General features: G+C 37.3%; 1 protein-coding gene and 1 pseudogene across 1 annotated transcript; both read right to left on the bottom strand.

The window, feature by feature from the left end:
• Positions 1 to 24,414: 24,414 nt before the first annotated feature.
• On the bottom strand, positions 24,415 to 35,420 carry LOC103514754 (acetylcholine receptor subunit alpha-like). Its single transcript, XM_008479659.3, has 9 exons — positions 35,402 to 35,420; positions 34,706 to 34,865; positions 33,992 to 34,084; positions 32,854 to 33,022; positions 31,763 to 31,899; positions 30,318 to 30,464; positions 28,285 to 28,519; positions 24,925 to 25,162; positions 24,415 to 24,803 (listed from the first exon to the last, which is right to left on the bottom strand). Exons 1-8 carry the CDS (start codon positions 35,418 to 35,420, stop codon positions 24,965 to 24,967), a joined length of 1,158 nt encoding a protein of 385 aa, XP_008477881.2. The 3' UTR covers positions 24,415 to 24,803; positions 24,925 to 24,964.
• Positions 35,421 to 45,687: 10,267 nt separating this feature from the next.
• On the bottom strand, positions 45,688 to 45,813 carry LOC113469687 (annotated as a pseudogene).
• Positions 45,814 to 72,089: the final 26,276 nt, after the last annotated feature.

Genomic DNA, 72,089 nt, shown 5'->3' with positions numbered 1-72,089 from the left:
GTAGGATTAGGTTTAAAAGTGAATAAATAAAGTGAATTCAGCTAAGTAGATAAATAAATAATGCAGATATTTTTGTGTCACTTCTGCTGTCAAAGTTTATCCTTTTTCTCAAGTTCCGTAATTCCCATTTTGAAGGAAAAAAAAAGTCAAAAGCCATAAAAAATTCAAACATCAGTTCTAAACAATGATGGATTAACGCCCTACTTTTTGTCTGAACTTTTTTTAATCCCGTTCCTGAGAAAACTTTCTTCTCTCGACAACCCTTTTGGTGTAAATTTTTGATGCGCCAATTTAAACAATTAAAATTGTGATGCATTTTTAACGAATTCATCTAAATTGAAAAGCTTCTAGGATTGGAGAAACTCACCTTTCTGATAACGATTAACGAACCTTAGCTGTTTTATATGAAGTTCTTCCCGGGTAGAAATCGAATCCGCAACTTAGCGCTTACAAGGCAGGCGCGCTAAATGCCAAGCTAACTAAACGGGCATTAGAATTCTTAAATATGATGTTTAGGGAAAGGATTTTCTGTTCATCCAAAAATTATGCCGATGCTTTCTTTCTAGATTGAACTCTCGCGACCGCAACTTATGTACAATGGGTATTTAGATTCCCATTTACCACTCCACTGGAAAACACATCAACAATAGCATCATTTATCACGATTGTGTCTCCCCAAGCCTTCTTCTCTTCTTTCTCCTTCTCCACTTTCACCTGCTCTTACTTCTCCACCTCCCAATTCCACTTTCTGGTTTTCCTTCTCTTCTTCATCCTCCTTCTCCTCCTCCTCCTCTGTCTAATCTTTCCCAAGCCCCCTTCTCCTCTTCTTCCTCTCCTTGTTTATCCTCTTCTTTATCTTTCTTCTTCACCTCTTTTTGCATATTTTCCTCCTCTACTCTTCCTTTTCAGCATTTATCTCTTTTTCCTTTCCTCCTCCTCATTTAACTCTCCTTCCTAATCATCCTAATTCCCTTTCTCCTCCTCTTCTTCCCCCATTATCTTGCACATCCACGTTCTGTATTATTTCCTATTAATCAAACAGGATGAGCCGAATGGGATGGTGGATGGGATGAATGGGATAGGGGATGAGATGAATGGGATGGGGAATGAGAATGGGATAGGGGATGGGATGGAATGGGATCCTACAATGGAATGGGATACAATGACGTCATCACTTGTCTCATTCCCAAACTTTCCCCATCTCCTGTTTTCACTTTAAGAGGAAACATGAGATATGATAGAAGCTTCGAAATAGAACTTTCAAGAAGGTTCGAAATAGAAATTACAGCAGCTTTTTGAAAGAAAAGGAGGGAGAGAGAGAGAGCGACTGAGAGAGAGAGACAGAGAGAGAGAGAGAGAAAGAAAGGGAGGGAGAGAGGAGAGAGATCGAATGAGGGAGAGACAGAGAGAGAGAAAGAAAGGGTAGGAGAGAGGAGAGAGAGCCAATGAGGGAGAGAGAGAGGAGAGAAAAATACAGAGAGAGAGGAGAGAAAGCGAATGAGGGAGAGACACAGAGAGAGAGAGAAAGGGTGGGAGAGTCGGTTTTAGGAGTTTGGAGGCAAGTGGGGATGGAAATATGAGTTTTATTTTTAGACAGCCTACAAATGAAAGAGAACAGTTCGATATCAAATCTCTCTCTCTCTCTTTCTCTCTCTCTCTCTTTTAGGCGCACAGTAGGTATGTACATAGGTACAGAGAGAGAGAGAGAGAGAGAGAGCGAAACATAGAGAAACAGAGAAGGAGAAAATTTTGAAACGCCACATGTTGCTGTCTGTCTCACTCCAGGGGATCTATTGCACTTGACAGACGAGAAAGAGGGAGAGAGAGAGAAAATGAAAGAAAAAACAGACCCTTATGAAAGATTGAAAATGAAGAGGGTGAGAAAAGAAAAGGAAAACAAAAAAAGGGGAAAAATTTTGTTTAAAAATCACACGACTTTCTATTACCCTACAATGCCCTCATTTTATGTGAGACCCTTAAAACGGACATTTACAATTTTACCACCCAATTCCCAATTTTGCATTTTTGGACCGATTGCAATACTTCATCTTCTCCTAATATAGGGATACACAAAGAAGAAGAACAAGATTTTTTTTTTTTTTGGAGTGAGATCCTTGATAGATAAGGTCAGTTCTTGGAACGGCTATAATAGCATGTACCCTAGCTGGAATGAAGTATAAATTAATAATATTGAAGGTTCACTGAAACATTCAATTCTTCAATGAAGTGTGATGTGAATAAATAATGATATTGAATGGAGAGAACGAAATAGGGAGGGAGAGAGAGAGAAATAGGGAGGGAGAGAGAGAAATAGGGAGGGAGAAAAAAGAATAATATTGAAGGTTCACTGAAACATTCAATTCTTCAATGAAGTGTGATGTGAATAAATAATGATATTGAATGGAGAGAACGAAATAAGGAGGGAGAGAGAGAAGGAGAGAGAGAGAAATAGGGAGGGAGGAAGAGAGAAAGAAATAGGGAGAGAGAGAAAAATGGGGAGGGAGGGAGAGAGAGAGAAATAAGGAGGGAGAAAAAATAGGTAGGAGGGAAAAAGAGATGAAACCAAAGGAAGAGGGAAAAGGATGACAGAGGAAGAAGGAAATAAAGAAAAGAGATGGGGAGGTTGGGAAGGAGAGAGAACGGGAAAAAGACAGAGGAGGAGATGGATAGAGGGAGAAAGAAAAAGAAGGGGGAGGAAGAGAAAGAGTAAAAATATCGAATGAATAAAGAAAGAATTACAAAACATTTGACCTATTTTTTTAAGACTTCAAGTTCCTCTCTTTCTCTTTCTCTCTCTCTCTCTCTCTCTCTCTCACTCTCTCTCTGTTACTCTCACTTTGTTTTCTTCTTCTTATTTTCTTTTCTCTATCCTTTTTTCTTTCTTTTACTTCCTCTGCTCTGTAACCCTTGCTCTTTTACTCTTTTCTTCTTCTTCCTCTTCTTCTTCTCCTCCTTCTTCTTCTTTTCTCTCTCTCTCTCCCTGGTTTTCTCTCTCCGCTTCGTTTCCCATTATTCTTTTCACTTGAGCATTTCTTCTCGATCTGTCTTATCCTATCCATTTCTAGGAGAAACACTCAGGAATTCTGGATAAGAAACGCGATGAGAAAATATGGTATGAAACGAAACTCCACTAAGTAGGTATTAATTTTCTTGGAAATTTTGCGATAATAAGCGTTAAAGCGCCTAACCGAAAAAAAAAAAAAAAAAAAAAGATCCAAAGTTATCCAAAGATAACATTCTTTTAAACTTTTTTTATAACCTTGGATCATGAAAATGTTTGTGCAGTACAGACATATGGGGTTTGACACACTGAGCGGTCAATAACTAGCACGTTTTTTACATTGACCAATAACTGGTACCCTCACCCTACCTAGATAGAACTGTGGTAATCTTCATTTATAAAAATATAAACTTCATTTTTAGTTTCTCTGGTGAATTTTGCGTTGTCTCCCGAAGAGCTTCCAATTTTGTTTTATTGATGTTTCGTCTGCTTTCTCTTTTATTTGCTTTCTCCTATAGTGCTTGATGATCTTTTTGTTAACTTTCGATGGACTTTTTCAGAATTTTGAGCGGATGTTGTTTTGCGTCTTTTGGTGAATCCGTCACGTAATCCTCCTTTATCTCTGGAAGAGCAAATAGAAACAATAAACCTCCAAAAGCTCTCCAGTTTCCAAGATGAAGTATTAGGAAAGCTATCTCTCTTCATACAGAACTTCGACCCTTTCACTAACAAGGAGAAAATTGAGAAAATGCAAGTTCGATTCCCGCCCGAGGCGAACTTTTATCCAAAACGGAAAAGGTTCGTTCTCGGAAAGGCTGGCTTTCTCCTATCCTGTCTGCGTGACGTGATAGTAGTGTGGCTGTCCTGAACGAAATTACCTACAATATTATGGGAAAACTTTGAACTACATCTTTCTGACTCCCCATGAACTCACGTGACGTGACGTGACGTGACCTGATACTGTGTTCCTACCTTCAGAGTTCTGGTATTTTCGTATTCGGGAATAAAAGGGTCGCATTACGTTCATTTCCATATTTTCTTTCTTTTGTGTGTATATATTTTAGCCTCCATTCTTATTCCATTTTACAAAACAGAGTCTTCTGTATTTTCTTGTCTAAAAAATCCCTTTTCTCTCTTTGTCTCCCTCTTTCAATCCCCGTCTCTTCCTCTCTCTTTTCCCTCTCGGTCGGTCTCTTCCTCTTTCCCCTTTTCTCTATTCATCTCTCTCTCTCTCTCCTTCTTTTCCCTTCCCTATGGGGAAGATATAATATCTTTTTCTCTCTCCCTGTCTCTTTCTCTTTCTCCCTTTTCCTTTCTCTATCTCTCTTTCTTTTTCTCTTTTGTATTTTCTCTCTTTCTCTATTCAGTGTATTATTTCTCTCGGTTTTTATTCGATTTAATGATCCACCCACACTATAAAATTTCGAAACTTGATGACTTGAAAAGAAGAAGATGAAGAAAGAGGAGAAGAGTAGAGATTATGAGAGCGAGAGAGAGAGAGGGGGGGTAGGAGGGAGAGAGATAAATTTACGAACAGTGTGTCTAAGATTAAATTCTAGCCCCGGATGGGAATCGAACCCAATAGCGTACAAGGCAGGCCAACTAGGCTGGCAGTTCTGGTCTCACAAAACGCTAGGAATAGTCTACTAATGCTATTTTCTAAAGCTCGCTAAATATTCTAAATGAATGCGTTAATTTGAGTAGTAGGATAATTAATTTCCATACACAATAGAGATGGGTCATTAGTTTGTTTTAAGCATGAGGAGGCTGGCTAATTGGCTGAACCCAATAAACATTAACATTGGCTGAAGCTGATTAGAATTAACATTGGCTGAAGCTGATTAGAATTAACATTGGCTGAAGCTGATTAGTATTAACAATTGGCTGAAGCTGATATTAAATACCCGCATTGCAGAATGTAAGCAAGTAAGCATGCTTTGTGCTATTTCGAACATTTTGCGAACTTTGACCTTTGAGTAAATATCGAAAATAATTACTCATTAATATTGAGTAATCACTAATCAGCCTTTTATTAGGAATAATAAAATGAGACGGAGCCTTTATGAGTTTAATAATAGCCTAATCAATACTGTGAGGAGGTCTGAGCTTCAAAGTCTGATGGGGTTTTATTTTAGGATACATTTGTATGTATTTATAGTATTTTATACATCTCTTCTTCGTCTTCTTCTTCTTCTTCTTCTTCTTCTTGCTTTTATTTTTATTAATTTATTTACTTATTTAAGGGAAAAGTAATTGTACACAAATATCTATTATAGATCTACATACCAGAGGACTTTTTTAGACTCCATCTCTCGCCCCATACAACGTGACTAAAAGCTTCCAGTAGACACCAGAAAGCTAACAAAAGCCCGACCACGCATTCAATTTGAACAATTTCGCCGAACAATAAGTGAAAGCAATTTCACAAGACGGTAACGAAATTGTCTGGGGAACGAAAAATAAAAAAGTAGAGAAAAACGAGAAGGAGGAGGAGGAGGAGAAGGGGAGCTAAAAGTGACATAAGAGAACAAGGAATGTAAGAAAATGTAGGAGTACAACCTAAGTAAACATGGAATAATTTTTTTATAGGTATGCTACTTGGTAGGTAGGTAGGTAGGTAGGTATTTTTTCATCCTGTATTCTTTGGAATTGTTGAAAAAAAATCGTAGGAAGGGCAGAGGTCTGAGTACCTACCTTTCGTTTTGACGAAATAAGAGAAGGCCGAAAGACATATCCTCCATGAGAGGAGAAAAGAGAACTTGGAAAGCATGAAGAAGAAAGAGAAGAACGGGATGAGTAAAAGAGGAAGATAAGAAGGGAGAGAGAGAAAGTGGAGGAAAAAGATATATATAGAAAGAAAGGAGCGAACGGAAGGAGAAAAAGAAGGGAAAGAGAGAAAGGACAAGAAGAAAATAGAGAGACAGAAAGAAATGAGAGAACAATAAAGGGGGGGAGAAACAAAAGAGAGGAAGAAAAAAGAGGCAAAAGATATACAAAAGGATAGAGAATACGTGAGAATAACTTTATTTTGGGTATGAGTGTATGAGGGAAAAGCTCCGCCATATTCATACCCATTTACCCAATGGAGGGGGTAAACCCTTAGACAGCTGCGGGCTACAAAATCAAAGCTGCCACCTGTCAATTTTCAGGAGTTTCACAGGTTTCTGAACAAAAGTTGTTTGCTTAAAATCTCTCGATACACGCTGCCAGCCTAGTTGGCGTGAAGGGTAGAGCGTCTGTTTTGTCTTGTCCTGTCTTGTGTAAGCATGTAAGCTATAGGTCGCTGGTTTGATTCTCGTCCGGGGCTGAATTCTAAACAGATAAGCTTTCTCATATCCTGTCTTTCTTCTCTCTTCGGTTTTGAGTCGATAAGACCTTAGCAGTTAGAGTTCCCTCTAGAATATTTGGCCAGTTAGTAGGTAAGTACCTAGATAATAATTTCTTGAGACATAATAGTTGATCCTATTCAGTGAGTGATTTTAGACTTCGACCATTTGTGGAGTGTGACTCATTGGGAGTTTTTCTTCAAATTAGGAAAATAGGTAGGAGGGAAAAAGAGATGAAACCAAAGGAAGAGGGAAAAGGATGACAGAGGAAGAAGGAAATAAAGAAAAGAGATGGGGGGAGGGAGGGAAGGAGAGGAAAATAGATTGAGAGGGACTGAAGAGAAGGAGAAAGCGGAAAGAAGACACAGGAGGAGAAGGATAGAGGGAGGTAGAAAGAGAGAGAGAGGTAGAAGGAGAGAGAGGGAGAAAGAAGGGGATGGAGAGAAAGAGTAAATATCGAATGAATAAAGAAAGAATTACAAAAGATTTTGACCTATTTTTTTTAACAAATTCCTTTACCGCTATTTTCCTTTCCCACTATGTTCCATTTACCCTCCACTTTACCACTATGTTCCCCCTTTCTCCCTCTGTTCCCTTTCCACTGCTACACCTATAACTCTTTCCACATTTTTTGCATTCCCGTGGCTTTTATCTGCTCTTCATCATTGCGCCTTCTTTATCTCCTTCTTCTTCTTCTTCTTCTTCTTCTTCTTCTTCTAGTTCTCCTTCTGCTGCTTCTTCTTCTTCTCCTCCTCCTTCTTCTTCTTCTTCTCCTTCTCCTTCTTCTTCTTCTTCTCGTTGTCCTCTTCCTCCTCCTTCTTCTTCTACTCCTCCTTCTTCTAGTTCTTGTTCTCCCCTTTCTTGTTTCTTCTTTTTCTTTCTCCTTTGCTTCGCATTTCTCACCATTCTTACTTTCTTGCTTTCCGCCTGTCCTTAACTTTTCTCCTCTTCCTTTTCTTCATTATCTTCTTCCAACTTTTCTTCTTTTTTCCTCTTCTATTTCCCACAGTCTATCTACATCTTCTGTATATGTTGTTTATTTTCTTCCATGTCTTATGTCGTCTATTTAATTTTCTTTTTTCTAATTATTTTTCCTCATTTTTTCCAACGTCTTTCGTCTGTGTCCTTCATTTTCCTTCTGGTGAATTCCTTAAATTCTTTTTTCCTTCTAATATTTTTTCCTCGTGGGATGTCTTTCACATTTTTCTTTGCTACGTTAAGTCGCGTCGGATCCATTATGTAATTGAGTTATTTTTTGATCCCATCTTTTCCCTCGGCTAACCTGTCATCAAGCTTCTTTTTCTTCTTTTTTCCTCCTCCTCCTCCTCCTCTTGCTTCTTCTTCTGCTTCTTCTTCTTCTCCTTTTCCTTCTCCTCTTCCTCCTCCTTTTTCTTCTTCTTCGTTTTCTTATAAGCTCTAGGTGGCAGGTAGATTCCCGACCGGTACTTTTATCCTAAACAGATAAAGTTGATTCTCGGAACGACTGGCTTTCGCCTATCCTGTTCTTGTTCTCTCTTCGATTTCAGAACGATAAAACCTCAGTTTTCGTACACAAAAGGCCCACTTGAGGCTTATAGGCGTAGAGGCGAACAGCCCTATAGGTGCATGAAACCTTGCCAAATTTTCCATTAATTTATTTTTATCTTCTCCACTTGTCTTTTTAGCGTCTATGTTCCCTACACCGTCATATCTTCTACATATGTTTCTATTTTCCTATCTTCCATGTTTTTATGTTCCCTACATACCTAGCTTCCATGTTTTCCAGCTTTTATACTCCCGTGTTCATGAATTTTATGATTAATCCCAGGTCAGTTTTGTAGCGAACGGCAAGGTTGCATACAAATTCCTTTACCGCTATTTTCCTTTCCCACTATGTTCCATTTACCCTCCACTTTACCACTATGTTCCCCCTTTCTCCCTCTGTTCCCTTTCCACTGCTACACCTATAACTCTTTCCACATTTTTTGCATTCCCGTGGCTTTTATCTGCTCTTCATCATTGCGCCTTCTTTATCTTCTTCTTCTTCTTCTTCTTCTTCTTCTTCTTCTTCTTCTTCTTCTTCTTCTAGTTCTCCTTCTGCTGCTTCTTCTTCTTCTCCTTCTTCTTGCTGTCCTCTTCCTCCTCCTTCTTCTTCTCCTCCTCCTTCTTCTAGTTCTTGTTCTCCCCTTTCTTGTTTCTTCTTTTCCTTTCTCCTTTGCTACGCGTTTCTCACCATTCTTACTTTCTTGCTTTGCGCCTGTTCTTAACTTTTCTCCTCTTCCTTTTCTTCATTATCTTCTTCCAATTTTTCTTCTCTTTTCCTCTTCTATTTCTCACAGTCTATCTACATCTTCTGTATATGTTGTTCATTTTCTTCCATGTCTTATGTCGTCTATTAAATTTTCTTTTTTCTAATTATTTTTCCTCATTTTTTCCAACGTCTTTCGTCTGTGTCCTTCATTTTCTTTCTGGTGAATTCCTTAAATTCTTTTTTCCTTCTAATATTCTTTCCTCGTGGGATGTCTTTCACATTTTTCTTTGCTACGTTAAGTCGCGTCGGATCCATTATGTAATTGAGTTATTTTTTGATCCCATCTTTTCCCTCGGCTAACCTGTCATCAAGCTTCTTCTTTTTCTTCTTCTTATTCTTTTTTCCTCCTCCTCTTGCTTCTTCTTCTGCTTCTTCTTCTTGCGGTACCCTTTAGCAAACCTCTATTTTTCGAAGTAGGCACTTTAACACTTTTATGATAAGGTCATTCGGGCCGTTATCCGGTTACAAACCTCTTTCACCAAATGTAACAAGCCGCCCTTTTTTCTCTTATGTTTCAGGACATGCGGCTGAAGCTTCTGGCTTTACTCTGCGTTTTGGCGGCGGCTCAGCGAAGTTTCGTCGAGCCCGCCCCTACCGACAATCTCGAGAGATCCTTAGGTAAGTCAATATAAGGTTGTAGTTTCTATTTTCTACCAATCATCACGGAGCCGCGATACAGAAAAGCAAAAGTGTCGTACGACTTTTGTAACACCTTGTTTCTGGGACCTTTTGTTAGAATATTTCAATCTATGGAAACATACCTGATATAGGTGCACAACATGGTGGGATCATGTCCCGGAAATCTGAAATTTGTCGCCCTAGTTATGAATCACCCTGAATTACAGGGTAACGTGTCCTTGGGACAACCTTGAGATAGAAAGTGACCCGAACATGAGATATCAAATGAAATTTGCTGTAATTCTACGTACAATATGTCCTATGTGCTATAATTTAGGTGCTATAAGGCTTAGGTGTAACTCTGTGAAAAGTAGGAAAGCTAAAAATGACACAAGATATCGGATTACATTTGCTGAAATTTGACATGACTTTAACGGTGTGGAAAGCTACGTAGATAGCTGTAACATTTTCATCGTCTTCTTCTTCTTCCCCCTCCTCCTGCTCCTCCTCCTTCTCCTCCTGCACCTCCTCCATCTCCTCCTTCTCCTGTTCTTTCTACACCTCTACACCTAATTTTCTTCTCCCTCTACTTCTTCTCCTTTTCTTTCTTTCTCTTCTCCTTTTCTTCTCCTCTTCTTCTTTTGTCTTGCTGTCCGGGGTGTGAATTGTATTAACCATCCGGAAAACTAAGGATACAATGGTTGCTTGTTGAGGTGGAAACTGGATACCACTCAGGTATGAAGGTCATGGATAAAATCCGCCCCGGGCGGGAATCGAACCCACGGCCTAGCGCTTACAAGGCAGACGCACTACCAACTAAGCTAACTAGGCTGGTAGCCAAAGTTGAAAATGACTGCATATACGAGTGAAGTAGGTACTTAGGGACCATAAGATATTATTATTGTTCTTTTTATTTTATTATTATATATTATTATTTTCTGCTGCTGCTCTTGCATTGGCCCAGCAGTTAAATGAAGGGAAATATACAACAGTTTTACAGTTTACCTAAACGTAATTATGTTCCAATGTTCCTATAGCAAGATTTATAAAGTTGCTTGGAGTTGCCATGGGGTAAAATCCCCTCTCTCTAAAAATAATATGGAAAAAACTGCCATGTTGTGGGATTTTCCATATTTTTCATACCTCCTCATCCCCTAAAACGTTGTATCCATTTATTAATTAATATTTTTCCAATCTTCTCCCTCCCCTGTGCATTTTCCCACCATCATTTAGATTTTCAAACTTTTTTCTCATTATCCCCATTCCACCGTTTATAATTTCCGCTTGTCTCTTCCCTTTTCTCCTCCCTCCCGTTTTTATCCCTTTTCTCTCCCCTCCCATTCTTTTCCCTTTTCTATTCCCTCCTCCCATTCTCATACTTCAGCTTATTCTGCAGCACTATTTCCACACAGCTTACTCTCATCATATTGTTTACACAAAATAATAACCAGGTAATCAGTGGTGTGTGGTTGGGTGAGATTTTGGGATGATCTCCCTTTTCTCCTCCCTCCCGTTTTTATCCCTTTTCTCTCCCCTCCCATTCTTTTCCCTTTTCTATTCCCTCCTCCCATTCTCATACTTTAGCTTATTCTGCAGCACTATTTCCACACAGCTTACTCTCATCATATTGTTTACACAAAATAATAACCAGGTAATCAGAGGTGTGTGTTTGGGTGAGATTTTGGGATGATCTTAAAATTATACCTACCTACTTTTGGAACCCCTTTTTTTTTTTTTTTTTTTTTTTTTTTTTCAGCAGCCATTAACAGCAGCAGAAAAAGAAAGGTAAATTTATTAACACTTGATGATTGAGCTTTCAAGAGAATAAATGTGGAATAGATCGGACTTCAGTCAATACATAGGTACTGCTGTCATTTGGGTCATTCCTTTGAACTCTGGGAAGAATAGGCAGATTTGAACAGTCGAAAAAAAATGATTTTCATAAATCCAAAATTTGAAGACAAAAATTGAACAATTTTTCATGCTTATTTCCTTAATGTAGGATTAGGTTTAAAAGTGAATAAATAAAGTGAATTCAGCTAGGTAGATAAATAAATAATGCAGATATTTTTGTGTCACTTCTGCTCTCAAAGTTTATCCTTTTTCTCAAGTTCCGTAATTCCCATTTTGAAGGAAAAATAGAAAGTCAAAAGCCATAAAAAATTCAAACATCAGTTCTAAACAATGATGGATTAACGCCCTACTTTTTTTCTGAACTTTTTTAAATCCCATTCCTGAGAAAACTTTCTTCTCGACAACCCTTTTGGTGTAAATTTTTGATGCGCCAATTTAAACAATTAAAATTGTGATGCATTTTTAACGAATTCATCTAAATTGAAAAGCTTCTAGGATTGGAGAAACTCACCTTTCTGATAACGATTAACGAACCTTAGCTGTTTTATATGAAGTTCTTCCCGGATAGATATCGAATCCGCAACTTAGCGCTTACAAGGCAGGCGCGCTAAATGCCAAGCTAACTAAACGAGCATTAGAATTCTTAAATATGATGTTTAGGGAAAGGATTTTCTGTTCATCCAAAAATTATGCCGCTACTTTCTTTCTAGATGGAACTCTCACGACCGCAACTTATGTACAATGGGTATTTAGATTCCCATTTACCACTCCACTGGAAAACACATTAACAATAGCATCATTTATCACGATTGTGTCTCCCCAAGCCTTCTTCTCTTCTTTCTTCTCCTCCACTTTCACCTGCTCTTACTTCTCCACCTCCCAATTCCACTTTCTGGTTTTCCTTCTCTTCTTCATCCTCCTTCTCCTCCTACTTCTTCTTCTCCTCCTTCTGCTCCTCCTACTCTGTCTTATAATCTTTCCCAAGGCCCTTTCTCCTACCCCTTCCTTCTCCTCTTCTTCCTCTCCTTGTTTATCTTCTTCTTTATCTTTCTTCTTCACCACTTTTTGCATATTTTCCTCCTCTACTCTTCCTCCCCAGCCTTTATCTCTTCTTCTTCACCGCCTTCTCCTTATCCTTCTCTACCTTCTTCCTCTTTATCTTCTTCTTCTTCTACTGCTCTCTCTCCCAACCCCCTTCCTCCTCCTCATCTAACTCTTCTCCTCTTCCTCCTCCTCATCTAACTCTTCTTCCTAATCATCCTCATTCCCTTTCTTCCCCCTTCTCTTGCACATCCACGTTCCGTATTATTTCCTATTAATCAAACAGGATGAGCCGAATTGGATGGTGGATGAGATGAATGGGATGGGGAATGAGAATGGGATAGGGGATGGGATGGAATGGGATCCTCCAATGGAATGGGATACAATGACGTCATCACTTCATCCCAAACTTTGCCATCTCCTGTTTTCACTTTGAATAGATCCCCTGGAGTGAGACAGACAGCAACATGTGGCGTTTCAAAATTTTCTCCTTCTCTGTTTCTCTATGTTTCGCTCTCTCTCTGTACCTATGTACATACCTACTGTGCGCCTAAAAGAGAGAGAGAGAGAGAAGAAAGAGAGAAAGAGAGATTTGATATCGAACTGTTCTCTTTCATTTTTTGTAGGCTGTCTAAAAATAAAACTCATATTTCCATCCCCACTTGCCTCCAAACTCCTAAAACCGACTCTTCCACCCTTTCTCTCTCTCTCTTTGTCTCTCCCTCATTCGCTTTCTCTCCTCTCTCTCTGTATTTTTCTCTCCTCTCTCTCTCTCTCTCCCTCATTGGCTCTCTCTCCTCTCTCCCACCCCTTCTTTCTCTCTCTCTGTCTCTCCCTCATTCGCTCTCTCTCCTCTCTCCCTCCCTTTATTTCTCTCTCTCTGTCTCTCCCTCATTCGATCTCTCTCCTCTCTCCCACCCTTTCTTTCTTTCTCTCTCTCTGTCTCTCTCTCAGTCGCTCTCTCTCTCCCTCCCGAAGAAGAAGAAGAAGAGGAGGGAGGAGGAGGAGAATAAAAAGAAGAAGAAGAAGAAGAAGGAGAAGAAGAAGAAGGAGGAGGGGGAGGAGAAGAAGAAGAAGAAGAAGAAGAAGACAGAATAAAAGAAGAACATGATAAGTCCTGGGATTTTTACTTTATAATTTCGTACTTTGTGGTGTGCAGAACTAGGTACCTCCCTAAAAGAAGATACCCATTCTCTCAACGTAGACAAGGGATGGAAGTTACCCTAGAAAGTAAACATCAAGTAGGTAGTTCTAACGAGAAACTGTTACGAAGTGTTAGAGCAAAAAACTAGAATACCCTTCTAACTTGCAACGTCAAAAATTAAAACTGCAGAAAAAACTCTCTGACATAATATTTTTTCATCTTGTTATTTTTTGCCCTCCAAACTTTCTCCTCCTTTTTTTGTCTAAATTTAAACAATAATTAATTTTAATTTCGTTTATTTTTTCCCCTTTTTCGTGTTGAAATTTAATGTCAGACTTGATAAGCATTAGGATTACAATTACAAACTGAATGTTTTAATTTGTGTAGACCTTACATCACAAAATTCTATTTTCTAAAAAGCAAATAATTTTGTTTGTTATAAAAATTTTACTGTCATTCTTGTGTCATAGTTAGGTATTGTTTGTTTGCTAAATTAATTTAAATATGTATTTATATTTTTAACATATTATGAGAGGAAAGAGTGTCAGAAGTCACATCTAGGCATTAGGCATGTACCTAGCTACTTTTATTCTGTACAATTTTAGAAAGAAAAAATAAATAAATGGGTAGTGAAAAATTGTCCGTCTGGAAACCCCTTCCCCCAAAAAATAATTATTCTGGAGGTGAAATGGTACGAAATCTGACCCAAAAAATAAACCTTTTGACCTAAATTTATTACAGGGTCATGCGAGGAGCCCTTGGGAAATCAAATCCAAGAGCTTTCGACACTAATGAATTTAGAATTGCTCAAATTGCTTTCGTCTGACACAATATTGAGGAAAGTCTGGGGCCAGTTTTCCTGCAATTTAGGTATAGACTCTACAGGGAATTGGGCGTTTTACTTAGAAGAACAAAAAATAGAATTTGTGTTTTACCATCGTAGCATATTCTTGACCAAGGAAGGTATCTAGGTATTGTGAAAAAAAGAATGTAGAAAATTTACCTCATTTTCCTCGATACCTGATACATAGCTTGGTCATTCGGTTTTTAACAAGGGCTTTCCTGATAATTATAGGTAGTACCTAAATCACAGAAACATGTGAAAATCTAATTCAAAAATCTCTTTAAGTGTTGAAATTTCTGCCATTTTTTCCCCTGTTAAAATAAGGAACTTTACGAATTTATTGTAGACGAAATGAGAAAAAAAGATTTTCCAAGGTTTCCTGAATGATGTCTGAAATGTTAAAGTTCAATTTAAAGATAAGATAAGGATACCAGAAGCAGACTGATATCTTTGTGTTAGAAGTGGTTTCGCATTTCACAGTTTTTATGACGTCACAGTACAAAAGATGTTTATTTTGCCCATTGTGTTTCGTTAGAAGAGATTTAAATGAGAAAAGATAGCATTTCTTTAGAGGAGAAAAGATAGCTCAGTGCTATTACTTTTGTAATTGAAAAAAAAACAGAGTGTTTAAAGTCACATCACAAATTTCAATTGATTTTCAGCACGCTTTCGTGAACTGAAGTGTCAAGTTCTACTTACACAAACTGTCACAGAATAACGATTTTTTAATTAAATTTTTCTAATCTACCCTATACTTTTCTATTCTAATCTATTCTACTTTATACTATTCTATTCTACTTCATACTTTTCTGTTCTATTCTATTCTACTTCATACTATTCTATTCTACTCGTACTATTCTAGGTACTTCATATTTTGATAGAGAATAATAAAATTTCATCTTTCAGACTAACGCTCTGCAACATCGCAAAATTTCTAAGAAAATTAATACTTAGTCGAGTTTCGTTTCATACCATATTTTCTCATCGCGTTTCTTATCCAGAATTCCTGAGCGTTTCTCCTAGAAATGGATAGGATAAGACAGATCGAGAAGAAATGCTTAAGTGAAAAGAATAATGGGAAACGAAGCGGAGAGAGAAAACCAGGGAGAGAGAGAGAGAAAAGAAGAAGGTGAAGGAGAATAATAATAATAATAATAATAATACTAAGAAGAAGAAAAGAGAGAGAGACAGAAAGAGAGAGAGAGAGAGAGAGAAAGAGAAGGATCCTTCATTTCGAAAATAGCGGTAAAGGAATTTGTATGCAACCTTGCCGTTCGCTACAAAACTGACCTGGGATTAATCATAAAATTCATGAACACGGGAATATAAAAGCTGGAAAACATGGAAGCTATGTAGGGAACATAAAAACATGGAAGATAGGAAAATAGAAACATAGAATATATGACGGTGTAGGGAACATAGACGCTAAAAAGACAAGTGGAGAAGATAAAAATAAATTAATGGAAAATTTGGCAAGGTTTCATGCAAGGTAACACTCGCAGAAGGTAATTTTCATGTAGGGGCGAAAGAAATATTAGGTTTAATAGGTAATAAAAGTACCAAAAATATAATATCTCTACAACTTCAGTTACCTAATACCTATCTACAAAAGCGTAGGTAGGTACATACTAGGTAAATGAAAAATTAGAGACGCAAAAAAAGAAACAATAACACTCAATGCTTTTTAGCTCCTAAAGGAAACATACAAACAAACGAACGCAAAAAGAAAACTCATCATTATTTTTTTGCTCATTACAAAAAGAAAAAAAAAACTCTTGAGAAAAAAAACTGTTCCTAACAATTTAAGTACACTTTATACAAGCTTTCAAAAGGCAAACAAGCAGAAATCTCAAAATGACAAAGCTTGACAAGCGATGGAGAGGGAGAGAATAAAAAAAGACGCAGTTTAGAGATTTAAGTCAAATCTACCTATGCCCTACCTTCCTTCTATATATACACAAAAAGGAGACAAAATATATTCTAAAATATGTTGCGAAATTCCAGAAAAAATGGAAAGTTGAAAAAAGGATCTACCTATTCCAAAATACCAAAGTTGGGTATCGTTATGGAAAAACTTTTAGACTGCATAGAATTTCCTGTCCGTAGAAAAAGTCCAAGAAGAAAAAACAGTTCCTATTTTTATAAAATAATGTTCTTATAATATAAGATTGAAAAGAAAGTTAGTATTGTTCGGCGAAATTGTTCAAATTGAATGCGTGGTCGGGCTTTTGTTAGCTTTCTGGTGTCTACTGGAAGCTTTTAGTCACGTTGTATGGGGCGAGAGCTTTTGGTGCGTGCATGTGGTCTGAGACGTGATTCAAGAACCTAATAAAGTGGTGGAGAAAAGTCTGGAATACTCTGGAAGGAAAAGTTTATTCGCCCACTTTGTATGTACATACTTACAAATCGTTGAGGCGGGATTGTTGAACATGGGAAGAGAAAGTTGGGAATATTGTTTTGTACGTTGCACATTGCATAATCAATGAGTTTCCAGGCATTCATACAAATTTGTTCTTTTAACCAAGGAATACCTACCAATTTTTTGACAAAAATATAATAATAACAATAATAATAAATAGGTAAAGAAAGATACAAAGAAGAAGAATTAGAATTAGACGGAGAAGAAACATTAAATTGAGGAAAGAAACATTAAATGTGACAATGTAACAATAAAACCGGCTAGAAGAACACCATGCAACAGATGTTTCAGTTCCTGTGAATTATAACCTCAGTGAAACAGATGCAATCAAGACTTTATTGCCCGTGACGGTTTTACGGTCCTTGAAACCCATTTACATAAAAATACATTTCCTTGGTCCCTAGGTATGCGCTTCAAGTAAATAGATGTTACTCTTATAAGATAAATAAAATAAATAGACCATGCCTTTAGGTTAGGCGGAAGGCTTAAGAAATTCACCTGTACAAAATGTGGGCCTAAAAAAGAAGAGGAAGAAGAAGGAGGAGGAGGAGTGGATGAAGAAGAAGAAAAAGAAAGAGAAGGAGGAGAAGAAGAAGAAGCAGAAGAAGCAGAAGAGGAAGAAGAAGAAGAAGAAGAAGAAGAAGAAGAAGAAGAAGAAGAAGAAGAAGAAGAAGAAGAAGAAGTTAGGTAATATACTGTTCTGCTCCTCAGGTATGGGCCTTTTTCCTCGTGTTTGTTCTATTTTAGGCACGTAGGTAAAAACACAAGTAATAGTAATATTTGTGCTTTATTATTAAATTTTGACATAAATATCATGTCAATAAAAAAAAGTAAATTTAAACTTGTGACAGCACTACCACCAGTCCACCCAACCCTCCCCGGGGCCAACAGAAGGACGCGTGGAGGATGAGGGTGGCATAAATCAAGAAGCAAGGTTTATCTTGAATCAAGGATTTAAGATAAATCTTGAATCCTTGATTCGTGGCAAGTAGGTATTTTATGTAAAACTTCGAACAAAAATGTTAAATTTTACGTATTTATTCAGAAAAGAGCATTACATTTTGTGTAACTACCTATCAACCTATGGGTAGTTATAAAATAAAAGTAAAATGGGAAGGTACATGGCCTACCTGCCTGTATTTACATAATTATGTACCTAATTCCTATATCTTCCAATATAGGTACCTATTTACTTACCTACTCGTAATAGGTATTTACTTTGGGTTATGTAGGTACTTAAAATTTGAGTAGGTTTTTAAATTCAAAGAGGTACCTAGTCTTTTTTTCATACAACAAAGAGGAAGATTAAATTCTACCCACACAGGTTTACTTCTTCTTCTTCCTCTTCGTCTTCTTCTTCCTTTTCGTCTTTTTCTTCTTCTTCTTCCTCGTCGTCTTCTTCTTCTTTTTTAGTATTTTTCTTCTTCTTTTTTAGTATTTTTTCTTTATAGGTAGGTATTTTGTTTTATCGATTCTCGTTTTCTCCTCTATCTAATCATTTTCTATCTGTTTTCCTTTCTCTTCTTCCTCTGTCTCTCTCTTTTTCTCTTTTTTTTCTCTCTCTCTCTATCTCTCTTTCTGTTTCATTATTGTATTTTTTTTTTCTCATACCTACTTACCTAACTGCTTCTTGAAATTATAATAGGTTTCTCTTCCTCTTTTACTCTTTCCTCTCTCCTTGCTGCCCTTTCCCTTTCGTTCCTTCCTCTCTCCTCCTTTATCCTATCTTATCTTTCTAACTCCTTTCTTTGCCCCTTTTCTTTTCTTTGTTTTCAAAGAAAAGAAAAGTAAGACTCCTCATTTACATTTTCACATTTTTACTCTTCCCATTTTTCTTAATTTAACATGAGTGCTTTTTCCTCCCTCTTTTTCTTCCCTTTGCCTTCTCTCTCTCTTTCTTTCTCTCTCCCTCTCTCTCTCTCTCACTCTCTCTCCCTCTCTCTCTCTCCATTTCTTTGTTTTGTATTTTTGTATCAATAACGACGGCCGTGGTCGAATATGTGTGGACACACCTCATTTTAGGTACCTCCAGGTTGAGAACACTTTGGTGACGAGAGGATTTGAGAATTTGACATTGGCTAGGGCAGCAAGGGCACTTCTGGACTTTGGATCTTTAAAATGTTTGTGCCGTTCAGAATTATGGGGGTGGGCTGACTGAGGGGTCAATAACTATCTTTTTTTTACTGGGCGAATAAGCGCGCATTTTCCTTTCGCAATATTCATGATGGTACGGGTAGAAAAAAGGGAAATGGAATATTGTCTGACATTGTACCATTTCCCACCATTACCACCTGAAAATTGCGAAATTAAAATACGACCTAACTGGTATACTTACCCTAACTACTTTTGGTTTCCTGTCAATACTTAGTTGAATGAAAGTTTCATGTTGATTTCAAACCATCACTCTGAATTTGGTACAATGTAAACTTTTCAGCGTTGAAATCTTCTCAAATTGCCGGAGGAAGGGGCAAATTTACAAATTTCTGTTCCTTTGTTTTGCAAATTTTAATCTTTCAAGTTTTGGGAAATGGTATCGAATTTGAAATGTGTTTTAAGACTTTCGTTTGAAAATGTATGAAAATTTCAATGTCTTTAATACCTCCTATTTATACTTATCAATGTTCTTTGAAGGTGGTCTTCTCTTAAAGTTAAATTTTGGAACTTTCAAGTATTTGTTTGGTTTTTAATAGAATTTTCGGTATACCTGTTGACAATGACAGTAAAACTTTTGAGTAGAAGGTAACCATGTGGTATTTGTGAACTTTCAAGTATTTGTTTGGTTTTGAATGGAATTTTCGGTATACCTGTTGACAATGACAGTAAAACTTTTGAGTAGAAGGTAACCATGTGGTATTATTTGTTAAATGAAAACAGTGCCTAACTTTTCACTTGGGGATTTTTGGTTTTACATATTGGAATTTAGAATTCAATTGTCATTGTTTTCATTTGACATTTTAATGAAACTGTACAAAGTTACCGAGGCTTCTTCAGTTAAAACATTTGGTATTTTCTTGAAGGTATTTTCTATACTAACTACCTAATTGAAGATTTTTTGTAACATGATACCTATACCTTCATTCTCGCAGTCTACGTGTTCAAATTCTCAAACAAATTGAGAATGCCATTACGTTGAACATCCCAATAAAAGAAAGAAAGAAAAGAAAAATATTCTGTCTAAAAATAGAACTAAGAAGAAAGATACAAAGGGAAACGTTGTAGGGAAACGGGAAAAAGAGGAGGAGAAGGAGTAGAAGAATAGGAAGATGAAGAGGAGGAGGAGGAGGAGGAGGAGGAGGAGGAGGAGGAGAAGCAAAAGACTGTTTAATTATTTCAATGGGAATAATACGAGTACCTACCTATAGCCATCTGGAGGCTATATAGGTGGTCATTTAGATGGCTATCGAAAAGCAATTTGATGAATTTATTGGCAATTTAGATTGGTATCAAAGATTCTTCAAATAATGAGGTAAGATGGTGAGATCTTATGTCCGTTGTTGCGGTATTCATGTTACGATTTTTGCAGGGGCTTGGCCTGATGGAATGCACAGTCATTAAACACGCCATAGATCTTACCGGCGCGGTGCTGCGGCACAGTAACTGTACATGTCTGACATCAGTATTCGTATCTCGTATTAGATTCATGGAGCTTATCACACCTTTGAGACCCTTGGTCTCTACACTTAAGCCTCTAATGGCCGTTCATACCATTGAGAGTTAACACAGTGTCAAGGATTTTCTCTGACGTCATCAATTTGGTTTACACAGGCCATTATTTCTTGAATTCTGGATTAACTGAAAACTATCTGTGATAATAATAATAATAAAATCGTTGTTGCTCGTGTGTGTGTTTGTTTATTTTATATTTATTTATTATTAGGTACCAATAGGTACATATGTAAAGAAATACATAATATATTGATTGATGTTTATATTAAGTAGGTATTAAGGTACGTACCTATTCTCAGAAAAGCATTACTTGGTACCTGATTGTTTCTGTCAAAATATAACAACATATTCCTCGTGTACTCTCTCTTATTCCCTTCCTCTATCACTCCCTTTCTCCCTCTTTTTGTCTCTCTTTCTTCCCTCCTCTTTGTTGTATTTGCTCTTTCAGACCCTCCTTTTCTCTCCACCCACTTTTACTTTCTGATCTTTCGCTATCTCCCTCTCTCTCTCTTATTCCCTTCCTCTATCACTCCCTTTCTCCCTCTTTTTGTCTCTCTTTCTTCCCTCCTCTTTGTTGTATTTGCTCTTTCAGACCCTCCTTTTCTCTCCACCCACTTTTACTTTCTGATCTTTCGCTATCTCCCTCTCTCTCTCTTATTCCCTTCCTCTATCACTCCCTTTCTCCCTCTTTTTGTCTCTCTTTCTTCCCTCCTCTTTGTTGTATTTGCTCTTTCAGACCCTCCTTTTCTCTCCACCCACTTTTACTTTCTGATCTTTCGCTATCTCCCTCTCTCTCTCTTATTCCCTTCCTCTATCACTCCCTTTCTCACTCTTTTTGTCTCTCTCTCTCTATTTCTCCCCCCCTCTCCTTAATGGACAGAATAATGGAGAGGGTAGAAAAGTCTTGAGAAATATGGACAGAATAAATCACAGCTCTAATGAGAAGGAAAAAGCTTGTGAATGACTGGATAAAAAGGAAAGAGAGGAGGAGAAGAAAAGAAAGAAAAGAAAAAAGAGGGTGGTTAAAAGATAAAAGAGGAGCATCATACTCAGAAAAGTGGTATGAGAGAGAGAGAGCGAGACAGAGAGAAATAGAGAGAGAGAGAGCAAGAGAAAGAGATAGAGAGAGAGCGAGAGAAGAGAGTAGGTAATTAATTCTCAGTCTCTTTCTGGGTCCTAAATCATAAATTTTCTTACTGGGTCGTTCAAACAAGTGTCGTCATTAAGAAATTTGGGCCCGATCAGCCTTTGACAACCAAGTATGAGCCCTTTTATTTGTTTTGCTATAACTCCTGCACCAAAGGACCCAACACAAAGGAAAATTGAACCCTGATGGGTATTTCGGTTCCCGACAGGGGTTTTTCTTTTTTTCAAGCCATTTTTAAAGCAATTTTTTTGCCATTTTTTTGGAGTGATTCACCCAGTACCAATCTTCCCCTCCTCCTCTCTCCCTCTCCTCCTCTTTCCTCCCCTCCTCTTCCCCGATGTCATTAGGGATTATTTTTTTTAAACATGAAGAAAATCTTCGGAAAATTTCTTCTGTTATATTTCCCAAAGGTATTTGTATGTACTTCGACTTTTTTCACTCGAATATCGTGTGGGTTGTGTGTGTGTGTACGGAAATCTTTTTCTGCAGAAATCGGTTTTTACCTTTTTACTCGAATCTGAGATCCTTTATTTTGTTATTATCTACCTACTACTACCTATTATTATTATTATTACTTTCATTTCAAGAACTTTTTTTCTCTCTCTCACAAATCTGATCCCTCCCTCCCTGATTTTTTGAATGGGGTGTTTTCTTGAATGGGATTTTTTTTTTCTCTTTCGATAAAACAGACGAGTACAAGGTGGGTATAGGTTGTCTGGAATTTATACTTTGATATTTTTACCATCGATTCAGGAGGTCGAAATATGAGACTAGAAAGTCCCCAGAGCATGTACCAAAAGCTGATTTGGTCAGATATCGAGCGAAAACCGATGGTTTTTCTAACCACGTAAGAAAACCTCCAAGATTACGATGGAAAAAAGCTAGTCATTTTCAAGTTCTTTACTTCTTTCCAATTGCTCTTTGGTAGCAAAGGGCTAAGGATGACAAAGGGAGACTTTCAAACTTCCCAGGCGAAAACCCCCAGACGAAGAAGGCCCTAAAAGCGGGGGCAGAGGGTGTACCATCCTAAAGTCAGTTTAAACTTAAACAGAGGTAAAATTGGTGAGGAAAAGTCCAAGAGTTGATTCCGAAAGAGCTCTTGAACTTTTTTAATCTTTTCTACATTTTGAGAGGGACTTGAATTTCAAGTGCCAGTGGGTACTGTGGTTTCTGAGAGGGTATTAAGGGAATATTAAATTTGTACCTTAAGTACCGACGCATACAGTAGGCAATTATAAGTGGTCAGATAAGTTCGAGGACAAGGACAAGTCAAATAAAAGATAGAATATGTAAGTGGAAAAAAGTTTGGAAAATAAAAGGGAATTACGTAACCCCATAAGTAGCATAATACATATTTGCATAGTCGGACAGTAGGTCAATATTGGTCAACAAGAAGTTGAAGATTTTTATTATTATTATTATTATTATTATTATTATTATTATTATTATTATTATTATTCGTATTATTATGCTTTTTGTCTTGACTGAAAAATATGTTCATATTATTGTTGCAAATGCTAGTCATAAAATTATAATAATCTGTGTTACATATATGCTGTGTGGGTGTATTACTCTAATCCAAGCTGTAAAAACCTTGACTATTTTGTCTGTCTCTCCTCACATGGTGAGGGACATGCTACCAAAATATGGAAATCACTAAAACACCCTATTTTATGAGCAATAAATTCTCGCTTTCAGGTCAGTCTGAATCAAAGTTTGGTTATATTATTCAGAGGCCACGACAATTCAAAAGAAAGCTCTTTTTTGCGTTTAACCTAACCCTATAATAGCACTGGTCATCAGTACCCATTTGTGACAGCTCCTTTTTGTAGGAATTTTTCATTGTTGTGGCTTCTAAGCTAGTACCCGATGTTCGGCCAATCACACGTTTGGAATTTTATTGATGCTTCAGTGCAGCTTTAACATAACATAAATAGCATAAAGAATAACATTATATACATTTTTATAAAATGTATAATATGTTTAACATACTGGATCTAGATATAATAAATATGAATGTAGGTTATTTCATTGTAGCACATGAAATTCATGAAAATGCAACAAGCAGCTGGAACTTCTAGCTGTCCCACTCCCACTGAAAAGTAAACAGTAACCAAGAAACGCAAGGGGAAAAATAATAATAATAAGAAGAAAAAATTAAATAGGTAGTCAAATTTCTAAAGAAATAAAAGTAAAGAACGTGCGATATTTTAATCTCGGCCAAATCTAGAATAAACATACCTGTATCCTTGCAATACACTTGCACATGCAATACAATGTAAAAACTTGCAAACTTACCTTGTAAGTGCTGCGATCCAGCAAAGCTCTATTCAAAAATTCGCCTGCACAAAAAATCTAAGCCAAATCCCGAAAAAATATCTACCAAAAGAATTGCAATCAAAAGTCCCAAGTAGTGAGAAAAAATCAAAGTTCTTTTTGCTGGCAAAAATTAATTTTGAAAAAGCTTTTGAAAAAATTGTTAAATAAAAATGACGCAAAAAAGCGATGTGTTCTGAACGCGTGAAAAACTCAGAATGAAAAGGAATAACCATCTTTCGTCGTTGTGTTTTTCCAGAAGAAAATAGACAGAAGAGAGAGTGACAGGGGAAATGGAGGGGAGGGGGGGTGGAAAGGTGGAGAAATGAGGTGTTGGAGGGGTAAACATTCAGGAGGAAAAGAAGATGCTGAGGAGAAGGAGGGGAAAGAAGAGAGGGTGACAGGTGGGGATTGAGGAGAATAAAGATGGTAGGCAGGGAAAAAGAGGGAAATGAGGATTTAGAGGGGTATTTTGGAGGAGAAGAGGATGCTGAGGAGAAGAAAGAGAATTAAGGGCGGTAAGTAGGGGAAAAAGAAGGCAAAGAGGAGAAAAAAGTGGTACGTAGGGGAGGAAAGGGAAAAAAGGGTGGGTGGGGGTCTAATAGACTGAAGAAGTAAGGGGAACCACAAGAGGGACTTTTCAGTGGAATAAGGGGAAATAGAGAGGGAAGGAAAAGAGACAGTGAAGGAGGTATGGAAGGGAAACAGAAGAGAGGGGGAGGAAAGGGTTGGAGGGGAAGGAGTAGACCCGTCCATGGGTGGACCAAGACCGTATTTTCCTTTCACAATTTTCTTCATGGTAATGGTGGAAATGGGGAAATGGTACAATGTCAGACAATATTCCATGTCCTTATTTTCCACCACTTTTCTTCGCCTTTTTCCGCGTTCAGACGGAGTCGGCGTTTTTCTTCAGCCTCTCAATCAGCCCTTGCTATATGATTGCTTTGGTCTGACATTTGGTTTTGGCACTTTTGGCTACAAAAATGTCACGAGTGGATGGCCTTCGCACTCTACCTATGCTAGTTCTATGGCAAGGGAAGCTAGACTAAGCTGGTCTACTCCCTGTTTAAAGTCCCCCTATTTTTCACCACTACTACCATGAAAATTTCCAAAGGAAAACACAAAATATGCGTCAATTTTTCTCAGATCGGCCTAGTTCTATGGCAAGGGAAGCTAGACTAAGCTGGTCTACTCCCTGTTTAAAGTCCCCCTATTTTTCACCACTACTACCATGAAAATTGCCAAAATATGCGTCAATTTTTCTCAGATCGGTCAGCGACAACACTTTGGCGCCGCGACTATTTCGGAGGCGGACATTTGAATTGCGAGTTGGAGTTGGCGATTTCGGCGAACTTGCTGTCGATCGGCACCCGATCGTCGTAGAGGGACGGCGCCTGGAGAATGATGCCGGCCGTTCCGCCCAGGACGGCCAATGTGAAGATCCACAGGAAGAGACGGTCGAGGACGAGGGCCACGTACTTCCAGTCCTCTTTCACCTGTGAGGGGGAGGAGAGGGAAGAACATTAGAGCAAGTACAAAGTTACAAACACTAGTCTATTCATCTATTGGTCGGTTTCACCATTATTTTTTCAGCCCCTAGAAGGCCTTTTAAGCTAACAGTCTATTAGTTTTCATTTGATTTGTATTAAAACAGGGCTGTTAAAAGTGTTAAGCTTACAGGGCTCTTAGGGACTAAAAGAAGGTTGGCAAGACCCACCCTATAGCTAAGGTACTAACTTGTAGGTTGTATGTATGTACACACATAAGATGATAATAATTAGGAAATAGGAACAACTTTTGGAGTATGACTTTTGAGAGAGAAAAAAACTTCCAATTTCGACTTTGGAGCTGGAAAGTTTGTAGGTACAAAATGTACTGCTTGTTGTATCATTCTGTTCGTGAAGGAGCTTTATATCAATAGTCTCTCGCTTGTAGAGCAGATATTTGAAAGGGAGACTTTTTATTCTTAAACATTAATTTTTTCTCTCTTTCTCCTTTTCTGTCATTTTCATTTTATTCTAGAACCCACAGAGGGCGAGAAAGAGAAAGCGGAATATTAAATAATGTTTAATTAATACTGATTAGAATGACAAAAAATTCCATAGAATGATGTAGAATTTTTTCATACATTTTAACGTACAATTCTTTTTTTAATGTCATATACGTATTAAATTTAAGTGTCCCTATTTATTTAAAAAAAAAAAAAAAAAAAAAAAAGGGAAGAAAATACAGAGGCACAGATGTTTAATGTAGACAAAGCCTATTTTTTTAAAAAAAAAAAAAAAAAAAAAATAGTGAAGAATATACAGAGGCACAGATGTATAATGTAGACAAAGAGGGCATTGAACAGAGAAATAGAGAAGGAGAGGAATAAAAGGGAAATTAAAAGGGAGGAGAGAGAGAGAGAGAGAGAGAGAGAGAAAGCATCATGAAACAGATGACACCAGCTTTTGAAGGAGTTAGAATGTAAAAATGTAAAAAAAAAGATACATGAGAGCAAAAGAAAAAAAAATGACATTATTTTTCCTCTTGTTTTATATTCGCAAACAGGAGGGTGGGAAAATTTAAATTATTGTGTACACAGACCTCGTAAAAAAAAAAAAAAAAAAATGTAAACCATAATTCTAAAAAAAAAAAAAAAATATTTGATTAGTCAAAATAAAAATTTTTAAATGAATATATGTAATAAATATGGGCCTAATGAACTAAATTTTATTCCAACTTTTGGAGTCAGGGTTGAAATTGTTCTTCAAATTATTGAAACAATACAGAAAATTATGTTTCAAAATATTTTGAAATTGAAGGCGGAGAAAATTTGTGTGAATTCAGGTTGAATAAGTAAAAACAGAAGGTAAAAATAATGAAAATTGGGTGTAGGAGGAGGAGAAGGAGGCGGATGAAGAGGAGAGAGAAACAAAAACGAAGAAAAAAGAAGAAAAAAAAAAAAAAAAACACAATGTAGATTCCTACTCAAAAATGAAGAGAAAAAAAAAAAAAAAAAAAAAAAAAAAAAAAAAAAAAAATACACAATGTAGATTCCTACTCAAAAATTGAAATAAAAAATACGTTTTTATGTGCCTACAGGGTGAAATGGGATAATTTAATAATTTGAAAGAAAAAGCCCCTGTCGTAATGTACCTAATCTGAGTAGGTACGTATCTATTACAAGGTAATTTCAAACTGACCAGAAGCAAAGTGGTAAAATGAGATAGGTAGGCAACAAAAACACCTAATTATTATTGGGTGTTTCATTCTTGTCCTATGTTCTTTCTGTAGGTACAATTACATATTTATGTAGTTTTTCCCGCATTTTTATTCCTTGAAATTAAGTCCAACCCTGACTTCAAGAGGGGGAATTCTAAGGGGCGAGTTTTCTATCTATGGAAAAAATATCCCCAATTCAAACTGTTTACCTTCTTCGTCCCAAATACTTTAAGGTTTAAGGTGTGTCCACAGATATTCGACGGTCGTCGATAGATGTGAATCGACGTCGATCGACGGCCGGTCGACTATTTTTGGACAAACTTTTAGGTCCGATTTCTTTTATTCAAACTTTTGGATCACCCTGTCTATTTGAACAGGAAACACGGCTGAAATAAATTTCAAGATAGCGGTAGTATGGGTGGGTATGGAAAAGTGAAATGACGCGAGATGAAATCGAGGAAGGAGGAAGGGGAAGAAAGAATGAGAGAGATAAGAGATTGAGAGGAAGAAGGAGAAGAAGAAGAAGTAAAGGGAGTACGAGAGAGAGAGAAAGAGAGAGTGAGAGAGAGAGGGGAAGAGGGAGAAGAGAAACTGATATTAGGAATGAAAGCATTGAAAGCAATACGATAAGAAGCAAAAAGAAGAGGGGAGAGAGAGGAATGAAGAAAAGGAAGTCAGAATTGGAAAGCGTCAGGAAGAGGGGTAAAAAAATACGGAAAATTTTGGAAGGAAGAGATAGAGAGAGAAAGGGAGAAACATGAAGAAGGGAAAAAGGAAAAAGAGAGGGGTATCCAGAAAAAAAGGAGACAGAGAGAGAGAGAAAGGGAGAAACATGAAGAAGAAGAAGAAGAAGAAGAAGAAGAAGAAGAAGAAGAAGAAGAAGAAGAGGAAAAGGAAAAGGGTATCCAGAAAAAAGTCGAAAAAAAAAAGGATGAGAAAAAATATGGGGGGCAAACGGAAAAGGAGCCAGAGGGAGCAAAAGATATCGTAATGTGATTTACACTTCATTTCATCAGAGGTGGAGGTGGAGGTTATGGAGGAGAAATCAGGACAGATCCTTCTCTTCCTCTGACAGGAGGTGAAAGATGTGAAAAATTTCTGCTTTCTAAAAATCAACATTAAAAAAAAAGTTTGGAAACAAATTCCGACACTCGAAGCTCACTGCTGGGGGAAGAAAGATAGTCCGAAACAAGCAGAAAAGGTTTTTCCAAACATAAGTCGACCAGCAGTGTGGACGGTTCAGTCGACATCGATCGATGACCGGTGGACTATGTTTGGACAGGACACAACTTTACTGCTTGGTTCGGACTATCTTTCTTCCTACAGCACTAAGCTTCCAGTTTCCGAATTAAGCCCAAATGGGGCTCTTCCTGTAAATTAGTACGAATTCTCTTCCTCCTAGCGCGTTACCCACCTTCGTGGAGTCGTCCTGCATTCGGGTGTGTTCGGCGATGAACCGAACGCAGAAGCAGGACCGATGCATGACAGGCGGACACTGGGCGTGACTGAAGGCCGGTGGCCGGAGGTGTTTGCTGTCGTCCTGTGGCGAGGAAGACAGAATGGCCTCCGTGAGAATGTTGCTGAGCGACACGTGGCCGTGGATTTTGCAACTGCCCCCGCTCCCGCCTATGAGGGGGCCGTCGGCGAGGCTGTGAAACAAAGTTGGCAACATTGGATTTTAATCTAGAAGATGCATGTCCAAATGGAGGATCAGTGTCGTCATGTCACGCACGTGGAGTCATGCGGAGTCAGAAAGATGTAGTTCAAAGTTTTCCCATAATATTGCAGTTAATCTGGTCCAGGACCACCCGTCCCTTATTTGGCTTAACCCATTGTGTCCTTCTATACTTACTGCGTCCCGTCTTAAAATTCTTAACCCATTTCTGCCCACCCGTCCCTTATTTGGCTTAACCCATTGTGTCCTTCTATACTTACTGCGTCCCGTCTTAAAATTCTTAACCCATTTCTGCCCACCCGTCCCTTATTTGGCTTAACCCATTGTGTCCTTCTATACTTACTGCGTCCCGTCTTAAAATTCTTAACCCATTTCTGCCCACCCGTCCCTTATTTGGCTTAACCCATTGTGTCCTTCTATACTTACTGCGTCCCGTCTTAAAATTCTTAACCCATTTCTGCCCACCCGTCCCTTATTTGGCTTAACCCATTGTGTCCTTCTATACTTACTGCGTCCCGTCTTAAAATTCTTAACCCATTTCTGCCCACCCGTCCCTTATTTGGCTTAACCCATTGTGTCCTTCTATACTTACTGCGTCCCGTCTTAAAATTCTTAACCCATTTCTGCCCACCCGTCCCTTATTTGGCTTAACCCATTGTGTCCTTCTATACTTACTGCGTCCCGTCTTAAAATTCTTAACCCATTTCTGCCCACCCGTCCCTTATTTGGCTTAACCCATTGTGTCCTTCTATACTTACTGCGTCCCGTCTTAAAATTCTTAACCCATTTCTGCCCACCCGTCCCTTATTTGGCTTAACCCATTGTGTCCTTCTATACTTACTGCGTCCCGTCTTAAAATTCTTAACCCATTTCTGCCCACCCGTCCCTTATTTGGCTTAACCCATTGTGTCCTTCTATACTTACTGCGTCCCGTCTTAAAATTCTTAACCCATTTCTGCCCACCCGTCCCTTATTTGGCTTAACCCATTGTGTCCTTCTATACTTACTGCGTCCCGTCTTAAAATTCTTAACCCATTTCTGCCCACCCGTCCCTTATTTGGCTTAACCCATTGTGTCCTTCTATACTTACTGCGTCCCGTCTTAAAATTCTTAACCCATTTCTGCCCACCCGTCCCTTATTTGGCTTAACCCATTGTGTCCTTCTATACTTACTGCGTCCCGTCTTAAAATTCTTAACCCATTTCTGCCCACCCGTCCCTTATTTGGCTTAACCCATTGTGTCCTTCTATACTTACTGCGTCCCGTCTTAAAATTCTTAACCCATTTCTGCCCACCCGTCCCTTATTTGGCTTAACCCATTGTGTCCTTCTATACTTACTGCGTCCCGTCTTAAAATTCTTAACCCATTTCTGCCCACCCGTCCCTTATTTGGCTTAACCCATTGTGTCCTTCTATACTTACTGCGTCCCGTCTTAAAATTCTTAACCCATTTCTGCCCACCCGTCCCTTATTTGGCTTAACCCATTGTGTCCTTCTATACTTACTGCGTCCCGTCTTAAAATTCTTAACCCATTTCTGCCCACCCGTCCCTTATTTGGCTTAACCCATTGTGTCCTTCTATACTTACTGCGTCCCGTCTTAAAATTCTTAACCCATTTCTGCCCACCCGTCCCTTCTATGGCTTAACCCATTGTGTCCCTCCATACCTACTCACTGTGACCCGTCTTTGTTTACCCATGTTGCACTTTTCTCAGATATAATTTTAACCCATCTCTGATCACCTAATTTGACTTAACCCATTGTGTACTTACTGCGACCCATCCGGATTATACAGGGGTCTGCGCATGACCAGGATGCGCGGCAGGAACTGAATGAACACCCGCTTGACCCAGGGCGCCATCTTGTGGGTCTGCGGCGAACGAAAATGAACATTGAGCACAACGACAGTTACACAAATACTGTGGACAAAACAGAAAATGGAGGGGATTTAGAAAATGAGGAAGTGTCGTGAAAATGCTGCACTGCGCTGGGACATTTTGGGGTGGAAGGGGGCAAAGCAACATAATAATTTTGAAAAATCGAAAAGAACTTGGTCCTAGTTAGCTCGGTGGGTACAGCGACTGCCTGGTAAGTGCTAAATCGCGGGTTAGATTCCCGCCTGGGGAGGATTTTTATCCTGAATGGATAAGGTTCGTTCTCGGAACGGCTGGGTTTTTCCTGTCTTCCTTTTCTCTTTCATTTCGGGACGATAAGACCTTAACAATTAGGTACAGTTCCCTCTCTCAAACCTCTAAAAAAAAGTATATATATTAACTCTCTCTCTCACACACACTCTCTCTCTCTCTCTCACTCTCTCTCTCTCTCTCTCTCTCTCTCTCTCTCTCTCTTCAAATCTGGGTTAGTCTAAAAAGGGGGAGTAAGTTCTGCGTTGTGAAATTTGTCAGACGAGCTTAACACAATTGTCCCATGAAAAGCTGTGTTTTATTTCATTGCTGAATCGAATTGACAGGTTTTCCTTTCTTTTCTTTGCAAACTTGATCTCTGTGCTTTTCTTTTATACCCTCCATCGCTCTCGCCGTCTTCTTCTCCTTCTCTTTCAGTAATATCTACAATAGAATAAACCGATTTTCTGACTTCTTAATGCAACTTTATTGATTCTAGACTGTTATTCGAAAATGTCGAGATAATATTCATTTTTTTTCTTTTTTTTTTTTTTTTTTTTTTTTTTTTTTTTTTTTGCAATTTATTTCTCAAAGGGCAGCAGGTACTTGGGAGAAATGTGTCACATCCCCCTACCTACTCAAAATATAACAAAATAATAGAAAGTAATATTAGTGGAGATGCCAAAACGCCCTATACATAATAAATTTTACCAACCTCAGTGGTGTAGTGGTTAGCGCGGTGGACTTCGGATCTGGAGGTTGGTGGTTCGAGTCCAAGTCAAGTCATAGAATTTATCGTAGTGCGTTAAGCAGGGAACGACATTTGTGACAAGCATTTATGCTTAACACAATTAAAATTCCTTCTTTTTATTTACTGATATGTTTTATAAAGCGTCAATGTTCAAGTGCCTTGTTTTTCTTTTTTAACAAGTAGATAATGAAATTTGTTTTAGTTATGACCACAGATTTTAATGTTCCCAATTTCATGGGGTCCGCGGTCCACTGGATTGAAGATTGAAGCGATTACTAATCGTCTGACGATACCAACTCTTCTATTGTCCATTTCTTGTCCATCTCTTCTCTGATCAACTTACCTTATAGATACAAGGATCATGGCAAATATAAGGTACTTCCCCAGGAGAGGCACAACCAGGGAGGTGGGAGGTATGATTTCCACGACCAGTAGAAAGAACACATGGAGACTAATAAGGATAGAGATAGACAGCGTCACCTGGTGGGAGAGAAACAGAGATAAAATTAGTTCATTGAGTTATATCCTTCCAACACCGTGAGATAGATGCCATGTCTAGCTCACGGAGAGTAACGTAAGTTCATGGAGTACTCAGTAGGTAACGCCCGCCACATACACTCACACCTCACAGACCTAGGTCTTTTAGAAAGTCTCATCTTTTGTGTTTGAAAAAGCTTGAGACCCTGGTGTGTAAGACGGTTTGAGAGGCCAAGGTTTCAGGGTGTGTTTATGTACCGGGTTGAGATGAGCTCGGACGAGGTGAGATAGCTGTCCCGGCGGCAATTTTTAAAATTTATTTTATGTTTATTTTTGTTTGCTTTGTAATTCGCTTGTTTGTAATATCTAATATAAATGAAAAGTATAATATAAACGTGCAAACTAGAGATAAAAAGTAAAAAATTAATTCAGATTGTACAAGTTGCGGAAAAAAAATCAAAATTTCGAATTTCCCGCCAACTTTACACGCTCATAAAGGCTTAATGGCCTATCTCAGCCCGGTACATAATCACACCCTCAAGCCTTTTCCGTCATACACGTTACGACGTCTGACAGACCACAGTCTATGAGACCTGGGTCTATCAGCCGGTCCGAGCGTGAGTGGCGGAGAGAGGCTATTAAGGCTGGTACTAAACCAGGGGTGATAGAACGTTAAATGCACCCTAACCCAAAGATTGCCGAGATGTGAATAGCTCATCCCTAAATAAAGGGGATTTGTCTGAAAATCGGTCAATTATATGAATTTAACAAGGGAATTTAGCTAAAAATCGGTCCCTTACCTGAATTTAACAAGGGGATTGAATTAAAAATCGGTCCCTTTCATGAATTTAGCACGGGGATTCAGCTGGAAATTGCTCCCTTACATAAATTTAGCAAGGAGATTTAGCTAAAAATCGGTCATTTACGTATTCGTTGGTGGAGGTTGCTTTTCCTTACCTTCTCTCCACTATCGGAGGGCAAATAGAAGGTGAGCACCGTGAGAAAGGAGATGCCCATACACGGAATGATGATGTTGACCGTGTAGAAGAGGGTTTTCCGTCTCATGGTGATGTTGAACGTAATGTCCAGGTAGGGCTCATCACAGCACGTGTAGAACTTCTCATTCCTGTCGGAAAATGAGAGAAAAGAGAATAAACGAAGAAAATACAAATAACAACAGAGATCTCAAGCTAAGTAAAACAATGTAAAAATAAGTTAGTGTAATTAAAAAATAAGAAATGTATAAAAGCAACATGGTTTTATTAGGTAAATTTCCAAATTTAACCTCCTCTTTAAATAAAACACATTATACAGGGTGTTTATAACATCTTGACGAGGGGTGGGTTTCTCTGGTTCTCGAGAAACCCACCCTTTACTTCGTCAAAAAATGTGAGCTTTGATACTGACCTCTCAATAAATCATACATAGGCATTGGAATTTAAGTCAAGGAGTCTTAAAATTTATGACGCAGTAGTATGCTGAATATATTGTTTTACACAATATTTGGATGTTAAATTGTTAATATTAAACATAACAAGGCTTTAGATTTTAATATGCAGGATATTGAGGAGTAAGACAAGTGTAAGTTAAAACTTAAAATAAATGTCTTTAAAAAATAAAACGCTCATACAATTTAGTTTAATATATTTGCACATTAAACAATAAGAGGCTAGCGTCTTGAAATGAGCATTTAAGAAGAAAGCGCCTTAATATTAAGTGTAACTTCCACACTTTGCATAATAACGGGCTAGCGTCTTAATTGCGTATTTAAGAAGATATCGCCTTAATATACAGTGCCATTTGAACACCTTAAAAACTAAAGTAATCTGCGTCTTGACGGAGATCCAAGACGCATTCGCCTTAAAAATTAACATTTTTCCATTAAATCTTAATATGTTTTTTTTTCAGTGTAGTCAGGACTTTAATATGAACACCATGTTTTTCCAATTTTTTTTTTGATAGGATTAAGATCTCATTGTCATCAAATTCAAAAATGACGAAAAGTATCGATCAATCGTAAAATCTATAAAGTCCAAAGGATGCCAATCGATAAAAATCCAGCAAGTGGAGAAGAAGGTAAAATCTTTGGACTTACCTTACAGCAGGTACCTCGAGTATGTCCCACTCCACGGACATATAAAATTCGGACAGGTCCACGCCCACCCGCTCCCGCCTATGAGGGGGCCGTCTGCGAGGCTGTGGAACAAGTTGGCAACACTGGATTAATAGCACCACAAGAAGGTCACACCTAGAGGCTTAGATTTAGGGACGAAAGGTCCCATATTAGGTATGAAAAGTTGGCAATACTGGATTAATCTAGAACAGACATGACCAAATGGCTTATCTGGCTAGGGCTAGGGGAAGTTAAACAGAGAGTAGTCTAGTGTCTAGCTGTGGGACTATAAAGAGGGAGGAGAACAGCTAACTCTAACCAGCCAGCTAACTCTAAACAGCTAAGAGCTAACCAGCCTAGCAAGCTGGCAGTTTCCAAAGGGTTCTCTCTGGAACAACTGCGTTTCAGGACGAGCCAATCATGGCTAGAGAAGACCATCACGTACCCTGGTTTATATTTCTTTCTTTCGGGCTGATAGACTACCGATTCAGACAAGGCAAAGGAGCTTTCAGTCCTACTGTTTTCGTCCATTACCTCGGGGACACCAACCTCAGTGGTTAACGCGTTGGACTCTGGACCTCGAGGTGGGTGGTTCTAGTCCAAGTAAAGTCATGATATTTATCTAGGTGTAATAATTGGGGAACGATAATTGTAGCAATTAAGTATGCTTAACACAATTAAAAATTCCTCCATTACCTTGGGGACAGGTCATCCTTGTTTTTCCGACTCGATTCGCGTTTGAATCGTGACAGATCCTCGGTGCTTCTGGCCGCAGTGTGATACGGATAGAAGCTCTCTGGATGATGGTGGTGCTCATCCTTGGCCGGAACACAAGAGCGCATCATCGACATTGGACCTGAAATTCTGGAACGAGAGGTGTGAAAGGGTTAAATTTTGACCGCATTAGGAACATTGCAACATTCTGGGACACTAAACGTGAAAGGGTTAACTTGCGACCTGTTAACATTGTACCTGAAATTCTGGAGCACGAGGCGTGAGAGGGTTAAATATTATCATATTGGGTAAGTGGTAAGTAAGTAGGGGACATGAGAAAAGCCCCGTGGAGAGTAAGGGATGCGGTGCTTCCCTAATTTCCATGTAGAACACGCTTTATTTTATTTTACTTTCCTTATCCTATTTTTTATATAAATTAAGGTGGAAAGGTCAAATCGGGGTCAGTCAGTGGAGACAAGATGGCGGACAGAGATTAGAGTGGCATATTATTAGATATTGGGTTTTGTTTGAAAATTTCTAAATAATGACAAGGGAGACCTCGTTATTTATCAGCAAATAGAATGGAAGATGCAGACTTTAATTTAGGCATTTTCTAAATATAGGTAGGTACTTCATTTTGTTTGTTTAACACAATAGTATTACATTGTTAATTAGGACCATCAACCTCCGCAACCATGCTGCTATCACAAAAATGACTGGTCTTCTTTGAGGTAACACATTTTTCCCCCACCTCATCCTAACTCATCTCTGCCCACCCCACCCATTAATTCTTAGCCTTAACCCATTGTGTCTCTCCATACTTACTGCGACCCGTCTTAAAATTCTTAACCCATCTCTGCCCACCCGTCCCTTATTTGGCTTAACCCATTGTGTCCTTCTATACTTACTGCGTCCCGTCTTAAAATTCTTAACCCATTTCTGCCCACCCGTCCCTTCTAATGATTTCAACCTTTTTTTTTTTTTTTTTTTTTAAAAAATTCGTTCATATTCGAAGAGAATTTCATAGGCATTAGCCCCACCCGTACACAGTATACACAGAAAGCCCAGGTGTAGGGGCAAACAACCCTAGAGGATGGGTTAAGCTTCTACGAACCCGACCCTAGTTTGCACCTTGATCAAACTTTATTTCCTCAGTTAATATTTTTGTTATGAAAAATTCACTTTGGATTTAAATTTGAACATGCAAATTGCAAAATTCCTTTTGAGTCAAATCTCAAAACATGATTTGCAATAAGTTACAACAAAACAACTAAAATTACCGTCATGCAAACTAATGATATAATGATGAAAATACCGATATTCTACGGAACAAGATGTTTGATGCAATATCAACGTGCAAAAAGTACATTCGTTATAAATTTATAATGTTACATTCCTCCTATTAAAAATAATTGGACTATTAAATAAATCTGTAAAATAAGCATTTATAAATAGTACAAGTCTGTCAATTTTGAGAAAATAACACTTCGAAGGAAAATATTAGTTCATTAATGTTTACTCTTATCACAGATTGTTTGTTTTAAAACTAGGTAAACTGTTTGTTTAAAAAGTAGGTACAGTGTTTGTTTTAAAAGCAAACTGTTTGTTTAAAAAGCTATCAGTATTAATAAACACATAAAATATTGAAATAAAAAATATTATTATTGGTGAACAATCACAGCCAATGAAGTGGCAATTTAACATTAAAACAATAAATTAATGTAGAGGTATGGGTAGATAATTTCGTACAGTTTTGCCTAGCTTTCTTCTTGTTCTTTTACCAGACTCTAGTTAGGTTTCGATTTATCTGATTGAGGATTTTAGAACAAACAAGCCATTCTTCCGTTGAGGATGATGATTGATGAAATATCCTGATGAAGAATTCTTCGGTGGAATGGGTGGTAATAGGCGTCTTCTGAGGGTTCTGTTGAATCTGCTTCCAGTGATGATTACTCCTTCCAGGCTACTTGCGATCTCTTTGAATTCCCAAAACTTACATACCTACCCAGGTAAAAAAAAAAAAAAAAAAAAAAAAAAAAATGCATGAAAATTTAAATGTTAAAAAAAAACAACAACAACCAAATAGGTGCCTTTTAACCTCTATTTTTCCTTCAAATTACCCATTATTCTCATTTTTATGTGTTTTATTAAGAGCAGGTCTTCCAATTTTTCTCCCACAGAAAAATCTCTCTCTCCTCACATTAGCACATCCAACATCTCTTAATAATACTAACCAGCATGTATGATACGACCCCATCTCGAATTATTCATACGTGAATAAAGACTTTATCCAAATCACATAGCAGAAAAAAAGAATAGAATTTACTACAGGGTGTTCACTAAAACTGGGAACATTGGATATACGAACAATGTGCAAACCCGTAGAGTTATTGTTACCTAAAATAAAATATAATTTATTAAAAGGTAATTTTATAAACAAGATTAAGTGAAAAGAAATAATGTGGGTTATGGAAAACAAAATAAACCTGCCAAACTTGGTCCAAGTAAAACTGTCCTATTCGCGGTTCAGTGAGCTGTAAAACTCTAGATCAGAAAAAGCGTCCCTACAGGCCCCCCAAAGGCTCGAACGAGCCGAAATCTAATGATCAAATCTCCCAAGTATCTTCAAATTTTCCACCGAATTTAATCAAAATCGGACATAACAGTAGGCGATTTGAAAATGAAAAGTTATTGATTTTTCACTCTTCTCTAAAAGGTTGCCCGCCGTGTCTTTTGAGCCACCCTGTTCACATGTATAAGAATATGATTTCCTTATAATCCTTATCATAAAAAAGTAAAAAGGAAAAGAAAAGAGGATCATTTTCTTCTCTCCCTCCCTCCCTCTCTCTCTCGCTCTCTCGCTCTCTCGCTCTCTCGCTCTCTCTCTCTCTCTCTCTCTCTCTCTCTCTCTCTCTTTCATTCAGCTTTTATCATTCTAATAAAAGTTTAAACACACACCCGACATATGCACACACGTAATTCTGTGCTTTCAGTATTTTTTCTTTTTTACCTCAGGGAATACCGTAGGTAAGAGAGCTTTTGGGTTCAGGGGACAATTCAGGAAATGATTTTTATAGATAGAGTAGGCGGGTTCGATTCCCGCCTGGGGCGGATTTTATCCTGAATGGATAATGTTCGTTCCCGAAACGACTGGCTTTCTCCTATCCTGTCTTCCTTCTCTTTATAATTTCGGGACGATAAGACCTTAGCACAACTTTTTGTCAAGTACTCGTAGAGTACCACAAAAGAACTCCCGCTCATGTTTTTTTTTTTTTTTCAACACCGAGTTCGCGAAAAACCCTTTTGGTCGAATTATTTTGAGAGAGAGAGAGAGAGAGAGAGAGAGAGAGAGAGAGAAAGAGAGAGAGAGATTCAAGGACGCAAAGGGTTTATATTTTGTGAAAATTGTGAAATTCCTGGAATGATAGGAACCAGAAGTGTCAGTCAAATACGAAAAGTGACATACAGAGAAAAGTGACGAAAATAGACGTAGACTTTGTAGACAATTCCGTGAAATATGCTCAAAATGGAATGCTCCGAAACACATCTGAGACAGTGGAAATGAATTTATGAATGCTCGGAGAACATTCGGGAAAGTTTTCGAGAGAATACCTATAGAAAACGAGAGAACATAGGAAATACCTACAGAAATATTCTCAAAATGACAGGTAAAGAAGAACGTCAGAGAAATATCATCAAAAGTGATGGACGTTTCTTATGATGTAGATGTACCTACCTACAATACCTATACATATCTACATAGGTATGTAGTTTGTATGTACTTATTTCCTTTTTTAGAGAGAGAGAGAGAGAGAGAGAGAGAGAGAGAGAGAGAGAGAGAGAAAATTTTCTATTGGTGGTAATTTTCAGAACTATCCAATTTACCTACAACCAAGAAAAATGGGAATTTGTAGGTCCGAATTTTCGAATATCGCATAATCTAATGCTTTATGTAGGTATTTAATAGGTGTCTCCCACCCCTATAAAAATATTATACCGGTCCTGACTGGCTGACATGAACAAGCATTGGATCTTTTTTTATGAGTGAGTTCTTATTATGAACGACTCTCCTGCTTCTAACTCAGTAGTTTAAATACTGACAGCACAGTATTACAACTCTCATGTTCAAGAGAATACTGCTCATTTTATACTGACCTAATACATAACGATATTACCTACACAGGTAGGTATTATGTGAATCTCCAATGTAATACTGACATTACCAGTATTACACTTCTGTTCGAGAGAATGTATACTGCTCATTTTACTGACCTGTAAAGCTGTTCCTACTTCCAATGTAATACTGACAATAAAGTATTACAGTTTCCTCTTTAAGCGACTGTACAAATGCTCATTTTATGGTTCATACAGATCTATTCAAATATTTACGTAGGTATATCTATTTTCTACCAAGTCCTTACACTTAGGTACATAGCTAACGAGGTTTGTATACCTACCTAACTAGGTACTTTCAGTCTCTATCGTCTTCTTTGAGTCCGGTTTATCCTTCTTTTCTTTATATGTAGTTTTTCCTTTTTACTTTTCCTTATCCTATAGGAAGGAAAGTAATGTAATCGGGTCAAATTTTCGATGGTCAGTTTTTAGTGCCAAAACACGTTTTGAGGTCCCTAGAGCCTAAATCCAAAGTTTCAGCCATTGGTCCGTCTGTGTGTCTGTCTGTAAACAAAATATCTCGAGAAGTGTAAGAGCTAGAAACTTGAAATTTTGTATGTAGCTGTGAAATGTGACAGCGACACGGAACTTTTGGTTAAGACCGGTGCAACGCTTGGCGGCATTTTACCGCTTTTGTCGGTTTTCGCTGTAATTTAACAATATTTCGGGAACGGTATGAGCTAGAGACTTGAAATTTGGTATATACATAGTTCACAAATGTGACAAGGATGCGACATGAAACTTGGTTGAGATAGGTGATAGGTGCTGCGGTTGGCGGTATTTTGACCGCTTTTTGGCGGTGTTCTACCGTTTTTTGGCGGTTTTCAGCTATATCGACTGAACGGTTAGAGGTATTGTAAAAGTTAGGGTAAAAGAACACTCAAACAAGCATCATTCAATAGGATAAGGAAAGTCGTGTGATGTTCACACCAGATTTTTATTAGGTCACGTCCTACCATTATGGTTGAAGTCAGTAAAGTGGAATACCAAAGAGATAGGAAGAAAATAACTAGGGCACCTATCTAATACTACTTCTAGGTAAATACGTACTATGAGGGGGAACTAGTAACCTGACTTCCTTACTCCTAGTGTCTAGGTACTAGGTATAGGTATAACCTAATGTAAGATGTAGGTAAGTTGGTAGGTAGCTATAGTTTTAAACAGTTACGGATTCTGTAGAACCCGTACTGATGAGATGATGAGTGTCCATTTCTACCGCGCTCGATGTTTCTTAACTTCAGAATCTTCAACTTTTTTTTTTTTTTTAAGAGGTTTGACAGAGGGAACTGTAACTGCTATGGTCTTATCGTCCCGAAATCGAAGAGAGTAGGAATACAGGATAGGAGAAAGCCAGCCGTTCCGAGAACGAACATTTTCTCATCAGGATAAAATCCGCCCCGGGCGGGAATCGAACCCGCGGCCTAGCGCTTACAAGGCAGACGCACTACCAACTAAGCTAACTAGGCTGGCTATCTTCAACATTAATGACCAAATGATTTATTTATTTATTTTCCTCTTTATTTCCTCTAAGATTCAAATAGAAAATGTAACAAAGGTGAATGAAACAGAAAATTAGGAAGAAGGGTGAGAGAGAGAGAGAGAGAGAGAAGGGAAGAAAGTGAAAGCGAGAGAGAGAGAGAAGGACAAAAAATAGAAAGAAAAGAAAAAGAAAAGTCTCTAGCGAAGGGAAACTAATACGAGAGAAGACGGAGGAAGGAATTAAAACAGAAAGAGAGAAGAAAAAAAGTCATTAATTCAAACGTTTGATGGCATTTTGGCCTTTGAATCCGGGGGGGTCCGGAAATTTGAGGGCCCTACTGTGAGGTCTATTTTACCTTTTTTTTTGTAAAGAAAAAAATAAGGTTAATTTTTCTCAAATGTTCAAAAATGGTTTCAAGCTTTCAAGTCTTTCTATAGACAGTTCATATTAATAGAAATTTTATCCCAGTATTACATACTTCATTAGACTTCATTTCAAAAAACATACTCTTACATCACATTGAAATGGGAAACTTTTCTAACGAAATCCCCGTGTGCGGAGTCCAGCATGTAGAACTATTGCACCCCATTATTGTTGTTCCTCACTCTTCTCCTTCAAAAACATGCTGTCTTTTAAGTTCAGCGACGCGCAACGTTAATGATTTTTCCGAGAGATTTTTAGATCGATTATTATTAATATTATTCACTCTATATTGTTTATAATTACATGTACACTAAACACATAGAAATTACAAGCAAGGGGCGAAATTATTGCCTGAGGAAATCTCTACCATTCAAACCTAGATCTTTCGGTCCGGATGTCCGCAAAAATTTGGACTTTTCTCCCGTGGCAAAATTACAAAAATCACATCATAGGTAGTCATAACTTGAACTTAAGAAATACCCAACCACACCAGGGATTCAGCTCTACCAACGGTGATCCGTTGGTTTTTTTTTTACTAGTAAGGTAGTGAAAGCGCTCGGGAACGGCAAGTCGTAAAAGCCGTCTCGGCGGATAATTAATGAGCTGTGAACGTCTAAGAAAAATACCAAAATATCACCGCGTCCCGTCCTAACGTAAGGATTAGGGAGCTTTTGGCAAAGCCTATAATATAGCGCTATAGCGTACGATATGGGCTTTTTTCTCCTTCTTTTGGCATAAAAAGTTAGAGCAATTTGGAATTGGAATCGCAAGGAGGGGCACTTTTGATTGGAGAATTTCTCCAGGAGAAATTTTTTTTCGATATATGAGCGAAAAGTGAGAAATGGTTAACGTACTAGAAGTTTAGCTTAACCTGATTCAATTGAAGTAGGTACAATTTTATGTCTTTTTCCTTACCTCTTTCCTCCGTTCTCTCTTACACCTTAAGATGAAATAGGGACAAAGGAAAATGATAAATGAAGGAAAATGGAAACCTACATAGCTACTTATAAGAATCCGTAATATTATGTACCTGCACTACGTCGAAAAAAGTAGAATCAGGATTATTAGAGGAAGTCGAAAGTTAGATTTCTGTATAAACCTTCTTTATACAATACCTAAACATTCTAAACAAACTTTATACAGTACCAGTACCTTTGAATACAAACATGTTTATATAAGGCAATAGAAAGCGTATAGTATTTGTATATAATATAAAGCGTATAGTATTTGTATATAAAGCGAGGAGGTATCTAACTTTTATGAGTCTCATTTGAATAAAATCCTTCGTTTAATTATACAGGGTTATCTCTTAAGCTACGACTGTACCGATTATACGGGATGCTTTATAAACCTACGACTTAACCAGTTATACATTAGGATGCCTCATAAACCTAACCCTAAAGGGAATGTGGTCCAAGCCCTCTTTATTTACGGGATTATACCTTTCATTTTTCTTTTCTTAAAGAGATCTATTTACACGCTAAGCAGCAAGGCTATGTGTGACATTTTCAAGAGATTTGATAGAGGGAACTGTAACAACGGAGGTCTTATCGTTCCAAATTCGAAGAGAGGTCGGGGACAGGAGAGAAAAAAGCCAGCCGTTCCGAGAACGATCCTTGTCTGTTTAAGATAACCGCCCCTTGGGCGGGAATCGAATCCACGACCTAACGCTTACAAGGCAAGCGCGTCACTTTGCTTCCAGAACACCCTATTCATGTGTTTATCATAATTTACCGTCCAAGCTCTATCCAAATCTCTATAGTGCGGAAAATCAGCGAAGTTTTATAGTTCTAGACTTCTAGATTTAAACAGGAGTATAATAAATCATTTGATGATATTTATGTCTCCCCGGAGCTTCCATAGATAAATAAATAGAGATCGCCAGACTAGTCTCTTAAGATTTTATAATTCATTTAATTACTTTTATTATTACCTACCATCTAGCTATAGGTGGGTGAATAGGTCGGAGGATACTTCTGGATAAACTTCAACAATAATTATAATTTCCAAGTCTCTTATGGTTTATTCATGGTCACATCATATAAATAAATTGGTGTCACTAAACTTTAGAATAGAATATTCGTCCCTAGATGGCTTCCTAAGAAAATGAGAAGATGATCTAAAATCCCTCTTCTTTTACCCGAAAAAATCAAGGTCCACCATCGAATCTAACCTACAACTAAGAACCGGTCGTCTAATTTAACCTACAACTGAGAATCGGCGTGAGGCACCTGATATTCCATATTAAAAGAGAAAAAAGCCATACCAGTATTCCAAACCACTAGGCCTTCAGTCAAGTTATTTCCCGACCATCACTTCAGAGAAGTGAAAATAAAAGAAAACCCATTACAGCTGACCTCATAAATATAAAGTAAACTGTGAATGGAACAAAAACTCTTCAAAAGACGAGGTGAGGTAGGTGGAAGATATGAAAGCTATGTATAAGAAAAGTTTGTTTGTTTGTTTGTTTTTTTTTGTTTTTTGTTTTTTTTTTTTTTTTTTTACTTTCCTTATCCTATAGGAAGGAAAGTAATGTAATGGGGTCAAATTTTCGAAGTAGGTAATCTGAGAACCAAATAATTAGTCACATTACATTTCCCCATAGGTACTGCATTCAGCAAAATAGCATGTGAATTATGAAATGATGGAAAAAAAACTCAATTTACCTAAATCTAGTGACCTATAATAAAATTTATTAAATACCAAATATTTATAATTATAGGTACTGATTTTCACTACCGACCTAACCTATAGCTTTTTCCATTATCTAATTAATTCTACTGTTGGATTTCATTTTTTTTTTTTTCCCCCTAACCTATAGTTTTTTCCATTTTTTAATTAATTTTTCTTGGTTTTTTTTTTTTTTTTTTTTTTTTTTTTTTTCAAACAATGAAAACATTATTGTTCGGAAAAACAAAAGATGGCGACTGAAAATTATAATTTTCATAATGGAGGACAATTAGAAAGTTTGGGAAAATAGTGGAATAATTTTTAGACCAAAACACATTTTGGGTGAGAAATTTAATTGCCAAGAAATCAAGTTGGTGTTAAAAAAGAGAGAAAAGATAATAGTATCGTGAAGCCTATTGTAAGGATTAGAAGCCAAGCCTCTCTTGAAATCGGTTTAATCAAATCAGGGATTTGACAACAGTAGGTATTTATCTAAATTGATCCTTTGAAAATACAAACATTGCTGTAAATAGATTCATAAATAGGTACAGGTTTTGTAAATTCTTTGGCCATTCATCACACTAGCTTCCATCAATAATGAAAATTTTATAGGAAGGTACCTACCTACATCTGGATCTAATTCTATATTTCATGCTACCTATTTTCAAATAATTATCTGAAATTGGGATATTTTTATAGTGTTTGGTAGAAAAAAGTTGAAAAACTAGAGAGTGCAAATGCAAATAGGTAGGTACGTATCCATAAAAAAAAAATTGAAAAACTTTTGGGAAAGCCTATGCAAATTTTCAACTCCTGCAAATTTGCAACGGTAATTTAGTCGTTTTTATTGAACTTTCAAGCTAATTGGCTGAACTAGGTTTAGGTAGGTACCAGTTTTTCATAGAATATTAATTCATGTGGGTAGTAGGTAATTGAACTGGACCTGAAATTAAATTGACATCAGCTGTATTACCCTCCGTTATCGTATGTGTATTCGTCTTGCATTGAGCTTACAATGGGGTTTCAATTTTCCATTCCGGTCTTGTTCTTTTTTTACTTGGGTTATGTTTGAAATATACAGGGTGGGAAGTTTTCTGTCTACAGGATGTCTCAGTGGTCATGGTGATATGATTACTTTTATTGAACGAAACTAAAAGGAATGATATCAATGTTTCGAACAAGCTGCTCGCCTCCTAGCAATAACCTCACCCAGCTTGAGTGGGACCGGGAAAACCCAGCACGCGATTGTCCAGATAGTCAACCATCCGGATAACAACCACGCACAACGTTGCTTCACCTCACAGTGATTCATTGGGAACTTCCAAACATTTGACATGGCTATAACAGCTATAAAGAAATTTATAGACAATTTATGTAGGTGAATTTTGGGGTTCCTTTTTTTCCTGACTGACCACAGATCTATGAGTCTTCTTTTGGTGCACAGCCGCATAGGACATTCGCGATCAGCAAAACAGTACTAACTTATTTATTATCTTGGTTTTTCTTGCCTTTTGCCTTTGGGATCAATTTAATTTGAAGTTCTTTATGTGGGTGCCCAAAATTCTTCAATTCCGCCCGCCTGTGTACCTTGATAAGTTGGAAAATTATTTCCGGAAACTGAAACCGCTTTTGTTCCCCCAAAGACAAATAGACACAAAGTCTCTCGTGAAGTTGAAAACTTGTTTGTCTTTCTAGTTTCTAAAAAAAGAAAATGGTTGCCGAATGACTCGAGGGGAAATATTGAACTTTCATTATTTGGATTGAACTTATTGGAACTTCAGGTTGGGTGGAAGAGCTAGGAAGTCTTAATGGCAGACATATCAAAACTGAGAATATTCATATTTTTACAATATAGGTAAGTCGTCATTTTTGTACTCAGAACCTACACCTCGAATATTTTCGGAGACATCTCCGAATTTATTGCCGACCCGTATTTACTTGCCTTCAACAATCATTTGATCGGACCGTTACTGGACCGTGACCGGACCTTGACTGGCACTATAGTGTGAATCAGGCTAGAATGTTCCAAATTTTGACTGTGAGCTGACCGTTACCGTACCTTGACTAGAACGTCTAGTGTGTACACTCGCATTTACTTGCCTTCAACAATCATTTGATCGGACCGATACCGGACCGTGACTGGACCGTGACTGGACCTTGACTGGCACTATAGTGTGAATCAAGCTTAACCTTACCCAGCCTGAGTGGGACCGGTAAAAGCCAGCAGTACATGGAGTACTAGTACCCAGATGGGTCACCCATCCAAGTACTATCCACGCTCGACGTTGCTTAACTTCAGTGATCCAACGAGAACTGGTGTATTCAACGTGACAAAGCCGCTGTCACGTTGACGTGAAGCCCCCCTCAAAAAAAATTAATTAAAAAAATCAGGTATTTCTCGGGTTTTGAACCCGAAACTTTTTAACTGAGTATTACGTGCTTGAAAATATCACCAATCGATTTCTCGAGAAAAAATACATAAAATAAAGTATTTATTCAGTTATGTACAAAAATGTTTCGTTTCAAACATAACGCAATTACTCGGTTTCGAACCCAGAACTTATTAACTGTAAGCCCCAAGTAATTGAAAATATTACCAATCAATTTCCCGTGAAAAAATACATAAAATAGAGTATCCAATCGTACAAAAATGTTGAGTTTCAAACATAACACATATCTCGGATTTCGAACCCTTAACTTTTTAACTGTAAGTCCCAAGTGTATGAAATCACCACCAGTGAATTCCTCAGATAAAAATACATGAGTTAACATATTTGGTTTAACTAAAATAAAAATTTTTTTTTTTTTTTTTTTTTTTTTTTTTTTTTTTTTTTTTTTTTTTTTGTCTGCCATGGCAAATTATTGTCTATTGAGGAAGTTTTCAAAATTATAATAATAATGGAGTCCAACCAAAAAGCCAACGACCATAGTACTTTGAAAGCAGCAGTTTTCGACCGACCACTGAAGGTAGTTTGACAGAGGGAACTGTAACTGCTAGGGTCTTATCGTCCCGAAATCGAAGAAAGAAGGAAGACCGGATAGGAGGAAAGCCAACCGCTCCGAGAACGAACATTATCCCATCAGGATAAAATCCGCCCCGGGCGGGAATCAAACCAGCGGCCTAGCGCTTACAAGTTCGACGCGCCACCAACCAAGCTAACTAGGCTGGCTGTACTTCTTTCTGATGAGCGAAAATCTTAGTATACATAGGTGGAAATGGTGGAATTTTCTTTCGGAAGCAACATTGTCATTTTTTACAAGCCAAAGCCACCTGCGCTGCGATACAATAGCACGATTCATGCACCAGTTCTTAATCCCAAAGGCATCACTGTACTTACGTAACGTTCGTCGTACAGATTGGTATCTGAATGACCATCTTGGCAATTCCGTGCTGCTGGTTTTTTTTGGCTCCACTTGGGGTGAAGTTAATGTGAGAAGGTGGAAAGCTTGTTGCCGAAGGAAGGTAAAACCGAAGTCACTAACATTGACAGTTACCTATATATTATGTATGAGCGCATTATCTGAGTCCACGGCAATGCGCCAGGCCAAGTTCCAGTAAGCGCTTATACCTACAGAGTCGTTGAAACAAAAAGATATCTATGTAAGTATCACCTTCAACGTTGAAACAAAAAGATATCTATGTAAGTATCACCTTCCAGTAAAAATAATACAAGAAAATGTCACAGGAAATAGAGGAAAGGGACGACCCAGAACCCATTGGCTTCAAAACCTTACCCAATGGTACAATGTATCCATCGAAACATTGTTTGAGAAAGTTCGGGACCGAAACAACATCGCCACCATGATTACCAACGTTCGCTAGCGAATACGATACAACAAGAAGAAGATGTATACCTACGCTGCTAAGTTTGCCGCTTTTCGTTCCACAAAGGCTAAAAGTCTTCCTCAAAGGGCTAACTTAATGGGGACTTTTGAGACAAGAAAAACTGTTTTTACATGTATTTTTCCTATGGCGCACATTAAAAGTGGACACACTGTATAGTGAGCCAGGCACAAGATAGATATGAGATAGGTACGATCAAGGTATTCTAGGTAAAAGACCTATATGTAAGCTAGGTAGGTAGGTACTACATACATAGATGAAAAGCCTCGGAGTGAATGATAAGTGCAATGGAGCTTTTGTAGACCTTTTGTATTTTGTAATAAAATAGAGGGAAAGAAGAAGAGGAAAAGGAAGAAGAAGAAGAAGATAGATAAATAGGAATATAGCGATGAAAAGAAGGAGAAAGAAAACGAGGGATATGTATACTGAAAAAGAGGTAGGGAAAGAGAGAGAGAGAGAGAGAGAGAAATCGAAATAGGGGGAGAAAGAGAGAATGAAGGAGATAGTGAAGGGAGGATAGGGAGAGAGAAAGAGACAATCATAAGAACACAAAGAGACAGGGGGGGGGGGGGGGGGGGGGTGCACTCTATCTCGTGGGGTTGCACTCAGCCTGCTTAGCGCAATTGAAAAGCTGGATTTTCAGCGAAACGACAAGTTTTCCTTAACACCGATGAACCTTTGTAGCGGAGGGTTAAAATCACTAGAGTGGGACGAAAAAGAATTGCTTCCATCAGCTTTCAATAATGATGGATTTATCTTCCCCAGACAGAAAGAGAAAGCATGAGAGAGAGAGAGAGAGTCAGAGAGAGGAGTCTATCAAATCATTTTTACTTCAGAAAATCTTTAAACGACCATTCCTTTCCGAATGAGAGAAAGTAAGGATTTTACTTCCTTCTCCTTTGAAAAAAAAAAAAAAAAAAAAAAAAAAAAAAAAAAAGATAAGATTTTATTTCCTTCCCCTTTAAAAAAAAAAAAAAAAAAAAAAAAAAAAATAGAAAGTATATAATAATAATAATAACAAAAAATGATTGCTATCATTTGTCAAACTGTGAAGGGGAAAAGAAACCTATGGATTTTTTTCCCAGTTTTCTTTGGGAACACAATTTTGCTGAGCTAAACAAATACACCTTTTAGAAAAAATCATTTAAAGGGTTTTGGTATTTATTTTACATCACCTTCTTTGTAGAAACTGTCCAGGTGGTGAAACGGTCAAGGGAGCCTTCTGGTAAACAGAATGTTTTAGAAATGAATAGCTCACCCCTAAAGGGGATTTAGCTAAAAATCTTCTCTCACTGTGCCGTTTTCCCAATTCCATTTCGGGTCGGCATTTCCTTCTCTTGGTCTCCCTCTGCACATGGAAAGGAAAAAAAAAAAAGTTAGGTACCTAAAATAAAAATGAAATCTCTCTGTCAGATGCACTTCGGATTCGCAAATGTCTGCCGAATTTACGAATACATAAATATTGAAATGCACAAAACCATAAAAATATGAACACCGTCCTATATTTTATGTTTTATTTTGCTTCCGTTGTCTCCTTTCGTTACTACTTTTTGCCTTGGCAACGACAATGTTCAATAAAAACTTGTAAATTAAAAAAAAAAGTCGTGTGATTTATAATACGCTCTCTCTCTCTTCCCTTTTCCCTCTCTCTCACACATTCCCGTGTCGTTTTCTCTCGTATTTTTCTCTCCTGTTTCCAATTTTTCTCCTTCGGAAAAACTGCAAGTTTTCCTGGCAAATTTCCAGGAGTCGAATTTGCGCTCTCTCTTAATCCGAAAATCGTAAAAAACATTTTCAGACGATTTTTTCTTCTTTTTTTTTTACTCTCTTTTGACTCTTCCTTCTCCTCCGTTTTCCTTCTTCTCCATTTTCTTTGACATTAGGAAAACACATTTGAAAATTTCTAATGTAGACCCTATATACCTATTTCATTATAGGTACCCTATAATGTTTCTATAATGTTTTTTGGGAGAATTCTCATTATGGAGACATGAAAAATGGTAGGGATAAATTTGACCAGGTGATGAGATTGAGGAAGGAACAGAATCCGAGAAAATGCTTTGGACACTGTAAGGCCTCAATTCAAAAATAAAATCAATTGTCGAGTGATTTTTTATACTATTATTTTAGGAAATAGGAAATGCCTACATCATTAAAAAATCAAGGCTTACAATGAAACTGAAAAAAAAGAAACAACTTCTTGTTCTTTCCATTTACCTAGAGGTAAAGAAATTTAGGTAGGTAGGTAGGTACGAGCATTTCCTAGCAAAAATAATATTCGCAATTTTTTTTTTCCTTATCCCGAGATTCCTGAGATTTTAATTAAACTTTTACGAGAAGTTCCTTTTTTTTTGAGCTCTGGCATTTTTTCTAATTAAAAATTGTCGAAAATTGAGATTTAAGTCTAGAAGAAAAAGTAGAAGAGAAAGTGGAAAAGGAAGAGGAGAAGAAGGAGAAGGGATAAGACGGTATGCAAGAGAAAAGGAGGAGGGAAAGGAGGAGGATAGAGGAAGAAGGAGAAGGTGTAGAGAATAAAGAAGAAGGAGGAGGAAGAAGGAGGAGACAAAACAAAAGAACTTTTACCCTCTGTCAGTTTGAAGTTATTATTTTAAAACCTACTTCTCATAAATCCCATCCCTCCTATACTTTTATTCCTCTCTCTCCCCTCAATTTTTCTCCCATATTCCTCCCTCCTCCCTATCCCATTTCCCTACCTTTACCCCCTTTTTCACGTTTCCCTCTATTTCCACCCCTTCCACTATTTTTCCTCCCTCTTTCTTCCTCATTCTCCCATTTCTCTTTCTCCTTTTCGCATATTCCTCCCTCCTTCAATTTCTCTTCCTTCTCCTTTCTTTTTTCCCTCTCTCCTTCTCCCTTTTCTCTTCATCCCTTCGTCCTTAGTCCTACTCTTTTCTCCCTCTCTCCTTCTTCCGTTTTTTCCCTCTTTCTCCCTCCATCCTGTAAAACGTCCTCCAGATAATCCCAGGAAAATAATTGAATCCAGAAAGCCTAGCCGCTTTAATTTGATTAATGAAGGGGAGAAGAGAGGGGAGGGAGGGACATTTAGGGGGGGAGGAAGGGAGACAATGGGAGAAAAGGCGAGGAGGGGGCATTCGGAGAATGTGTCTGTCACATACATTTCTACTGTGGAAGAGTGGACATGTTAGAATTTGGAGGTGGACAAGAGAATGGATGAGAAGGAAGAGGTGGAAGTGAAGACTAGGTGAACGAAGGAAGTAGGTAAGTTGAGAGTTTCAAATCACGCAGAGAAAAGGGAAGAGAGAGAGAGAGAGGAAAAGAGGGGGGATAGAAGGAGAGAGAAGAGGGGGTATAGAAGAAGGAGATAGATAAGAGGAGAAAGAGAGAGAAGAGGGGAAGAGAGATTATATGGAGAATGGGAGATAAAAGAGGAGTTCATAGAAAACAAGTGGATGTATTAAAAGAGGAGAAGAGAGAAGTGAGAGGAATGAGGAGGGGGAGGTGTAAATGGGGAGGGGAAAATATAGAACCTCTAGTGTGAGCCCACTTTTAATCTAACAGCATGAGACCTTTTTAACACATCAACTTCCAGATGGTCTACTGTCCTCAACCTCCAGTTTTTTATGTACCTATTTAATCTAAAGTTCGCCCCGGGCGGGAATCAAACCCGCGACCTAGGACTTACAAACCAGGCGCCTTACCTTCCAAGCTGACCAAGCTGGTGACAATACATCAAGTCCAATTTCTGAAACAAGCTCTCTGCCTGGAGTATCATTGATGTAACTTAAGGTAGAAACACGCTACTATCACGTCACATGAGCTCACGTGACGTTAGGAATGTGTGGCTGTCCTGAACGAAATTACCTACAATGTTACGGAAAAACTTTGAACTACATCTTTCTGACTGCCCATGAGCTCACGTGACGTGATGGTAGTGTGTTTCTAGCTTAACTTACAAATCTCTAGACGAAAAGTTAACCGGGATACATTTTGTCCGCTAGAAGTCAACGTGTTAATTTAATAATTCACAGCAGGATCTCACGTGCTAAGCCCCTCAGCCACATTGTGTCCTGGCAAACAATATAAATCCTGCCTGTCCAATGCAATACATGTCCTATCCTATATTATAGGGCGAGATGTCTTAGACACAATACATCTTCTGTTATTATGTCCTAGGCTTGATGTCCTATTTCAGCGATTTCCAACTAGTGGCCCGCGGGCCACATGTTGCCCGCCAGACCATTTTTATGGCCGAGGGCTATAAAAAGCTTTTCCGATGGGTCCCATCAGTTTTTTATTTATTTATTTGCTCTTTTATATGTATATGGGGTGGACGGAAATGTGGAGCATCAACCGCCCCCCCCTGAAGAAAATCTTGAATACGGGCCTCCTAACCTGTGTGTGTGGCCCGCGTAGTACCTGCCAATGTATTATGTGGCATGTGGCCCGCATACACATGGAAGTTGGAAATCTCTGTTCTATACAATATGATAGGGGAGATGTCCTAGGTTTGATGTCCTATCCCATATTAGGAAGACATAAGCTTGTCCTTTCCTATTACTGTAGGAATTTCCTATGTTTTGTGGCAATAAAATGCCCTATCGCCTTATTATTAATACATTAGATAGGAGATGTCCTTTCCTATTATGATGGAAGGGATGTTCTAAGCACGTCCTTTGCTATATTGTTCTCCGTGAGAGAGATTTTACCTAGGATAAGCACTTAAGTTAAGCACTGTTGAGGATGGTGTGTGCGCGGACGGGTGACCGACATTCAAGCTCCTGAGGAATCTTAATCAGGAAGGTTTTCAAAGGATTCATCTCTCTCTTTCTCCCGCCTGATAATGGGTCCCACGCTTCTCTCTCTCTTCCTCTGTCCCTTATTCTATTTTTTAACTCTTTCCAGTCTATTCTTAACCTACCCAACTGTCTTTCTCTCCTTTCCATCTCTCTTACTCCCATACAAACATAATACTCTCTCTGTGTTAGTCCCATACATAATAGGTACTATCTCTCTCTCCCTCTTTCTGCCATTGTGTTCTTTATGATCAAATTTAATATCCTTTATATTCTCAAACATTATGCTAAACTCCACTATCAATCATTGGTCACCTCATAAGAGAGAGAGAGAGAAAGAGAGAGAGAGAGAAAGGTTGTAAGAGGGGAAAGAGAGAGAGAGAGAGAGAAAAAGAGAGAGAGAGAGAGAGAGAGAGAGGGAGGGAGAGAGAGGGAGGGAGAGAAAGGTAGTAAGAGGGGAAAGAGAGAGAGAGATAAAGGTGGTAAGAGGGAAAGAGAGAGAGAGAGAAAGATAGTAAGAGGGGAAGGAGAGAGAGAGAAGATACATAGTAAGAGTATAAAGAGAGGAATTGCAAGCCAGAGAGGTAGAAAGAGTAAGAGAAAAAGGAAAGAAAGGTAGAAGGGAAAAGGAGGGATAGAGGTAGAAATAGAGCGTAAGAGAACAAAAGAGAGAGAGTAAGGGGACAATAAAGAGAAGGGAAAGAGAAGGAAAGACGGTGTACGGAAGGAGGAGGGTTGATGATATTAATAAAAGGAGCTATTATGTTATAACCTAGCTGTTATTATTCTATTAGATATTAGGGGAGACTTTAATTTATCCTTCACACAGGGTATACCTGAAATGAATGCTTTCGTTCTGGTTCGAAAATGTATGCAAAATCCGAGAGACGATATACCTAGCTAATTCAGGTACAAAGTAAAAATATTAGTCATTAAGCAGGTATTATTGGACGGGAACACAATCTCAGTTTCAACTTGGTTTAATATAAACCAGTTAAAAGTGGCTGAGTTTTGATCCAGAATTGTTGTTGTTTTAGCGGCTTTAGCTTTCTATTAAATTTAAGAAATTATTAGAATCTATTAAATTTAAGAAATTATTAGAATTTCTATTGAAAATTAAGAAATTATTCAAAGCGCCACACCTTACCTGAATATTTCCACAGAGAAAGAGAAAAGCTTTGGCAGAGGTGGAAGAATAGAAACAAGATTAATATGAACATTGAATGCGTACAATACCTATAGACATAGCTAAACAATTCATATAGGTACCTATAATTATATACCTATCTTTAAAAACTTACCTAGATACCAACAACGAAATGATTTTAAAATGAAAGTTTCAAGATGTAGGTACCTAAAATAAAATAAATTCAAGATGGACCTAATGTACCTACGTAACTATCTTTAGGTGCTTATGTTTAGAAGTAAAGTTCTTAGAAGAACTTCTTTTTTTTACCCCAAGTCTAATTTGAGGATCAGTTGTTAAGTATTTTTAACAGTAAAAGCAAACGTATCAGAAAGGAAATACAGTTTTTTTTTATTTGCTTGTGGAACGTTTTATGAAATGTTTGGGTACCTACAGACAGAAAATATGTTTGGAATACTCAAACCAACCTGTAGAAACTAAAATATACCCTAATATCTAGGTAGGTATTTACTTAATTTTCTATTTGTATAAGAAATTGTCTTTATAGGTACCTCTATATAAGTCACCCTCCTCACCCCCTCCCCACAGGGAGAAATAATATTACAACAAAATATTCCCGGTCTGAATTCCTGGAAAAAGCAGGATTTTCCAAAATTAAAATTAACAAAAAATTAAAAATAAAATAAATATGGAGCATTTTAAATGAAAAATTGTAAAAATTGGTAGTGAGATTTGGATTTTAACTGAACAGGGAGGGAAACGAGGGAAGAGAAAGAGAGAGAGAGAGAGAGAGAGAGAGAGAGAGAGAGGGAGAGAGAGAGAACGAGAGTGAGAGCTAAAAGAGGGAAAGACAAAGATAGGAATGCAGTAGAAAATAAAGGAAAAATCGTAAGCTATGTTGAAATTTGAGGGCAAGTTTTAGAGGGGGAATTTTGGACACCCGATATTTTAGTGGATGTGTCAAAAACACATAAGCCCAACATTTTCTGATAATAATAATTATTTATCCCTACTTTTGTAGTAGCTTTTAAAAGACGTTTTATTTCACTCATTTGGCTAGGCATTAATTTTATTATTAAGCTGAAGATCAGGAAAAGGAATTAGAACTAAATAAAGAAATAATAAAGAAAATAAAAATAATGAAATCATATAGAAAATAATTTTGTAAATGGAAATTAAAAAGAATCTTGTAAAGAACAAAAAATACTATACAAAATTTCAAAGGGAATTGGAAAACAAGGAAGAAATCAAATTTGGAAGTGTAACGAAAATCATAAACGAAGAAAATCAACTAAAAAATAAACAAATTAAAAAGCAAAAAAGTAAACGAGAAAAGAAAGATCTATGGAAATACTCAGAATAAATAAGCGAGAAGAGTTACCTACTCAGCCTAAAATATTTAAAAAATCTGGATAAAGAATATGTACACAAAGAAAAGAGAGAAAAAAAAATATTGAAAAATAAATCCATGAAAGCGTAAAAAAAAGTTCCGTTGGAAATTTTCTGAAAGCTCACACCACACTTCAAAAAGAGAGAAAAATTCTCCTCAAATAACAGAAAAAAGCCTAAAAATACGTGGAAACTTCCAAGTGTACGATTGTTGGCATGTGGTTTACAATTTACAAATTTATAAGGTGAATATTTACATGAATAAAACCATGATGAAGATTTACATACAGTTTACAAGTGGAATGGGAGAGAAAGGGTGAGTAATTTGAAACAAAATAAAATGGAGGAAGTTGTGATAACAAAGAAATAAGGCTCGTATATTATGTATGTGTTATTTTACAAAATAAAGGGATTTATGTACAACACTTATACATACCTACACATAGGTAGGTACGTATACCCAGTTATCTACCTAGTCAGAGGGAAATTTATTTCAAATTTGTGTGAATAGGCACTCTCTTCTATCCTCTGTAAAAAAAAAAAAAAAAAAAAAGGAAAATTTTTTTAAATTTTTGGGAAAAGGCCCCCTCTTTTTTCCCCTTAAAAAAAAAAAAAAAAAAAAAAAAAAAAATACGGTGAGAAATAAAATAAAACTCGGTAGGTAATAATGAAAAAAGTGATACCTATAAAACTTACGAATTACACTCTTGTTTAAGGGGAAATAAAACGATTTTCGAGGGATAATTATGCATAGTTGTATAGGTAGATAATATTGCTTTGAATTTGTCTTCCTAGGGCAAAATTAATGTAATCTTAAATCATCCCTCTAATGTTTTTCTTTATAACTCTATTCTCCTCCTCCTTCTTCTTCTTCTTCTTCTTCTTCTTCTTCTTCTTCTTCTTCTTCTCCTTCTTCGTCTCCTCCTCCTTCTTTTTCTTCTTCATCTCCTTCTCCTCCTCCTCCTCCTTCGTTCTCTTCTTCGTCTTCTCCTTCCTCTCCATTTTCTTCTTCTTCTCCTTCTCCGCCTTCTTCTTTATTACTAAATTATCTACCACGTGCCTAATGCAGGCCACATAGTTTATGCAGTTATTGGACCATACAGAAAACACAGTTTCATTATTACATCAAGTTTTTTTATTTATTTATCTTTTCCCCCGTCATAGGGTAAGTGTACCAATTAATGCCCCATGTAAAAAAAAGGTTTAGTTATTGGCCCCTCGGGATAGCAGCTTGGGCAGGGGAAAAAATACTGGTCACAGTAGATCTACAGAGGTCGCAGTGTTAATTGCATAAATGCATACTCTCTCTCCGGAAATATTGGCCCCTCAGTGAGTTCACTTTACTTGTACACAGTAGGTACCTACACACAGAGAGTACACACAACAAACTTTCGGTGCTTTTATATTTTAGGAACCTCATAAAAAAGCTCTTTGGTTGATGGCACTTTGAAAAGTCGAGTCAATAAAGGCCGTTCCCACTTGTGAGTTTCATCCGATTTTAATAAATTAAGGGATGTCCTTTGTACATTTTGTAAAATACATATTTACAGATGACTTGTTTACTAAAGCATGCAACAAACTACAATAAAATATTATTTAGGTATTTACAAAAAATATGTACACAAAATTCAAAGTTATCTACATAAAATAGATCTACTTACATAGAAAAAAGATTTCAAGTAAGGGTAAAAACATTCAAAATCATGCAAAAGATGCATAAAAGTATCACAATTGATGAAATAAAATTTGAACTAGGAAAATAAATAAAATAATACTTAAAATAAATAAAAACAAACTGAAAATAATAGATAACGAAATTAAAATAATAAAATTAGGAATAATGATTAAGTTTTGGAAGAATATAGGAATTGGGAGAATAACTTAAATCCAGCTGTTGATGATGAAAATCTCTCCAAGAGAATTCCCAAATTCTAGAAGAAACTCTTGAAAATTGCAAATTCAGACATTGCAAATTCCGACCATCTGCAACATTTTTATTTGGAAGCAAGTAAAATGTTTATTGTTTAGCACATTGCATAACTACTTTAGATACCTACTCGGCGTTCATACAAATTTTGTTACACCTCAACCAATTCACCTTTGACGAAAGTATGTAGGTACTAGGTAGGTACCTACCTATTATTATAGTAGGCAAACTGTTTACCCAATTTCAAGCCTAATAAATCTAAAAATAAATTCAAGTATATACCTACCATTTCTCTTTTGCAAAGAAAACATGGTTTGTTCATAAAAAAAACTCCATTAATTTGTTCTTCTTCCTAGATTTAGGGTAATGTACCTGATATTTTTGCCCCCGCAAAAATGATGATGTGTGAATTGCAAATTCGAGAACAAAATGTGAAAATTATTTTATCATGTGGAAATTTTTCGTTTGTACACGATGTTTTTTTTCCTGAATATAAAATTGTTTAAAACATGGTACTTCGGCAACGCTTTTCAATACTTCAAGACATATTCTTTCACATCCATGCCTATCCAAGAACGGAAAAGTTTGGTATGAAAAGTTCCGCAATTATGACCAAACAAGAAACGAAATTTTCCGCGAAAACTATTTTCCTAACATTTTTACACAAAAATGGGGAAAACAAGATTTTCTTTTTTCCCGAAGGGCACTCGTCAGTCACCCAAAGGGGCACACGGAACTCACGCCTGATGAAGTAGGTATCTCACCAAGAGAGATAAATGGGGGTTTGAGGGAGGGTGTGGTAAAAATCTTGGCGAGAAAACACCCCTCCTCCTATAATTAAAGTGGGAAACACCCCCTACCCCCTCTAATAGATGTGTAGATGACGGGGGGTGGAGGAATCCCCTCCTACCTACCCCCTAACACGTGCAGGTGACGAGGGGTGGGGGTCATTATTTCCCATTAACCTTTTCAAAACCCAGCGGACATTTTTAATGACCCTTGAAGGTGCTCGGGACTGTCAAGGGCCTGTGTTAAAAAGGTTTTTGAAAGGCACTCGTAACCTTTTTTACCATTCCAGACCCTCGAGTCCTTAACTCCCACGTAGGAGAGTTGCCCGCACGTAACCCCACGTATTTCCACGTAACCCGGCACGTAGGGAGAAGTTTGGAAAGTCTATTAGTCGTAATTAAAGGCCAAGTTTAGAAAAAAAAAATCCCATCCGTGCGTTGGTTATGATAGAAAAGTTTTCTAATTATTCCAAGTTGAAAGTTTTAGTAGCTTTGGAGGGGAGGGAGGAGAAGGAGGAGGAGGAGGAGGAGAAGGAGGAGAAGGAGGAGGAGAGGAAGATGAGGGTAAGAGAGGAGGGGAAAAATAATTAAATTTTAATTTCAAATTTTGATTATGAGATAGTCGAGTTTCCAGATTCGATTCTTGCTAAGAAAATCTTTTTTTTTTTTTTTTCAATGGGGGAAGGAAGGGGGGGAAGAGAAGGGGGGACAAGAAAAAACGGGGGGGGGAATTTTGGCAAGAAAAATATAAAGAAAGAAGAGGAAGGAGAGGACAAGGGGGGGACTAAAAAGCAGGAGGCAGAGATAATAGGGAGAAGTGAGGCTAATTAAAATTTAATTTGGGTAATTTTTTGATTTTTTTTTCTTTTAGGATCCACAAAAACTTACCTACTTAATTATTTATATTTCCATCATAATTACTTAGGTCGGCAATTACCAAGCATGTAGGTATTTTGTTTTAGAAATTTTAAGGTGGGTACTTGGGTACTTTCAAAAACCCCCGAAGGTAAATTTCGAAGCTAAAAAGCACGCCAAGAGTTACTAATAAATTTTCTGAAGGAATTTGTTTTTGGTGCCACCTACTCATGTTTACATTTTATTATAATTATTATTATTATTTTTTTGCTTATTTTGGAATGTTTATATCAAAATAATGACTCTTTGTTCCCTACTAAAATAACATGTAGGTAAACCAGTGGCGTATCCTCCTTTATTCCCTACTAAAATAACATGTAGGTACACCAGTGGTGTAACCTAGGGAAGCACCTCTTTCCTTCCCCTCTAAACGATCTTTTTTTTCCACCCCCCCTACGACAGTTTTGTTTTTTTCAAGTGTCATTTTCCAGAAAGGAAAATACTTACACCTATTTTATTGTTCTTCAACCTATGTACATAAATGTAGTATCGAACACCATCAGCAGATCTACTGGGTGGAAATGTCCTACTGAAAAAAAAAATAATAAAAAAAAATAAAAAATAAAAAAAAAATAGCTTCCACTTTTGAAAATATCACGACTCGCTACTGGCTACTGGTAGATCCCTATTAAAACCTTTGTATAATAGTATAACCACCCCATGAAATATTATACACTCCATATTATGTAGCTTATAGGGAACAATAAATTATATGTTTGTAAATGTTTACCTATACAGGATGGCACACTTATGAGGAACACTCGGTAAACGGTTCTTAGTGTTGGGGGTTACCCCCTCATTCGGACACAAGCTACGTGAATTTAACCTAATCCAGGCTGAATGGAGCCACCACCACCTACTCAGTTACAAGAACGATCAGAGAGTAGTAGTGTCTGCCTGTCTGGGTAATAAATAAGTCTCATATTCTATACCTTGCACATTGCATACACACTCTAGTTACACGGCGTTCATACAAATTATGTGTTTTTATTCAGTTGAAAATCGTGGGTACCCTAGTTAGAGTAGATTCCTGGATAAAAGTTGCTAGGGAAAATAAAAGAGATGCAAGCAAAGAAAACAAGAGAGGGGAGATGAAGAGACAAGAGAGAGATAGAGAGGGAGAGAGAGAAAGAGGAGCGGAGGAGGAGAGAGAAAGAAAGAGAGAGAGAGAGGAAGTGAGAAAGATATATTTCCATGCCTTTAAATTTTACACCTGACAGTATCAGCATTGAAAATAATAAAAGACAAAGAAATGAGATAAGAGGAAGGGAGAGAAAGAAAGAGAGAGAGAGAGAGAGAGAGAGAGAGAGAGAGAGAGAGAGAGGGTGGGACGGAGGAAAGGAGAGAGAAGATTTGAGCATTATGTGAAAGAAAATGAAAAGTATAATATTGCAGAGAAGTAAATAAAAGAAGACGAAGACAGAGAGAGAGAGAGAGAGAGAGAGAGAGAGAGCGAGAGAGAGAGAGCGAGAGGGAGAGAGAGAGGGAGAGAGAGAAGCATAAATATGATGAAAATAAAGATAGAGAAAAGATCGGGAGAAAGAAAAAGAGAGCATTGAGAAAAGAAAAGAGAGAGAGAGAGAAATGTAGGGAGGGAAGTAAAGAAAAATATGAAGAAGAAGAAAGAGATGGAGAGAGCGAGTTTGTAATAAAATTATGGAGGAAAAAAGAGAGAGAGAGAGAGTAGATAAAACAAAGAGGGAAGCTGAATATGTCAGTTTGAAGTAGGAAACTTTTGCTCTCTTTCGACTTCCCTGCTCTCTCTCTCTCTTTTTCTCCGTCTCGGTCTCTCTCTCTCTATCTCGTTCGCTCCCTAATATTAGTCATATTAAATTTTAATTCAATTCCGAATCACAATATTTCTCCTGACTTATGATATTATGAAAGATGGAGAAATGGAGGGGGGGGGGGTGAGTGTATGTTTTGAAAAGAGAGATTTATCCGAATTCGAGAAGAAAAGGAAACCTTCTACAGGGTTTTTTTTTTTCCGAATGTCCTGTAGGTAATGTAATTTAAATGAGAGTGTTCCCACTACACATGACACGATTTTTTCCGAACGACACGTGGGAACCGGCCTCAGCTGGGGTGCACTTACCCTATTCCCACATTTTATTCTTTCGTCCCCATTTCTACTTCCAAACGATGTTTACACCATTTAACTTTCTAACTTTGACCCAGTTTGGCGGAGTTTGTTTATTAACAAAGTACATAGCCAGAATGAACCAAGTTTTGCACTTTTGTTATGATGTTCTCGTGTCCCGGAGAAAAAGGGGGATTTTCGAAAAAGGGGGATTATTTCTCGGGAAACCGGAGAAAAAGGGGGATTTTCGGAAAAGGGGGATTTTTTTCTGGAGAAAGAGGGGATTTTTTTTTTTTTACAAGTATTTTTATTTTTTATGTTTAATGCTCATGTTTATGTTTTTATTTATTTGATGCACATGTTTCTATGTTTGTTCAGTTCTTGAGACAAAAACATTGTTTCCGAATTCCTAGAAGACAAAAGGATTTGGTACAGTACTACAGCTCCTGTTGAAAGGAAATGCTGTGGGACGATATTTATTTCAAAGGATTTTTTTTTTTTTTTACCCATCCCGTCTTTTCCCTTATTTTCCCCTTAGGTAAGTATCCAGCTAGCTACCCAGCAAAAGGCATAGATAGGCAGTAAGGTACTATTAATTTATGTAGCTACTTAATTGAATGTAGATAATCATAAAAAGTTATATACGTACGTAAGTCAGAACTTAGAAATCCATTCTATTGCATAGGTACCTAAAAAGAGTTGTGAATCAGTAGGTACCTACACATCCATAATAAAATTATCTAAAAAGCGTATACTTACCTGGAGTACCTGGATATATTAAAATATCTAACATCTCTTAAAAAAAAAAAAAAATCTCTCGCTCTTCTACCTCTCTTTTAAAAATATGGAAAAATTACCCTCTGGGCTAACACGTTCGGATTTTCAAAATAGGAAATGAAATTAAAAATCGTTTCCCTTCGCACTTTCCATTTCCTAAAAAGTTTCAAAGTTTAGAAAAAAAATCCCATCCGTGCGTTGGTTATGATAGAAAAGTTTTCTAATTATTCCAAGTTGAAAGTTTTAGTAGCTTTGGAGGGGAGGGAGGAGAAGGAGGAGGAGGAGGAGGAGAAGGAGGAGAAGGAGGAGGAGAGGAAGATGAGGGTAAGAGAGGAGGGGAAAAATAATTAAATTTTAATTTCAAATTTTACCTGACAGGTACGGCTGAAAAGGTCCGTCTGTCAGGACTACCTGATGAGCACACTCACTATCAGGTAGACATGATCAGGTCTATCTGATAGTGAGTGGCTGGCCTAAGACAGGGAACATCTTGGTGTCCGAGTTTAATGGTTTTGACTTGTGATGACCACAGCACTGGGTTTGTGGCGTTTCCTTGCATAGGCCAAGACTCGAGAAGATTTTTATTGACCGGAAGTTGGGATAATAACTTGCCATTCAACTAAGTCTAGTGTGAACCATTAGACGAGGTATCTCAGGCCACTAAGTCCACATTAGTGCATCAGACAGTGTGCGTGGACCTTAAAGATCTCGTCTTTAAGGTCCGAAAGAAAGACACACTATCACGTCACGTGAGCTGTGGCTACTATCAACGGATTTACCTAGCTACATTATTAAGGGAAAACTTTGAACTACATCTTTCTTACTCCCCATGAGTACACGTAACCTGCCGTGACGTGATGTGATAGTGGTGTGTTTCTACGTTTAAGGTTCACGCACACTTATTCGTCACGTATACGTTCGGTCACCTTAGTTCATATTACTCCATATCTTGTTCAATATTACTTTACAGTCCGTCTCTGTTGTGGATAAGTATGTTTCTACTTCAATATCTCCACTGGTATATCTCCACATCTTTAAAGATTTAAAGATTTGGGTTTTTAAAAGATGAGTGTTCCACCGCCGTTTTTTTTTCGTAGCAATGGAACAACTGCTACATTAGACGCATGTGGCCTGTGTCGTAGCATGTCCATCCCGTAGTATGCCTCTCATCAGATGGGCGAGAAGAGACACAATACTTCCCATTTAGGTGCTGGGTCAACACGAGAACACCAGAAAGTAACCCGTTGAAATATTTGCAATCGAAAAACGAGAACAAATTTTTGTCGATGGTGGGATTCGAACCCGGGACCTTCTGCATGGCAAGCAAGCGCGTTACCACTGGGACAACCAAGCCCCTACCTCTTTAACTATACCTACCAATCAAATACGAAGTTCTTGTTTAGATTGACTGACTGCTCGGTCAAAGAGCCTTTACTGTAATACCTTTTCAGTCAGATTTCTCCACTTATTCAATTAGATAAAAAGTGAAAGCCTTGTGATGTTCAGCCAAGATAATTATCTTGTTGGAAGCTTTAGATTTTTTCTCAACTTTAGCATAATTTTTTACACGCGAAAGGAAAGAAAATGAGAAGGAGAGTGGGGGGGGGGTGAATTCAAAAGTGTTTAAGCTTGAAAAATAGGCAACTTAAAAAGAGAAAAATATGAAAATGTTGGATAACAAAAAGTCTACCTGACTACCTACTCTTGTGTAAAGACAGGGCTGAACACAGCTGATGAAAATGATCTTCTTGAAAGAGGTTTTATTTTATTTATTTTTTTTTAGTTTACCTACCTAATAGTTTTAGAGACCAATGATATTTTTTGCCCTCTCAAAATCCTGGGATCTCTTTTTTTTTAATATTTTAAAACGTGGCAGTAAAAAATTGGTATAGAGTAGTGATTTGTAAAAAATGAGTTATTTTAGAACTTTTCTGGGGACTGCTCAGTCAATGAGTCAGATCCTCAAAAATTAAGCTCACTCTTTAACTCCCTATAGAGCGATAGGATCTGACTTACTGACTCAGTACTGAGTAGTCCGCTGAAAAGAATCTTTTTTTCTAACTCACTCACTCACTCTTTAGACATTCCTAGTACGAGGGTACTTGTTATTTTTAATTCTGAGCCTGGTGACATTTTATTATTTTTATACTTGAAAGACATATTTTTTCACAAAAGTATGCAGAACATTTTTTTTTTTTTTTATTATGAAGAAACGAGGAGCTTACAGTAGTAAACACAAAAACAGGGTGTATCTGAAGTCTGAATATTCTAAAACGTGACGAGTTTTCTTGCTCACCCTATATGATTCTCCACTGGGAAGGTAGAAATTGATGTAAAAAAGAAAAAAGTGTAAATTTGATTCCAGAAAGTGCTGTTTTACGAGCTAGAAAAACTATTGTCTCGTCAAGTGAACACTAAAATCTTTAAGTAGCCAATGAGCATTTTGTTTCTTGTTTTCTCTTAGCCATTGTTTTACTTCCGCATGATTTGTTTCTCCCTCTCCCTTTCTCTCTCATATTTTCTCACTCACTCTCTATCCTCTCTCTCTCTCTCTCTCTCTCTCTCGCTCGCTCGCTCTCTCTCTCTCATATTTTCTCTGTAAATTATCTCCCCACCTCTCTTATTTCATGTTATTCACATAAGAGTGTAAACAGTGTGGTAAGAGTTGAAGTGCTAGGGATGACTAGACTGTTTCTATTGTGAGAAGTATGCCATGCGTTATGGAACTATTCCAGAAAAACTGAAAAAGAAGAAGAAGAAGAAGAAGAAGAAGAAGAAGAGGAGGAGGAGGTTTGATAGAGGGAACTGTAACTGCTAAGGTCTTATCGTCCCGAAATGGAAGAGAGAAGGAAGACAGGATAGAAGAAAGCCACCCGTTCCGACAGCGACCATTATCGATTATCGGTTCAGGATAAAATCTGCCTCGGGCGGGAATCGAACCCGCTGTCTAGCACTAACAAGGCAGATATTTTTGTCAAACTTCACAAACCATTTATCACTCTGAATTTGTCCAAATGTTGTCGTCGTCGTCGAGTTTTTTTTTTTTTTTTAGGTTAAAATTATGCGGGAGTCAGGTATAAAGCTTAGACAGAAACCTGGTGGGCGATTGAGGAACCACATAAAAAAAAGCTCAGACTCCTAGAGAGTATTTTGAATAGGATGAGATTGGGGTGACGATTTCTAGATGATTTATCAGGACTACATAATGATTATAGTATAAATCTTAGAGTCCAATAAAAAAAAAAAAAAAAAAAAAAACTGTGAATCCAAAGACTATGTAGGTATATTGAAATCAATACGTGAAGAGATTTAATTTGATGAATCATGCATTTCAGAAAATATTATAAACACTGTACATACATTTACTACTTGGTGTTTACAGAAGGTAAGTTCTTATTGTTCATATTGTACAAGAAAATAATATACAAAATGTAAATATGGAATTTTGTTATATTCTACAATGACAGGAAATTATTGTACTCAAATTAATAATATGTACAAAGAAAGGAGCAATTTTTGTTCAAAATTAATAAATTAAGGGATGTCCTTTGTACATTTTGTAAAATACATATTTACAGATGACTTGTTTACTAAAGCATGCAACAAACTACAATAAAATATTATTTAGGTATTTACAAAAAATATGTACACAAAATTCAAAGTTATCTACATAAAATAGATCTACTTACATAGAAAAAAGATTTCAAGTAAGGGTAAAAACATTCAAAATCATGCAAAAGATGCATAAAAGTATCACAATTGATGAAATAAAATTTGAACTAGGAAAATAAATAAAATAATACTTAAAATAAATAAAAACAAACTGAAAATAATAGATAACGAAATTAAAATAATAAAATTAGGAATAATGATTAAGTTTTGGAAGAATATAGGAATTGGGAGAATAACTTAAATCCAGCTGTTGATGATGAAAATCTCTCCAAGAGAATTCCCAAATTCTAGAAGAAACTCTTGAAAATTGCAAATTCAGACATTGCAAATTCCGACCATCTGCAACATTTTTATTTGGAAGCAAGTAAAATGTTTATTGTTTAGCACATTGCATAACTACTTTAGATACCTACTCGGCGTTCATACAAATTTTGTTACACCTCAACCAATTCACCTTTGACGAAAGTATGTAGGTACTAGGTAGGTACCTACCTATTATTATAGTAGGCAAACTGTTTACCCAATTTCAAGCCTAATAAATCTAAAAATAAATTCAAGTATATACCTACCATTTCTCTTTTGCAAAGAAAACATGGTTTGTTCATAAAAAAAACTCCATTAATTTGTTCTTCTTCCTAGATTTAGGGTAATGTACCTGATATTTTTGCCCCCGCAAAAATGATGATGTGTGAATTGCAAATTCGAGAACAAAATGTGAAAATTATTTTATCATGTGGAAATTTTTCGTTTGTACACGATGTTTTTTTTCCTGAATATAAAATTGTTTATTCCCACGATGTTTTTGTGACGGTTCTTGGTAATTTAGTTTATGTTCTTTGAAAAATACATATAGGGTAACTGTACTAGTTATTGGCCCCTCTGGCCTCTCAGTAAGCACGTAGTTGGGTTGGAAGTTAGAATGCCTACCTATAAGTTATAATTTAATAGCCACTCTTTCAGGAAGATTGCTCTAGGCCTACTATTATTGTGTAGAAAGAGAGGTTGACTTTACTTTTTACTTTTATTAGGTAAGTCATAATATTTTTATTTCCCTATTTATTTTCAAAAGGTTGTTATTATGTATCCTAGCTTTTTTTACTTTCTATTTTCATAAACTTCCAACTTCCCATGAGGATAATACTTTAGATTTCTTGTTTCATTATCCACATGGTATTTGGAGAGCCTATTTTTTCCCCGCGAATATTAGCAGACTGCTTCGGGCTTTTGTATTGCTTAGGGAGATAAAAAAGGAAAAGAGACAATAAGTGGAGGATAGCCAAGAGAAGAGGAAAGGGGAGAGGGGGAGAAAGAGATATTAAGGAGGAAAAAAATGAGAAAGAGAAGATTAGGAGGAATGTTGGGGGGGGGAGAGAGAGAAATAGGGAAGGAAATGTGATTCAGACATGAGGGTTAGAAAGAGGAAGGAATACTTGGAACTCTAGGAAGAGAAAGTAAGGAGTCGGAAGGACAGAGAGAGAGAGTGAGAAAGAGAGAGAGAGAGACAGGAGAGAGAGAGAAAGAGAGAGAGACAGGAGAGAGAGATAGACAGGAGAGAGAGAGAGAGACAGGACAGGATAGAGAGAAAGAGAGAGAGACAAAGAGCATGAGATTGTGACTATTGTGAGACAGAGAAGGATAGGTATAGCAGAGAGAAAGAGAGGGGAGATTAATAAAGGGAAAGAGAATGAGAAAGACAAGAGGGACCAAACACAATTAAACAAAGGAGAAAATGGTTTTATTTCCGCTCTCACTCTTCTTTCTCACCCTCTCACTCCTTCCCTACTCTTCTCTCTCTCCCTCTTCCAATTCTTCTATCTCTCTATCCTTGTTTCTCTTTTATTTACTCGAGAGAAAAAAAAAAATGTCACAATCCAATCAGTGTTGGGTACATGCCGGCTTTCCATTAAAGTGCGAGAGAGAGAGGAGGGAGATAGAGAGAGAGAGGGAGGGAGATAAAGAAGGTGACAGCTTTGTCAATGTAATTTCTTTCTTTTTTTTCTATTTTTTAACCAACTTTGAAAGCTCTCTGTCCCTCTCTTTCCATTTTTTCTCTTTCTCTCTCTCTCTCTCTCTTCTCTATTCCCTTCTTGTTGCTCTCTTTATCCTTTTTTCCATCGCTTTCTCTATCCCTCTTTCTCTCTCTTTCCGTTCTTCCATCTCGTCCCTCTATGTATCTCCATTTTACTATCTACTGGTGTAGGTCATGAATTTCTGGTGGTTAGTTTTACAAAATACTTTCCTCTGTTTGCTTAAGTGTGCAAACGGGCTGTATTTTAGAAGGGTTTGCAATAAGGGCAAGTTTATTAGCCTGGCACAAGACGTTAAAAAATAGATTAGGTTTCCATTACGACCTTCCGCCTAATCAATGACTATAGTGTTGTAAAACTGATAGTACAGGACTATTGGCAATTACCTAATTCAAGTTTATTGCTTGTCTAAAGACTCTAGGATATTAGAGCATTATTAGACCTTGTTTACGATATTTTGCTTCTACACTGACTCCCACTTACGAGTCTATTGTTAATAAATTTGTCCTTATTAAGACTGTTTCCACAGTCCAAGCATAGTCGACGGCCGTCGATCGATGTCGACGGAAACCTTCCAAACTGCCTCGACAACATAGACTCACCTCTTCGATCTACGGCCGTCGACTGTGTGGACACAGCTTTACATGCATTCCAGTCGATGTTAATCGATTTTCGACTTTCGACGACTGTAGTGTGGACGCACATTGACGAAGCATAAAATGTTCTTGAGAGTTTAGAGGCATAAAAATACAAAATTCTCTTTTTATTAGGCCATACATGTACGAGTGAAAAAATGCTCTTAGGATTATTTTATGGGTTATTTTTTCCTCTAAGGCAGGAAACCAGGGACCATTATGTATTGAGGAAAATGTAAAACATGGTTATTATTTTTTCTAACAAAGTTCAACAAGATAGGTAGGTATTCCTGTAAAACAGCGATTTACAATTTTTTTTGTAACTTTCAATTTTTCGCTATTTTTATTTATTTATTTTTATTATTATTTTTAGCATTCAAATAGGACGATTTATGTAATTCATAGGACGGACTACAGAACTTTTTACACATATTATTACGATCCGGTAAACGCTAAAAATACAGCAGACAGGACCAAACTAATAAAAAAAAAGCTTGTTTATCAACCACTCTTTATGTTGTTTACTGGTTATTATTTTTTTCTAACAAAGGTCAACAAGATAGGTAGGTAATTAGGTATTCCTGTAAAACAGTGATTTACAATTTTTTTTGTAACTTTCAATTTTTCGCTATTTTTATTTATTTAGGTATTTATATTTTTTTATTATTATTTTTAGCATTCCAATAGGACGATTTATGTAATTTATAGGACGGACTACAGAACTTATTACACATATTATTATGATCCGGTAAACGCTAAAAATACAGCAGACAGGACCAAACTAATGAAAAAAAAGCTTGTGTTATCAACCACTCTTTATGTTGTTTATAATTTTTCCATTCCATTTCTTGAACGAGCTTCAGATCTCGGAACGTTATTGTTAGAAAAGTACACATTGTTTTCTTCATGGATTATTTTTCTGTTATTGTTGTTGGCAAATATTTCTTGTTTCATTATCCACATGGTATTTGGAGAGCCTATTTTTTCCCCGCGAATATTAGCAGACTGCTTCGGGCTTTTGTATTGCTTGTCAGAAAAGAGGGCTGGTATTTTCTCTCTCCTATATTTCTCCCTTTTTCCCTTTTTATTCCGCCGTTTCTTCTTCTTCCCTCCGTTTCTCCCAATTTCTTCCTTTTTATCCCGCCTCCGTTTCTTCTTCCTCTCTTTCTCCACTTCCTACAGCTATCATCGCATTGTTTCCTGCTCATTACATTTGCTTGGATTCACATCTGATCATTCAACATACATTCTATCTTAAGCAACAGGCGCTTTTTGTGACACGACTAATGATGTAATTGGGTAATATCTACGAGGAAAAAGGAGTAAGAGGAACCAAAGTACCACGCACAACAATATTGTTGAAAAAAAAGGGCTGTTATTATAAAGTCTATATTAGGGGTCCAAAGGGATGTACTGAAGGTGGTATTTTTCAAAATAGGTACTGTTTATTTCACTATAGAACTGTAAGGTTTTTAGTGACCCGGGTTTTACCCCTCCATTCCGCAAAAAAACTACCCGCCTCCTTACATTACCCTCATCAAGAAGGGTCGGGTTGGTAAAAGCCAGAAGCACTCGATTGTCCAGATTGTCACCAATCCGGGTATCATCCAGGACCAACGTTGCTTCACTTCAGTGATTGGGAAACAAGTTCGCTTTAAGTAGCTACACTGACTAAAGTAATTTCAAGTTTATTGCTTGTCTACAGACTCTCGAATATTAGACCTTGTTTACGATCTTTTGCCTCATCACTTACTATAGTTTTAAGCTGTTAAACGGATCAGATAGGCAAATAAGACAAGTTTATTGCTTAGGATGTTTGGATGTAGGTTAGTTTTACGAGGTTTTGTCTCACGATCTATACGTGTTAAAAGGTGTACTTATACTGTATAAAGATAGGAGATAGGGGTAAACTTTTATAGGTTCCAACAAGGTAGAGTACCTACCTAATTGGTAATTGGGTACAAGCAGCATATATAAAATTCATCGAATCTGAAGAAAAACCTGAGAATACCTATCAAAGATGTCAAGTCTAGAATGCAAAAGGGCCAGCGGCCATAGCACGTTGAATGCGTCAGTTCCTAACGGTTCACTGAAGTTAAGCAAAGTTGTGTGTGGTGTGGTTAGTATTCGAATGGGTGACCGTCTGGACATTCGCGTGCTGCTGGATTTTCTCGGCCCCACTCAGGCTTTGGGTGAATCGAGGGTGGTTTACCCTCGTCTCTATAAATCTTTGCAGTTATACCGTGATGTCAAATCCCTACCCCTAAATTTGGTTTCCCCTTTTGATAAAGTAAGTCCATCTACACACAGAACTACTGAAAAGAAAGTGATTAGTTAGAAACTAGAATAGTCTGTCAATAAAATTCAAAATCAACCATTTGGATTTCTTAATCCAATTACTTATTACGAATAACTTCCAAGTTTTAACTCTTATTGTGGTCCCAGCCATAACAAGTAGTTTGTCAATTTAATTGGATCACTGGGTTCCTGAATATTTCCTACTCCATTCCATTCTATTCTAATTCTATTTTAATTAGGTTAAAAATCCGCAGGAATTCATTTGTCACAAAGTTCCTGTAGGTCAGCAACTATTCAACCTCGTCAACCAGTTATGTCATCAAATATTAGTTATGTCATCAACTAGTTATGTCATGTATGTCATAACCTCATAACATTTTGACCTTTCACTCATGCAAAACGTTTAACTCTGTAATGGCCCTGATGTTTCCTCTCTTCTATTGTCATTACGCTTTCCTTTCCTGTCCTTTCTCTTAGCCCGTCCCCTGCTTTCCCTTTCCTGTATTATTCCGTCCCCTTCCTTCCCCCTATTATGTCCCTCTCTTTTCCATCATGACATTCATTGTACCTTGTACCCTCTATTCTTCCATTATTACTATATCCTTTCCCTTAGCCCATCATTACCCTCTCCTCTTTCCTGGCCCATTAAAATTGTTTATTCCCACGATGTTTTTGTGACGGTTCTTGGTAATTTAGTTTATGTTCTTTGAAAAATACATATAGGGTAACTGTACTAGTTATTGGCCCCTCTGGCCTCTCAGTAAGCACGTAGTTGGGTTGGAAGTTAGAATGCCTACCTATAAGTTATAATTTAATAGCCACTCTTTCAGGAAGATTGCTCTAGGCCTACTATTATTGTGTAGAAAGAGAGGTTGACTTTACTTTTTACTTTTATTAGGTAAGTCATAATATTTTTATTTCCCTATTTATTTTCAAAAGGTTGTTATTATGTATCCTAGCTTTTTTTTACTTTCTATTTTCATAAACTTCCAACTTCCCATGAGGATAATACTTTCGAGTTTTCAATTTTTTAGGATATAAATACAAGCTCGTAACTTTAAAGGTTTTATTATTATCCACTAGTTATTACTTTTTATAGCCGAAAACAGGGACTTTTTCAGAAATCTGGTACGAAGGTTCCAGATTGGAATCTTGTAAAAGTAAGGGTTATGACATGGAACCTTGTGAAACTCTGGTTTTGGAGTTCGAAACACAGACACCTTATCGGAAGATACCCAAATATCAAAAAATGATCATCGGAATATTTTCTATTAAGCAGTAAAAATAGTTAAAATTTCGAATGGGTCTTGGAAATTTAAAATTAAATATTCCAATGGGGTTTTGTCACAAGCCTTCGAAGAGTCCATAAATGCATGCCTGTTTTGGAATGTTATGATCTTTTGCATATCAGATGAAGCTGGAAGATGCTTTTATGGGAATTTAATCAGCCTCTTCAATCCAAGTCAGTTTTGTTCTAACTTCACAAACATAATTCCACTTGCCCATTCAATAATCAAATACTCACCCAATAATCATGGTAGCTAGAAATTGTACGTACTAGGTAATCCTTAAATGCCACAGAGGTATAAAACCCTAATACCTAATTATTAATTATTATTTTCATATTCTGCAATTATTAATCATTATATTATTTTCTATGCCAGGCCGCTAATCACAGTATTACACAGCTTACAGAACTAATATTGTGGTCCCGTGATGTATTTAGATCTAATACTTCTCTTTATTGGTAGAAACATACTATGTATAATTTGTCTTGACGTCAAATATTTGACCCTTTTTGTTTGTCCCTTGTCCTGTAATTTTTGTCAAGTAGGTTTCTTAGGCGAACCTCAAAAACACCTATTACACTATTTGTTAAAAATCATAAAATATTTGGCATTTTTTGTTCATCCAAATGGGAACGAAAATGCTTGAATAGAGCAAATATTTGTACCTCTATCACATTCCAGACCAGACTGTTTGTCACTTCGACAAATACTTGTAGCTTTTGTCTTTGAACAAACATGACCAAACTCTGAATTTGTCCAAATTTATTTGGTGGTGAGACTCTTTGGTACTGTTTGGACAAATTTGGCATCAAGGCAAACTTGTATGAAGTTTATTATTTTTTTTTTTTTGACATGACTAACGGGACATATCCTATTGAACGTGCTTTAGCCGCTGCTCTGGTAAAAGTTGCGGTTTCTATCCATCATTATTCAATTTGCAGCGGTTTGTAAAACATGAGGCTCACCGCTCTCCCTCTTCTAATCTCTTGGGGGAACACGCCTTCTATGCGGGAATAGCACATCACTCTCGCCTGAATGATTCTGGGTCGAACAACAA

This window comes from Diaphorina citri, unplaced genomic scaffold, assembly GCF_000475195.1.
Source record: "Diaphorina citri unplaced genomic scaffold, Diaci psyllid genome assembly version 1.1 scaffold45, whole genome shotgun sequence".
NCBI lineage: Eukaryota > Metazoa > Arthropoda > Insecta > Hemiptera > Psyllidae > Diaphorina > Diaphorina citri.
Note: the sequence above shows the minus strand (reverse complement) of the source record. Positions and strands in the feature narration are given on the sequence as shown.

Excerpts from the sequence above, each read along its gene's own strand:
- LOC103514754 (XM_008479659.3), bottom strand. Across the intron at positions 33,023-33,991 it reads CTCGAGGTACCTGCTGTAAG|GAATGAGAAGTTCTACACGT; the intron begins GTAAGTCCAAAG and ends ATTTTCCGACAG. Across the intron at positions 31,900-32,853 it reads CCTCCGATAGTGGAGAGAAG|GTGACGCTGTCTATCTCTAT; the intron begins GTAAGGAAAAGC and ends CTCTCCCACCAG.